General features: G+C 38.7%; 1 protein-coding gene across 1 annotated transcript; it reads right to left on the bottom strand.

The window, feature by feature from the left end:
- Positions 1 to 16860: 16860 nt before the first annotated feature.
- On the bottom strand, positions 16861 to 34596 carry AQP1 (aquaporin 1 (Colton blood group); the record flags this gene model as incomplete). Its single annotated transcript, XM_080611435.1, has 4 exons — positions 16861 to 17040; positions 18512 to 18592; positions 18971 to 19135; positions 34207 to 34596. 4 exons carry the CDS (start codon positions 34594 to 34596, stop codon positions 16861 to 16863), a joined length of 816 nt encoding a protein of 271 aa, XP_080467561.1.
- Between the last annotated feature and the right edge of the window lie 37493 nt (positions 34597 to 72089).

The raw sequence follows: 72089 nt of genomic DNA, 5'->3' as shown, positions 1-72089 counted from the left end.
TACAGGATTTCCAGATCAATATGTAGTCTGGAGAGATTTTATATATTTTTTGTAAAGAAAAGGATTCTACCATTACTTTCTTCTATCTGATCAAAAGCCTGAAGGAAGTTAAACTGCGGGCATTATCTTGATTTTGTGGTCTTCCGAGTTTTGTTCCTCATAAAGACAAAAGGAGAGGTAGAGAATGACTGAACCATAGTACTGGGAATGAGCAGTGTGACCAATTGACCTCTGAAACAGCAAAAGTCATCAAACTTCCAGTTTGTTCTCTGATCAAAAAGGGGAAAGTGTAGTAATTTCCCTCTCTCGTTCCTCTCTCAATATGTCAGGATACCCACATGCTAGCAAAACACCACTTCATACAAGGGTTCGGGCAGAGACTTGTACAGGAAGAAATAAACTGCAAACAAAGCAGAGCTGTAAACTTATCGAAGTCTTGTCAGAATCAGGAAACCATTTATAAATCCAGTTCACTTCTGGGAAATTTTTGGCGTAGGATATATGGATGGCAGAACTTGTGGCAACTGTGATTCTCCTCTAGCATGTTCTTGGAGGATGAGCAAGAAGGCTCAAAATTTTCTTTGTTTATCTGTCTTGCATGACACATAGCAATGAGGTGTGCTAATCAACATGATGATTACGTAATTTAATATTCAGCATTTATTGTGTAATAACAATGAACAGCATTTTGAACAACTAGTAGTTACAGTGAGGTGTATTACTCATGAGTGCAAAGAAACACACATTTCCCCCTTATGTGAACAGTAAGGAAAAAGAAGAAATCTGCCTTCTAGACTGATTCACCATTTCGCTTAATGGCACTGTGTATCTCATTTCCTGGGAAGTTTCAAGCAACGAAATCATTCTTGACACCCTGTCCTTACACAAGATCTACATGCAATTATCACATCAAAGTGACTACATGATCTGAAGTTTGGATGAGAGTAAGAGGGTAAAGTGTCAACATCAGCTTTATTAATATGACAGGACACTTGAATATCTCAACTGGAATGAGTGTCTCCAGAACTGTAGACCTTGGTGTTGACATCAAGCATCTCACGATGGTTATTAGACAACTGCTCGCCTGTGACCATTTGGTGCTACTCAAATTCTGAGTGAGTATCAGCAGAGAAAGAAGTTGTCTCCAAGTAGTAAAATGTGCAATATAGAATGTGAAAAACTTCTAGATGAAGAGTTTGGGGTTTGATTTTGGTATTAGGCTTTTTTTCCCTCCTCCTTTCCCGCAATACATATATAATCAGTTTTTTATTGAGGGCAAAGGGGAGGGAAAAGGCTTGGCTGGATTTTGGCTTGTTATCTTTTTTAAGGAAATACTTCTTTTTTTCCCCTGATGTGTTATCATAGTATACGTTGGCCATACTACTTTATAAACCTTTTTCAAAAGACTGTGTGACTAATACTGACATTTTTCAAGTCGATTTTTCACTTTATATAAAATAAACAACTTTTTTTTTTTTTTTCTCTTTTTTGGAATCTCCTTTGCCATAAAAGAAAGCAAGAGATGACCTTTCATCAGCTGTCCTGATAAGGTACACCTCTTGCTTTTATATCAATTCACTGATAGAAAAGGGTGGAAATTTGCTCTTAGTCCATATCACTCTCAGCTCTACCATAAGGGTTGAGAATATCTCAGAATATCCCAGTCGCAGTGTTTTTTGAATTGTCAGAAATCAACAGGAAGCCAATGTTTTTTTAGCAGAAAAGGTTCTCAAACATCAGTTGTCACACCAAGCTGTAGTCCATGGCATAAAATGTAATTTTACTCACTGACTTTGGTGCATGATCCAATCTGGTAGCTCTGTTCTCACCAGCTATGAATGCAAGGTAACTCAGCTTTCAATGTGTTTATCTTATTCACACTAACAGTACATACATGGGCAATTACTAGTTGTTGGGTGACAAATATGCAACCCTGCCAATTTCACAAGAATGTGTCTGGTTGTGCTTAAGTCCCTTACTACTGGATCTACTAGGCATTTGAAATTGTCAGAAGCTCATTCCACTCAACTCTGGCAAAAAGGCAGACTTCTGACCAAAGTCGAGGGTTTGAGCAATAATTCTCAAAAGGATGAAGAGGAAGAGCTGTGAAAGAAGAGAGAGCTCTTTATACAATATGGTTTATTATAAACCATTGGTGAGAGGAGAGCAGTGCCATCATGGCTGTAAAAATGCACAAGTGAATTGAAAAATGTATTTAAAAAGAACAAAACAATATAACTTGTATCTTCACCTGCTCTGAAGCACTTGCTACATTATGAAAGTGAGACAGCTGTTGAAAAGATCTTCAAAAGGAAGGAAGAAGTGCCTGATCACACTTCTATCAGAGAAAGGAATCTTAAATACTCAAATATATGATGTCTATCCTTCTTTTCCAGGTTGGACAAGGAAATTAGAGTAAGTCAGCTACATACTTTTTCAAAGCAACATTTTACCGTTTTGGTTTTTTTTTCCTACCTCAATAATACCTCTCACGAGAAGAGTTAATGCAACATTCAGCATGTAAAATGTTGTGGTCTTTTGTCTACAGTCAGTACACATGACATTTTTTGAGTAATGGAAAAAAAATAATTAAAGATACCTGACATTTTTTTAAAAATAAGTTTTGCACAATGTGGATGGGAAACAAGAGACCAAGCAGGACACCAGAGTATTCTTTCAGTGAGTTACACATTATATTGTATGATGTACATCTTGATAAGGCATTGCCTTGATATTTGTCATAGGTTTTTTAGAATATTAAAACCACCCTTAGAACTACAGTGCAACAGGGACCATGTTTAAACTCTGAAAACCAGAGACTGGTATTAAAGTAGAAATACTGTCTATAACTTCATGCTGTGTAATTGTGTCAACAAAATAATGGCAATAAAAATTATCTGAAAACTGTACCCCAGAGTATTTGCAAGTCAGTAAGTAATTAAACTTCACAGAACCTTTGTAATAAAAAGTTAATTTTGCAGTTTTAATATTAAAAGATTTGGAGAGAGCTTGCTGCTAGTGTCATAATTACTGGATAAATACAGGCAATTGATTTACACATGCATCCTTCTGCTTCAGCATAGTTCTGTCCAAGTCAGAGGGAGAGAAACTGAGGCAATGACATATCATAGGTGAGATTTTCAGAAATATGAGTGAATTAAGAACAGAATTCCCCAGAAAATAATGTTGAGATTTGAGTTCCTAATTCAGTCCAATTTGAAAATCTCATCTCAGGGGAAGAAAAATCAAACTTTGGTGTTGCTCTTCCACACCTATATTTAGGTGTGTATTACAGTTTGACAGTAACATACTCTGAATGTCTGCAAATATCCTCTTTTTTCCCACTTTTTTTTTTTTTTTTTTTTGCCAGCTCTTACATGGACATTGCTTTTTTTTCCTTTGGGATAAAAAATATTGCCTAATATAATTTGTCTGATACCAGAAATGGAATTGATGGCTGGGCCAGATCAAAATCCAGGGCCCTTCCTTCGATCCTATTTTCTAGACATTAGCTCATGTTCTTTGAAAACTACATGCTGCAACTTCACTGCTATCGCAGTCTGCATTAAGCTGTAATTTGGGATGACTTGGCTTCTGTTGTGATTAAATTGAACTCTTATCATAACCCAAATACAAGTTCTCGTGTGTTTTCCCAGAACACAACAATATTGGCTTAACACCAAGCTGGCAGTCTGCACTCTAGGTCTTGGCTAGGAAATTATATTTGTAGATTGGTACACATACAAACACTCCTATATACACATGAGCATACACCCTCACACGCACATCCGCACACTATTTCAAGCACTAAGATATGACAGTGACAGAGGAGACTAGAAAACCCCTGGAAGAAAGACATATGGAAGCTGCAAATTTATTTGAGATGTAAAAACCTCTTTGATCCACTTAGAAACTCCAGTTCCCACCCTCAGTGGCTATGAGGCAACCAAAGTCTTTGAGACCAGCATTAAGGGACTCCACACAACAGAATTGCTCCAAATCTTTAAATTTTAAAATCATTTTTTCCCTTTTATTTGACTACAAGTCTTCCTTCCCCAGCTCCTTTCTTCACTGACAATATTTATTAAGGGCAGGCAGCCCCACTTTAAAACTTTTTGTGAGTAGGGGTTGTAGAAAACACATTGGACATTCGACCCATCTAAATACCCTGGCAAGTCACTTGAGTCTCACTGTCTCCTTATTCTGTTTGTTTGCAGAACCTATTTTATTTTAAAGAACAGAGCCCTTCAAACTAGTAAAAAGCTGTATCTCCGGATGCCAAAGGGACAACACAGAGCCACTTTGTGAAGCAGATTGGCTGTCCTCCCTGTTCAGAGAGAGAAGAGCCTAACTGAGAAATGCTCTTGGATGTCACTGAAAGCGGTTTGTCAAGTTGTCAAAGGGTCTCTGCACCTCATCGGAGCCAGCCATGGGAGAGGAAGAAGGGAAATCTCTATCCCAAAACTGCCTCTGTCACACTGGCAGATTAAGAATTGGACTTTGTCAGGGAAGACAGAGACAACTCCTGGGAGGAATGTCACCTGTGTTCAACACACTTGAGCCAGCATCATAGTAATTAATCTTGACAAGCCTTACAGATTTTATCCCTTCCCAGTATCTTCAGTATGCTTTCTGATTGTCTTCAAAGAGCATTTCTCCTCTGCTGAACCACAGCATGTTCTTCTGTTCATCCCTCTTCCCCAGACAGCAAAAAGGATGCTTTCCAAGAAGCACCCAAAGGAACTTAATGTAATAAATCTCTATGATGCAGATCAATTGTCTCTCAGAGCTCTGACACACAGCAGCCATGAAGTCTGAATACAATACACTTTCCACTACAGTAAGTCTTTGCTTGGTGAAGTTTTTCCATCAAATGACTTATCTGTGGGGGCAGCAATACTTCCCTGTTGGTCTCATTCTTCCAGCCTCCCTCTCCCACCTCAACCATTGTCAACTTTTCAGTCACACCTGTGACCTAGTCTAGCAGTCGTCATTCCTTTTGGCCCCGTGTCAGACAAAGACTTTTTTTAAGCTATCTGACAAAGCTGTACCAGGTTCAAAAGGCCTTGAAATGACTCAATCCAAGGAGAAAATGTTTGCATATTACATTTGCTGGAGTAAATACTGGGTTTAGTTTTCCTGCTCAAATTTTAGCTCAGACGAGAAGGTGTATTCCCCAGTCACATAATGCCACCAAGCAACAGACTACTCTATTCACCCTACAATGTGCCTTTCTGCTGCTCACAGATTGCATTGGTGACAATCTGCAAAAAGATCACAGGCTCTAATTCCTGTCCTGACAGATTGGGGATGTTTTCTCTTTTTGCGCTTGTTCCACACAAATGTTTTGCAGACCTCCACTGGCAAAAGGCTTACTTGCATCTCCTTCACCACAGCAATGTCATTGAATGTTTGTCACTCAACGGACAAGATGTGAACTTTGCCTTCAGATAGTTAAACCTCTGCTATGTCCCTGTTTGTTTACCAGCCTAATTTTGATAAGCGTTCCTGTTTGTTTACCAGCCTAATTTTGATAGGCGCTTCAATTTCTAATGATAGCCGCGTAAAAGCAAGAAATGGAATAGGAAATACAGATATTTTCAGCCAGCTGTGAGGCAGCTAATAATTTCTACAGTGTTCTGTGAAAAAGTCCTAGATAAAAATTAAGAAGGAAAAGCAGCTATATATAATGCTTTAAGGCATCTTTTTCAAACCTGATATATTTAAGGACGGTTGCTTTCTTCTGTGGCAAAAGACAGTGTAAAGAAAATCAAGATAAAGAGCATAACAGAAATTAAAAAAAGACTCCATTATTTATGATTCCAGTCAAAGTTGTATATTTGGGCATGCTGCTGGGTTTTTCAGCAGGGAAAATGAGAGAGGAGGCTGATCCAGGGCACATAAATGCATAGGACCACCAAAAAATTTCTACAGCAAAGCAGAGTCAGACGGCATGTATTGCGTGTTCTTTGGAACACATGAGAAACTAAGAGATGACCTTCATAAATTTAAGCTTTTGGTTATTTGCTTCCTGCCCCCAAAGCAGGTTGTCTCTCTAGTTTCCTCCTCTTAGACTTCTCTTTCCTCTATCTCCACTGCATCTTGTACCTTTAATAATCAGATAGCTTTTATAAAACTTTTTTTTTCCCCAGAAGGAGGGAAGTAAGGGGGATTTTTCATGCTGAAATAGCCATATTATAGCACAAAATTATACCATGGTCCCAAGAAATCAACAACATAAATATAAGGTGAAAGCATTTTCCATTTATATGGCAATAACTGGTGTTTCGCAAAGGACAGCATATGTTACTTGTGTAAAAGCATAAATTAGCCTAATGGGACCAGACTGGATTCAAGACAACTATTCAAGACCCCAGTTAGTCCCACATGCTGCTCTTTCACACCTCAACAGAATCCAAATTTAAACTCTGCTTTTCCATCTGCTGCTTGTCTCCCCTGTTGAGTCCAACCTTTCATTTCCCAGGACTCCTCAGGCCCTTATATCACTTCATGTATCTCTCATAGAGGTGATTAGTGAGAACTTGGGGTCAGAAACCTGGGGGTGCATTATACCCAGCAAATTAAGAACATTAAAAGAAAGAGCTTGGAACAAAAGTAAAAAAAAAAAAAAAATAATAAAAAAATTGTATGTCTCTCCAAGTCACCAGCTACCTAGGAACTGTCATGCTAATCAGGCTGCTCCATGAAGGCTGGCTGTATTTCAGGCCAAGCTTCTTGAAGTGCTAATCATCCTTATCCTTCCTTTTGGTTTCTAACCTAATGTTTGACTTCTAATTTTCCCTCCTCCCAGATGTCTCCTTTCAGCTGTCCAGGCTTAAATCCAACTTATATTCCAGTTCTTTGCCAAGTAGGAGTATGTTGGAATTACCAGTCTCTGTGATGGTCAGAGATTTTATTCTTTATATTGATTAGAATTGGAAAAAAAGGAGAAAGAAGAAGAAGAGGCTTCAATTTCAGAAAAGCATTTCATGCAGAGTGGAGTAAGTCCAGAGCATACAGAGTGTGCAAGGGAGATACTGTATCCTGGTCTGCATCAAAAGGAGCGTGACCAGGTCGAAGGAGGTGATCCTGCCCCTCTACTCTGCTCTCGTGAGACCTCACTTGGAGTATTGTGTACAGTTCTGGTGTCCTCAACATAAAAAGGACATGGAACTGTTGGAACAAGTCCAGAGGAGGGCCACGAGGATGATCAGGGGACTGGAGCACCTCCCATATGGAGACAGGCTGGGAAAGTTGAGCTGTTTCAGCTGCGTGGAGACCTCCTAGCAGCCTTCCAGTATCTGAAGGGGTCCTTCAAGGATGCTGGAGAGGGACTCTTCACTAGTAGCGATGGGTCAAGTAGTGATAGGACAAGGGGTAACGGGTTCAAACTTAAACAGGGGAAGTCTAGATTGGATATAAGGAAGAAGTTCTTTATTGTAAGGGTGGTGAGGCACTGGAATGGGTTGTGAAATGTGAATGCTCCATCCCTGGGGGTGTTCAAGGCCAGGTTGGACAGAGCCTTGAGTGACATGGTTTAGTGTGAGGTGTCCCTGCCCATGGCAGGGGGGTTGGAACCAGATGATCTTAAGGTCCTTTCCAATCCTAACTATTCTATGATTCTATATCATGAAATTCAGTAGGTGCCAGAAGCCCTGTAAGAAGGGTGGACACTGAGTAGCCCAGTTCCCATTTTTATGGTGTGCTGATGAATAAGTCAATGAGGAAAGCAGGAAGAACAAATTCCCACTAAGGCAGTGACAAAGTCGTGAAATACATCATCATCAGGGTCAGGTACTAAGCAAAAATGGGACTGGTCCAATGACATATTTCAGTAAGAAGCAAAGGAAAGTCAAATCATACTGGGGTAAAAGTTAATGAAGAAGATCTGAAATAAAAAAGAATAGAAGTATTATGAGGTGTGGGAAGAAGAAAAGATGTGAAAGCAGTAACACTTTGACAAGGGATGTTCTTCATAGTGTGGCAAACATAGTCTCATCTCCAGTCTGTTTGACTGAAGGGAACAAGGGAGCAAAGCAGAACAACCTTTCTAAAACTCTCTGAAAAGAATCAGAGAACAGTTCCCGCTGTGGGTCATTTTTCAGTCTCCAGTTCAAATGTACCACAGCCTCCTTGTTCCCACAGTACAGGCCTGACCTTAAAATCTTTCATGAGCTTTTGCTAACTGCAGCCCAGCTGGTTGCAGTGTTCCAGCCATCTGCTACTATTTTTAAGGCTCCAGGTTGCAGACAGTTTTCTTTAGCTACCACTCCTCTGAGGATTGCCTTAAACAGAACTGCACAAAGTAGCAAGCCCCCCTGTTAGCATCCCTGGGATCCTGAGGGATTGAAGTGCAGCGGAAAAGAAGCCAGGACTGATCTTACACAAATAAGGATGTTTAATTTAAAAGCCATTCCTATGAAATCTCAACTCCAGAGGGGCTGGGAGGCTTCGCACTTAAATACATAGCCACCAGGCAGCAGTTAGGCCAACTGAGTGTACTACCAGCTGAATTTGGGTAGAGGAAGATGTGGAAAAAAAGGAACTTTTGTGTCACCTTCAGAGAAAGATTTCTTGGCTTTAGATGCTTGTTGAAGACTACAGACAGAGAAAGTTTTCTATTCAGAAAGTCCAAGGTTTCTGCTATAGCAGAGCAGCCTACTGTCTGCCCTTCCTATTTGCATCTCCACTAGAGCAGGTTTTGGCTCCAAGCATTCCCAGGAAATGTCCAAGTTTGCTTTGTCTGTTCTGTTCCATGTCACGTGAAAGATAGATCTTGAAAACCTTTACAGCGCAATCAACTGCTTCCACCGGCCTAAGATGCAGGTTAATCAGACAGCCTGTTACCTAAAATGTTAGTGTTTCTCTGGACTTCTATTACAGTATAAGCAAATAGTATCTATCTAAATCTAGATGCAATTGGGAGGCAGTTGGCACATTTGAATATAAAAACCTTTTTTCTCATCAGACAGGCTTTCTTGACAAGACTACATCGAAAGTCTTCTCTGGTGATTGACATTCATGCTGGCAAGGAATTATATTTAATTTTTGATAATTTTTGTATTTGCCCTTTGGATGTTAAACTAAGCTGTAAGTTCAAAACTGGACAGCAAAGATTAATGTCAAGCATTGCAAATGCTTTTATTTTTGTCCAAAAAGGATTTTTTTTTATTTTATTTAAAACTATAGATCCTGCCTTGGTGTTCTCTTTGTATATGTATGTATAGGCATATACAAAGGAGTCTAGTCTTTATTAAACTCAAAAAAGGCCTCATCAGTATTGTCAGGGAAGTTTCCAGTTGTTCAATTAATCTTAATTATTTTGTCATCTGAATAGCTCTTTATATTTTGCTAACTGAATTCAGTACACCTGCAGTGACTTCAATGGGTGCTTCAAAAATTATCTCACACATGGACTTAAATTTAGATGGCTTGGCTTACAAAGCAAAACAAATTTTGTCTGGAATAACAGAATTAAACTGCATCTCAATACTGTTAAAAATAATGATGTGATTTAAAACATTGTAGGATAAAATATGAAAAGATGTCCCCCCCCATAAAAGCACAAGAATTAAAACCCAAAAAAACCCCAAAGATAATAAAAAAATCCCAAACCAAAGCAGTAAAACAGATCTGTCCAAATCATTCCTAACTGAAATCTGAATCTCCATCCAAAGTCCCCCAAGAACTGTGTTACTTATTCGCTGGAATAATAGGAGTTGAGAAAATGTATTCTACACAGACTCATTAATAATTTTAAGTAACTCTGCCCCACATACATGCTTTTCCATATGTAAGACTACATGCACAAAAGTTTGTCCACCTACACCTACTCGCTTTTTACTGAGCCATTTGCAAGTTATACACACTAGACAGAGAATTTATCTTGGCACAGTTCACCTACCACAACAGAGTGTGTGATCAGACTGTTTTCCTCAGCTATCACTGAATCCCATATATTGCCAACTAATTAAATCGCTACACCTTGCATTTCTTCCATTTCTATTTCATTTTCTTTATGCGTGCAAAACATTCCAGTGAATTTATTAAGCTAAGCTCATAGGACTGAGTACCATTGAAACCATTTACACTGATTTATATTTGGAATAAATGTGTACTGGTGAAACCCTACAGTTTCTCTGAGACCATTATTGAAATTTAACAATGATTTCAGTGTTTGAATGGGCTCAGGAAACAGCTATTATTTTTCAAGAAGCCAAAGTCAAGGCTTCTTAACAATATTGGGCAAAACTGAATAATTGGACAAACAATCCCTTAAGGAAAGAAAGAGGTTATTGTTCATACAGTGAAAACCTTAGCATAATAATTAACCACTCTTAATGTTTTGAAAAAAGGTCAGATGCAATAGAAGCACAAAGTGCTTGAAAAGTCACATGAGAAGTCCTCATGTGACAAGACAAAGTACTTAACAGAGAACTTGAACAGAATTCGAACACGTAAAACTTAAGTCCCTAAATCAGTTAGATGTCTACACAGAGCCTAAGTTGTCTTTAAAGTCCCTCAAAGACCAAAGATCAAGTTCTGAACAGTTCCATAGTTTCACCCCTGCCAGCAGTCAGAAATCAGCAATTTCTCCAACTTCTCTGAAAACAGTCATTTCTATATTGCACTCGATCCAGATCAAAAGCACATGAGTCTTACCAAAGGTGTCCATCACTTTGTTTGCTTTCAGTTTTCTGAAAACTCATTTCTGTGCATTCACTGGACAGAAATAGGTGAAAACTGAGAGCAAGTACTTTCATCCTAAAAATGTCACCAAGGCATACTTAGTTATTTCAGGATGTTTATATTAGTAAATAAAATTATCCAGTGACTGTTTGCTAGGCCTAAAAGCAAGTAGTATGGTATGATTTGTCACAATACAAGTCTAGTCTTCCCAGTTTAAGGTAGCTTTGTCCAAACTGCATGTTTGGAACAACCTAGGCAAATAAATCGCAGTCTGTCAGATCATGTCTCTTTCACCAATAACCTATACAAAGAAAGGCTTATTGAAGTACACTTTGAAGATTGACAGAAAAGGACAATCATGGATTAGCAAGGAATAAGACGCACAGAAATCAGGGTCTCACTGTGTAATGCACACGGCTGTCAGGACTCTCCAGGGTTCCTCCCTAACAGCAGATGGATTAGTGCTGCTGGGACACAAAGGTAGTGTGTCAAATTAGCACCTCATAGACTTTTCTGGCTATTACAGATTGAAATAAGTGTTTGAGATTCACTCCCATGCCTGGCTAATGATCAGACAGAGCTGATATCAGATCTCTTACAGCAGACATGAAAGTCTTAGTGTCCATTCCCTAGTATCACAACATTTTACACTACCATGACAACACAAAACATTGTGAAGCCAGATAGGAATATGATTTGGCTCTTCTTTCCCTCCTTGAACAATGCTAAAACATTTCTGAGTAAATCAGATCTGGCTCCAAGACAGAAAATACAGTCACAGTACAGGTGACCTCTCTTCCCACGCAGCACTGATAGGATATAAAATCAGGCAGGCCCATCACTTTCCCCTCTTCCCTTTAATTCATGCCAGGTTCTTCGTGATGAAGTAATTATGTGAAATTGTGAAACAAGAAAAAGTTGGAGACCCCTAAGGGAAACCAAGTGTGTGCTGTATCTTGTAGTTTTCATAGTCACATCTGTCTTTTGGATAGATTTCTACCTGCAAGTGTTCCATTTACTTTTCAGGAAAAAAAAAAAGAGGCATGACTGTTTCCAGCAATTGCACTTAACAGCCACTCTTTGGCAAAGAGTTTCTGTTTGGTTTCCCATGCTTCCAGGGAACATTGTTTTGCTTGTTTTCAATGAGAAAAAAAAAAAAAAATTCATAAACGGTCCCTCAAGGTTTTTGACTAGGAGTAAGTATACACCCCTTAGAAAAGGGAACTAGCCACAAGCTAAAAGGAGAAGAGATTAAATAGAGGGATCACCTTTAACTGTTAGTAGTCCTTCTCATGACCTTGAAAATTAAGCGTAAAGGGGAAGAAGAGAAAAGGGAAAGAAATTACTAGAAATGATACAAAAATAGGTAAATAGTATCACTATGTTGATAATTTTCCATCAGCTTCTTGATTCCTGCTCTAACACAGGAATAGAAACAAAAAAGAGGAAATGGCACAATGAGGGCAATTCATGGCAAATATTAGAGCATGGCAGGTCAGGAAGTTGAGGAGATCATGAAAAAGGGAGTGTATTGAGTTTCTGGGTTCTTTTTTATAAAAATCTATAAATCTCATAACACAATGACTGAAAAATCAAAGACCTTTCTCTCAAACAGGCATGTCTCAAAGGCAGTAGGTTGTACAGTTCCCTGCAATATGAAAGGAGAATGGATCCTTTTGAATACTAATAAAATCCACAAATTAGTTGACTTTTAGGTGGTGGATCATTTCCCTCCATCCATTCTTCATTCCTGTGTTTATTTAGTTGTCAGTCTCTTTACTAAATTCTGAAGAATACAGCAATTTATCACAGTATTACAGGCAATAGGGCTGATGTCCACATCTAAACACCATTACAACTGAGGTAGGTAACTGGTTGTGATAATAGCTATTACCTGCTTATTTCTTCCTGCAGGACTAGACATGGTGTAGAAGAAAAGGAATAGCAGTGGGCAGACATCCTATGCCATATCAGAATTTAGTGTAACTCCCTTTGTAAATCTGAATGTATTAGATTTTCACAACAGCACAAGGGAATCTTGAAGTCAACAGGAATTGTGCCTTCTCAAGAACATTATTCAGAGCCCTATGTGGCATATGATTTCAAGAACCTAAAGCAGTGTGATTTCATAGATGGCTTATGTCTAATTATCAATCAACCTCTTTAAACAGAGGTTTGATTTTATTATTTAGCTTTCGAAAGTCTATAAGATAATGGATTTATTCCCAGAAGGAATTCTGTGCTAAGTAATTTCTGTAATATCAGACAATTTCTATACAAAAAATATGGTCCTTTTAAGCACATCAGGCTTGAGTAAAATGAAACCCAGAACCAGTCTTGCACAGATGTTTGTTAGAGCTAAGGCTTCACCTGAATCATAACAGCCATATTCTTAACAAAATTTCATTGTGTAACTCTTCTCACATCCAAACTTCAGCTGGGTAAAAGGAGGGAAAACATTGAAGTACTATGAGAAACTCTTTATTACCATCATTGTGTTATTTTAATTTTTTATAAACATTAAGCTGTGAATTGTGACTGGAGCAGGTGGTGGATGTGGAAAGACAATGGAAGTTTCCTGGCTTATTGGCTGTCATTATGTTGTGTTTCAATCGCCTTTCTTTCCTTGCACATGTTAGAAGACTATGTAGAGTAGAGCAGCATGAAATCTAAAATTAAATTGCCAGAATTACAATGGGGAAGCAGAACATGTATTTACTTCTAAAGACAAATGTCTTAAGTTAGGACTCGTATCTCCTTAGATTGATTATAGAAGCAATGCAGAGGCAGGGGTTTCTCCAGGAAAGAATTCAAAGCACCTTCCTCAGGCTTCTGCTAAGTTGTCTTGTGCTGGTGCATGCAAAAATGAGGTAGCATTTTGTCAGCTGTCTAAACCACAGAGTAAGTCCATCTGCACTGCTGGTGTCTATCCATGGGATGACAACTGGCCTCCAGACAAAACAAAGTGGTTCATCTTTGCATTGCTCGGTTTTCCTCACACAAAGTTTGGGAGTACTTTAGTTGGGATGGGCCATACAGGCACTGACAACTTTGTGTTGCTGAATCTGGGAATATTTGCCTGTGCTTTACATTTATTAGCATATAACCACTATCTGTGGGTTTTTGGTAAGATGTGAGCTACCCAACAAGGTGGCTACAGAGACCATGTTAGGTGGTCCCTAGCTAATCTGTGAAAGCATCTACCCCTTATCATATTTTCCTGTTAGAATGGGTGATAAATGTAGAGGTTTGTCTCTGGAAATCACCAGAGCACAAACATGATCTATTTGTCCATAGGTTGGGATCTATTAGTACATACATCATGGGAGCTGTTTTAAACAACTGTGTTCTAGGCTTCCTCTTGATGTTTGGGAGACTTTGTTGAGTTTCTGGGTAATCAGATGCAAGTAAATACATTTGTCCACCTGACATTTGCTAGTGGGTTTCAGTAGTTGCTGTTTCATGCTTTAATTCCTTTTCTGGGTATCTTCCAAACATACTAATGAGATGATGATAACTTTTAAGTGTGCTTGTCAAGCACAAAGGAAAACCATTTGTGCCAGGAGTGAGGAGACCAATCTGGCCTTTGCTTAGAACTGCTGTTCTGAGCTCAGGATCTAAGTACTACAAAAATTCCTTAAATATACCATTAAGGTTTTCCTCTAAGGTTTTCCTTCTTTAAGAAGAAGTGAGGTAGTTATGCCTGGAATTCTGTTGAAATACATTTTCATTTACTTTGCTGTAAATTGTTTAAACATTTTCACTGTGAATAAATACACCAACAAATTATATATCATTTACTTTTACCTGTTCTTTGCTTCTTCACTAACAAACAGTTTTTGTACACCTTTCATCTATTTTATTTATAATTGTAGTAAATGTATGCAGCAGCTAAAGCAGCTAACACGATGTAGTCCGCTTCCACACCAAAAGGAAAAGCTGTATTGCTTTCTTTAAAGTTTTGGACTTTGAAGCATAGAAAACAGGGCAATATACTGCTCTTTGCAAGGTGTAGACTAAGGAACAAATTGTGAATCTCACATTTTCTCTATCATTATAGAGGTATCAGCTTGAGGTAGCTTTAGCTTGTCAAGCTTGTCAAACTCTGGGCAACGGGCAACTGTTCTGGCTCATTGATTCTGTAAGGCAAAAAAGGGTTAATATCGGGTCAATGGATGCATTGGGGTACCAGCAAATAAAGTTAAAAAAAAAAAAAAAAGAAGATTCTGGAAAGTAAGAACAAGTTTGTGATATCCAGTTTCATTTCTAAGTGTAGTTTAGATAGAGCTTGCTTCTAGGTGAGCGCCTGCTTTGTCTGCCATACAAAGAAAGAAGCTTCCTTTCTCCAAGTCTAGCATCAAATCAAAGGAGCAGCCAGAACTAGAAACATAGAAATTCTCTCAGTCTGACAGGTGAGCACCTGAAGAATGGTGTAGACAAAGAAATTGCATTGTGCTACAAGGCAAACTAAAAATCAAGAATCAATCATGAATATTCCATGCATTAGCACAACTTATTTTGTTTATTTTGATACCACCCCAAAAATCATGCTGTATGTACATATACAATACACGGGATAGCACACCGAATGTAGACAGGAAAGATATGCATTGCTTTATTTTGCTGGTGATTTTCCTTTTTATATCTTTTCCACTGTACGTCTGCTCAACTTCATGAAATGATTCAACCTATACGGATTCCCATGTCAACCCTCTCTCAACTCCACACTGTCTCTCTAAGAGGAGACATCCTATTACCTCTGGGGTGATTGTCTGAATGATAAAGTGCGCAGCTTTTTATGTAGATTCCTCTGGGCCTCATTTCTTATTTAAAACTGTTTAGTGCAGAACAAGTATAACAGCATGTATCTAGTTTAACTATACTCTATAGTTAGTAGGTAAGACCAACTAATGCTTTGGGTTACTCAGGAAATCATAAGTAGTACACACACAAAAATGAAAACAGAAAATAGTTTTCCATATTGTTGAGAGTGTTAATTTTCTTTACGTTTCCAGTGTCATTAATTTTGCTAAGCACTGCTGCAATTCCTTCCACTTGTCTTATGCTCTTATTTTCTTACAAAACAGTATACTAGGCTTTCTGTATAAAACATATATATAAACATTTATATATATATATATAAAAAACAAAGCAACAACCCCCAGAATGGACTTACACACAAGTACATATTTGTCCCTCTTTAAAAAATATACTGTGTGTATATTTATTCGTTGTCTCTGAATGTCATAGCAGTGCCAATTAGAATAGGGTTCAGGAAGAAAGGGGCTTTTTTTTTTTCCTGCTTTGCTTTAAAACATACACTTAAATTACATAAGATTAACAAAAGCAGAGTAGTCGCAGGAACAATCAGATCCTGTTTATATATTGGCATCATGTTGTTCTTGTTGCCATTGTTATTACTACTCTCCAACTTGACTTCTAGTTATTACTTCCCAGGAATTAACATATCTACACATTTTTTGTCATATATTCTCACAATAAGCTGGATGTAGGTTCAGGGAGAATGAAACACTAGAATACCTAAATGCATCCTGGGACTCTGGAGATTCTTGTCCAGCTTAACTTTTTTGACCCTCTTCCTCAGAGATTATCAATCATTTAAAAAATTATGGTTAATTCTACATAACAAGTAATTTTTAGCAGCCTTTTCTTCCAAAAGATGCTTCTGGGCAATGATTTGAGATAGCTTTTCACATGCACTGCGGGCATTAGATAACAGCGTTGCATATTTGTATAAATAATTTTTTCTGGCATAAAGCCCTTATTACTGGTGCAGATGGTTCTCTGTCCTTGGAGTCTATTCTTTCAGCAAACAGACCGGTCACTTGAACTACTTCTCATTACTGAGTGAGTCACTGGGAGAACCCCATGTGCTTAATGCACCAGAAAATTTTGTGGTGATCAGGAAGAGGTTAAATTTCAGCCCAATTTATTTAGCCCATGCAAAGGTGTCTAATGACTTCTTGGCCTGAAGATTTTGTAATTGAAAAACCCCAGATATAAAAATGCTATAAAGATTGGGGCAAAAAATGAAAAACCATATTGAATTAAAAAACAAAGTTCTGCTTGCAGGTTTACAAAGAGTCTATAACACTGATAAAATCTTCTGAAACCAATGTGCTTTTTTTTTTCTTTTTTCCTTGTGTTTCTTTATTTTGGCTTCATTTCAACCCTGGAGTTCATATCATCTCCTTCCAGATCATACTCTTCTACTTGACCACTGGTCCACACCTTCATGCGGTCAGTCAGGTCGCTGCTTCTGGGCGCCAGGATGAAGTCATAAATCAAGGCAGCACTTGCTCCTCCAATGATTGGGCCAACCCAGAAGATCTGAAACAGTTCCCAACACATTAATACATCAGGTATTATTCCACCGTGAAATTTACAGTGAAAACATTAAAATTACAGTCTATCACCTGATTATTTACTTAACCACAGTAGAAGAAACCAAAAATTTCTCACCATGAATTAACAATAGACCCAGAGATTAGTAACTGTATGTTGTCATGTTCTGATATTTAAAATTAGGTATCTACTGGTAAAACATCACTGTGTCTCCAGACAGCTTTAGCAGGGGAAGACTATTCGTAAAAGCAACAAGCGTATTAGATTCCACTCTCCCACTAACTTTCAGTGATAGGTGAATTAGAAAGTAATACTTAGTAAGGACCTAATTAGGGGCTTAGTTTGCTGCTGGCTACTATTTAGCTAGTGATATTGCTATAATTGTACTGGTCTAATTGCTTAAAGCAAGTAAAGTCCGGAAAGAGAAGTAATAAAAGTGTTTTAAGAGACAAGCTAATTTCATTAGAAGTAGTAAATGATGCTGAAGGATTGGGATGGCAAAAAATTTCCTGAGTCTGAAAACATATTTTCTTTTATTCATCAGTATCAGTGGTTGAATGTGAATTATTACATTTATCTCCTCTCTGTACAAAGAAAAATAATTTTCTATTAAATTCTGAAAATGCTAGCTACTAGCTTAGTTACATTACTTTAGTATCCTATAGAATGTTTAAGTAGGAGATAATGGCAAAATTTTCTCAGTGTCTTTCTTTTGGGCTTTTAGAGTAAAACTGCATCCATGTCCGACATGTTCACAACCTATTGTACTACCATCAAATTTTGATGAATGCCTCCGCAACTGGCTGTCAAAATCGTAAGTAGGAGAGTTGGAACAAGCTACGTTTTAAGTATTTAAGAACACATACTCATTTAGGGCTTTTATATCAGCCTTCCTTATTGAGATTTTGTGAAATAAGTAAACTTTCATGAAGTTCCTAATTTTAACCACATTTAACCACAGAGAATAGTCTAAAATTTATAGTGTTTCCAGAACACTTATCCATGAAAGCATATAAGCAGACATGGAACTTTTACATGGACACTTTATTAGCTTCCAAATGTTGGATCATCCATTTCAGTTTATAAACCTGCTTAAGAATCTTCCTAAATTGTCTTCCCAGATTAAGCAGTAGCACTTTACAAACTCAGTTTAAACAATAAATACTCAATACAGGATTCTGTGTAATGAGGCTGTAACATTTAAAACACTTGAAATAAATAAACATAAAGGGAAATAACCACAGAAAATTTGTTGTAATTCTTTCAACATACATACTCAGCTTGAGGACATCGTGATCTCCTGAGGCTGTTCAGGAGCAAAAGGGGATGATTGTTAAATGAAATTGAAATGACAATTCACTGACTTGGTGCTGATGGTATGTGTTTTAAGTGTTTTTGATCTTGTAGACTATGCATATGCAGAATAATGTAAGCTAAACAAAGTTATTCAACTTACCCAGTGATTTTCAAAGTTGTTGGCAATCAGTGCTGAGCCAAAAGATCTGGCTGGGTTAATTCCACAACCAGTGTAATCAATCTAGGAGGTGGAAAGAGAGACAGTGCTGAGGCATTGATGCACATGTGAAGGGCAAGCAGCTGCCTACAGCATGGTTCAGATGTTCACAACAGCTTTATTCATCCCACCCACTCTCCCTCAGAAAAAGGGGGAAAGACTGTTTTTCATGCGTCTGTCCTGTCCTAGCAAGGAAACAAGTCCTACTGCAGTGATTCCTCCCAGGTGTGCAACATCATCACTTATTGGCATAGCCACATGGCCCAAGGAAGAATGTTGCAGAAACAAAGTCTCTGAAGTGGAAAAAGGGACAAATTACCATCTGCCAATCATGTTTCTGCCCTCACTGGCCCATCCTGAGGTGGGACATTGCAGATTTCAACTGTGAGAATTCAAACTTACAGCAAGAAGATGTCCCAAGGCAACAGAGAGACCAATGGCCAAAGGTGCTGATCCTGAGACATCATTCCTCCTCCTGTCTGTGGTGGCAAGGACACACAACACCAACTGGAAGGTAGCAATGATTTCAATACCCAGTCCTTGGCCCGCATTGATTCCCTCTGAAAGCTGCATGGAGACAAGAAAGAAAATGTCACTTGATATTCGACCAGTACAGCAAAGTTTTGCAGGATCTACTTTCTCAATGGGAAAACACAGACATGCACAGCTATTTCTCTCCTCAAGTTGTTTTTACTTAACAAGGAAGGTAAAATAAAAGAAGAAAAATTGGAAAGAAATTACTTTTGAAACACTCACTGCTGTACTAAAAGCTAGGCATAACCAGCTTCTGTTGGTGACTCAGCATGGTTACATGGTTGCTGCATCCAGTCAAAAATAGATGCTCAACTACTAGAAACAATGATAGTGCAACTGATCTACATGTGAGAAAAAAATGAGCCAGAGATCCACCTTCAGCAGAGTTTATCCATAGAAGTGAACTGCGATGTCTTGAGACATTTATTCATTGCTTCTGAGAAAGAGGATCCTGTGGTCATGTTAAACACTGCTCAGCTTGCATTCAGCAACAATTGTTAAGCAAATACGGGCAGGAGAAGAAAGGGACAAATAGTAGAAAAATGCATAGCTCTGTGTAGCTTGAAAATACTTATCTCTGCTATAGACAAGTCACATTAATCTCCTCACATCACTACTTATTTTCTGTAATTCAGTATGAACCCTTCAAAACAAGGGCAATGTCTTGCAAAATGTTGGTCCTATGGTCAGATTTCCACATTAATATTGACACTTATACTGTGATGCAATTGCCTGAAAATGCGCCACTTTAATGTCACTTGAAATACCCTGAGATGTCCATAGTGTTCATGTGTGACTGGTAGATGTGACACACATCCTACTGAAGGCCAAAGGTGTCTAAAATGTCTCTAGATGTCAATTCTTAGGCAATGTTTCTCTGACTTGGATAGGTAATGAACTTAGTCAATGGAGATGAGATCCACTGAGCTGATGAAATGTAGGTGACCATTTGAGAGTCAGCTGAATAGCTGTCTTTCATTTTGTATTAACTAGATTGACTACATTTGACTACAAGAGCTTAGAGGCTTAACTCACATGTAGACTAATATATATTTTTTTTTTTTTTTGTCAGAGTCAAACTGAGTCTTGCTCAGCTTCTTTGGGAGCCATAAAAAACCATCCACAATTCAAGCATCCTAAGGGGCTGATGGGGGAAGCATTTCAATTTCCTACTGAAGTAAAACATACTCTAGAAAAACTCACACTGGCAGATGTAGGTAATCCAACTGCATTACTAATCATGAAATCAGTAAAGTTTCTTATTGATGTAGAATCATACAATCATAAAATAGTTAGGGTTGGAAGGGACCTTAAAGATCATCTAGTTCCAACCCCCCTGTCATGGACAGGGCCACCTTCCACTACACCAGGAAGGTAAATGCTGTAGAACATATTGAAAACAAGGTAATTCACATAAATAAACATTATACAGTAGAAATACTGTCATGTTTAAGGATTACCTGTAGAAACTTGTGCTTGACAAGAAACCATGGAGTTATGTTACAACAAGGTTTTAATTCTTCTTCTAATTAGTATATTCTGTAGTACCTTAGTTAAGAGAAGCCTGTATCTTAGCTGAATAACTTTGTGTTAAGCAGAAATAACTACGTTGTATGGATAGTATGAAACACGAGCTTGGATAGAGGCCAGAGAAACTGAGAATGTGAGTGACTCAGAGTAGGAAGCAGGGTCTGCAAAACTTATGTTCAATAATACTGCTATCCCGCATTTGGAAGGCCAAACAGTCAAAAAGCAGATATATTATCAAATAAGTGAGTGATATGAAGATAAGTGGATAAGTGGATAAGGAACTAGATTTTCTTCTACTGTAATGCAACTGTTAAACATCAGAGAATCTGCATCTGATGTCTGACGCACTGATGTTAGTGTTTGACAAAGCCTTGGCATTACAAACAACTAAACACTGACCTACGAAGTCTTTCCCTTCATTTAAAGGGCTTCTATAAAAAAAAAAAAAAAAAAAAAAAAAAGACCATAAGAACAAAATTATGCTTTTAAAACCTGTGATAATCATTATCTTTGAGAGGCGGAAATTATATTCTTCCTTTCCCTCCAGGAAAACACATCCTACAGCTGATTTGACTTGAGTTCATTCTCCCTGCTAATCAACACTTATTGATGGCCTGTGTGGAGTCAAAGAAAACCTGGAAATGTCATAGGAAATCTCTTGTTTTCCTCTAGCATGTAATTTTACGCAGCCTGCCAGAGACCTAAGATTCCACTGTGAGAGAAAGGACTCTGGGCCATTTTCCAAAATGAGGGAAAATGAGATAAACCTTGGATGTTCTGTTTTGTTGCAGTCTGTGGATCTCCAGTATATAAGTGTAGCATCACTGACATTCATTATTTGCCTACTTGTCAGAGATACAGTATCACGCAGCAATAGCTGGGAGGGCAACACATGGAACAGCATGAGTCTCCACCACCCTAACCACACCCCAGCGAAAGCGTAAGATGGGTAGTAGAAGGGTGCATTTCTTAGTATCAAGTTAAAATGTACATGTGTATGTGTGTTTATATTCAGATTTATGATCCTTGGTCACAGTGGGTTTGTAAGTGTTACCCATCTAACAATGCAATACAAAATATTTTGCACTTTTTGAATCTGCTGGTTTAAGTTCTTCATAGAACCAGGTAGGCATAACCAACATGAGTTAGTTACTCTTTCATGGTATTTTCCATATGTTATTCAGGGGATTTTTTAAGGAAGGCTTGAATTTTAGTAGAATACCTGACTCCAGAAGTGTCAGGGCTATCTATAGCTTAATCTGAATCTAGTAGGAAGTATTACTGAACATTACAGGGGAGGACTACCTATGGCTGTCAATGAAACAAAGGCAAAAAAACACTGCTGGTCTTAAAATCTAGCATTCTGCAACTGAGACTATCCAGAATATAAGGTTACCATATATCTAGGTTTTAAATAGACAAAATAATGCCTTGAAACATAAGACAGTCACCACTACTGTACTGTTAGGGTGAAGGGACTACTTTCCAGTGACGTATTCCCACACTGCAATGACTTTCTTCCCTGTGTTACTAGGCTGCTTACCAGCAGTCACAACAAACTTATGTGGGCAGCGTATGTGGGCTGATGCTGTTTTGCCATTGATGTATCTGTCAGGAAATCTCTGACCTCTTCTCATATCAGTACAATAACTCTTAGATGCTCTGCATTTCACGTGATGCTCATTAAGGCAATAGAAAAAATGGCAGAAGGCAGGAAACATTACAATAACTATCTCAGCTTTTCATGCTTCAGACTTGTGAGGCTTGAAGAGGGGATTCAGTGCATTAAGGAACCAAATATGTTCTAAAGGATTAAAATGAAACACATAAGCCCACACTCCAACACAGTTTCCCACACCATAGGAGTCAACCCAGACTTCTTCTTTTTTGTTCACATGAATTTTTCCACTAAACTTAATTTCCAATTCACTGTTTCGACAGGAGAAGAGGCAGAAACACACCCAAGAAATGGGTTATGTTATTGTCAACATCAGAGCATGTGTATGTGTATGTAGATCCATATATCTGATCAGCTGAATCAATCCTGACTGCATTAGCTTGCACTGAGTAATTCTCCCTTGACTGAAATAGCACCCAGACAGCAAGTAGAAGCCTATAGGTAGACACCCCAAGTGAGATGTAGCCTTTTGTAAGCTGAATTCCACCATCAATATTTTTACCTGAGTTCACTGTGAATCTGAACAAGTTTGTGGGAGAAAAAAATGTGAAATTCAGTAGATTTATGGAAATCACATTCAGAAAGCTTCTGAGCTGCAACTGATTGGAACCTAAGGAAGCACTTATAGCATGCTGAAGCCCTCTGTTTTGCATTGTTGGACATGGGATGAGGTATAATACTGGTTCCCCATTACAGATTAGCTTTGTCTGGAAATGCTACTGCTGCTCTTGAGCAACCTCGTTTGAATTCAGCACTGACTCTGCTTTGAGCAAGAGGTCAGGCTAGAGACTTCCTGAGGTCCCTTCCAAGCTGAATTATCATGTAAAAGACCTTGGTTCTCTGGAAAGGTTCTTCCTGTGGGAAGGTCTTGGACACAATTTCCTCAATGCTGCTCTGGTTCAGCTGAGTTAATGTCTTGAAAAAGCTGGTGATATATGCAGATAGTGGAACTACAGCTGGTGGATCAGTCACTGTGAAGGATATGCATATAGATTGCAGGCTATGCATATGGATTATATGTATAGACATAATCCATACTGGTGAGTCAAGTGAGACATAATCATAGAATCATAGAATCATAGAATAGTTTGGGTTGGAAAGGACCTTAAGATCATCTGGTTCCAACCCCCCCTGCTATGGGCAGGGACATCTTACCCTAGATCATGTTGCCCAGGGGTCTGTCGAATCTGGCCTTGAACACTGCCAAGTATGGAGCATTTACCACTACTGTTCTAGTACCTCACCACCCTCACAGTAAAGAACTTCTTTGTTATATCTAATCTGAAGTTCCCCTGTTTTAGTTTTAACCCATTACCCCTTGTTCTATCACTACAGTCCCTAATCCAATGAAGACCATTAAACCCAAAGGCAAAATGAATGGAAAATCATTATCTAGTCATGACCGCGAGAGTAACTAGTTGAGACGAACACCTGCTTTAAGATCTTAGGAAATGGGTAGTGGTCATGTTGCTGCCATATCTCTACAACATGAGACAGGAGAGAGGAACAATGGAAGCTTGTTTCTCAGAAGTGCCCTTAACTACCATGTTTAGCTGACTGAATAACAAAGCTTCAAGCAATGATTTGGGCAAATTAATGATATGTTTTCTTTCTTTTTGGGTTTTTGGTTTGGGTTTGGGTTTAGTTTTTGGGTTGGGTTTTTTTTTGTGTTGATTTGGGTTTTTTTTGGAGCGGGATATTTATGAGTTATCTGTCTTCAGAAGAGAAATGGGGACAGGAAATTAAACTGGCCCAAGGTAAACCCAACTGTGTACTTCTCTAGAGGTTTCATATTTTTCTCATTAGGAGTAAAAGTATCTCAAGTTCAAACCTGTTTCCTGTTATATGGATAAGACTGTTATGCAAGGTGGTTTCATTACATAGTGCTATGCTCCAAATCTTCCAACAAACCTTTAGCTGTGTATTGTATCTTCCAGGGTCCAGTTTACTTTCATATAACAGGGATTAGTTTCTCATTGTTCCTGAAAAATAATAGACCTCTGGAAATGTAGAAATCTATTTTTCAGTAGGGGAATGTCGACTTTCTCCATTCTTATGAAACACTTCACTGCAAGCCATGCTGGCTGATGTTTTTTAGAGACAGAAAAGTAAAGCCACAGCAATTTAGTGACACATATAATATTACTGATGGCTGGTACTTCTTTTCATATCCCAGTCATCCCTAGGTAAGGCAGCTTTTGTAGAACCCCAGCAGTAGCATGGCTGGCATATAATAAGAAGCATGTTGTTGACTAATTAAAAATGTATTACTGTTTATTAAAGTGGTTTTAATATTCATGTTGTGAGAAGAGCTATGTTCTCCTATCCACACAAAATTTAGCATTTTCAGGATCTATGCTGCAATAAATAAATTCTTTATAATAGACAGACATCTTTCCTTGCATGTTGAATTCAAATAAACAGCTAGCTACTTGCACTGGGCCTGCTCTTTTCAGCATCCCATGTTATCTCTGCCACAGCAGACTTTTTTTCTTAAAGGAAGATTTTCAGCATTTTATTCAAGCAAATTCTCGCTGTGTTAATGTGTTTTCTTCCTTTAGCTTAAACTTTCCCTTCTTTGTTTTTCCTTATTTTTCTTAATATGAAAAACTCTTTACATTAAATAGTTCATGCTCTTTTCTTCATCTCCATGCTAGAAATATTGATTATGCTGCTTTTTACTATCATTTACATGTTTCACTGAGCAAAGTTCTTTAAAGCAATGTTCTTCAAACACAATCTCAGAAAGAAATCTTCTTAGTTCTCTCAAAATCACCTTTGTCTGTCTGGCCTGTCATTTTTTCTGACTCTTCTTATTCTTTCACCTCCAATTTTGTCACGAAAATAACTTGATAACTTCCATCTTGATAACATATCTTTCTTCTTCTGGAAGCCTGTCCCAGATCTACCGAGCTATAAACCTTCCTTTACCTCGTAGGCAAAAATGTATTCAGAGAGTTTATCCCCAGCTATTCATCTACAATTATTCTCTTCTCTCCTTGCTATTTAAAGGTATCACATTGAAATGGCTGTTCAAATACCCATTAGTCGAGTGCTAGGGATTCAGAGAGTGAAAAGTCTCATTTCTTTAGTAAGTAAGTAGTGACAGACAAAAATCTAAAGAATTTCACTTAAAATTATACAACATGAGCACTCAGAAGAAGCTGCTTATGAGGCAAGAATTAACTGGATCATATCCTAGATCAACAATAGAAGCATTCAGCAGAACATAGGGACAAAACATATTGTCCTATGCTTGATTATCCTTCCTATAAATACAGCCTTAAGAGCTCTAAAAGGGACTCATTCAATTCCCAAAGCAGAAAACATGTTTTCTATTCTTTGGAGAGCAGATACCCTCTAGGAACAAGACTAACCTCCCTCCTCCCACCCTATCGTCAGGCTGATGAGAAACTAGCCAGGGCTTTGTGTTGCAGCAGCCTGGTATGCCATAAAGAGGAGAATGATGGTTTCATTTATACTAAAGCAGGGCATATAATGTTTACATGTGAGGCCAGTTACAGACAGCAAAAGTCAGTTCCTCTATAGGACTTCCATTTAGCACAGCTAGTTAGAGATAGACCATCTGTCTCATTTATGCTTTACCTTTTAATGTGCCTCTGGGAAAGTCACTTTGGGGAAACACTTTTTTTTTTTTCATCTTGCTCCTGAGAAATAAACAACTTCTATTCAGAGGAAGAGAAATGGTGAGCTGTTCGTTGCTGATCTTTTTTTCATTGCCCAGCAAAACCCAAGCAAATAGTTCATTCACTTCTGAGGGACTCATTTATACCACAGAGCTATTTATGATGTCCTGTATTGTCAGCACAGAAGGAGATGGTCATTCAGTGGGGAATTTTTGGCATATCTGAATTTTGAGCCTAATAGAATCAACCCTTCTATGTTGTTACAGGAATAACTAGCTGGATTTGCATAAACCTCACAGGATGATTGTTGGCTGTTGCACCAAAGCAAAATTCATCTTATACTTCCAGACAAACACTCCAGTAAACCTGTAGAGTTTTCAAACCTTCCAAGTCTGAGTTATTTATACAGTAAATATTGTGCAAAGCATTGAAGATTTGGCATTTCATGAAGTTAAAAAAAAAGTCTGAATATGTGCAATGGATTTCTGGAATTCAGGAAACAATTCCAGTTCCTTCATTTCTCCACCTTGTTAATCACGCAAGGAGTGGTATTAAAGGAAGGAAAACGTGCCAAACATGTCTTTATTCATTCCTCAGTCCAAATACAGTCATCAACTTCAGGAGAAGTTGTGTGTATATGTGTAAGGAAACATTTGCCACAGTTCTGCTTTCAAAGCATTAATTGACTTCACTTGGCACACAATTAGTGTCAGGAGCCTTGAAAAGTTTGGTTTTCTTTGGTACCTCCCAGCAGTTCCTGGAGAGGGGATGCACAAGGCTCTACCAGGGAAGTACTCAGAGTACTTCTTTGCTCTTTTGCAGTCCACAAGTGCTAAAAGAGAACCTGCTTGCATTTTTGCCCTCCTGCTGTTTATAGTTTCCCCTTTGATGCATGTCAGGCCCCATATATTTGAGGTTAATGTTAGGTTAATATCATGCCTTATCCTCGAATCTTGTTGACTTCAGTGGAGCTGCAGAAGTTAAACACCAGCACTAGCTTTGCCTCTGGATGTTAGAAGGATCAGTACTTTCCCATCAGGTTGCACACGAATTAATACACAGGACTGTATACAGCTCCCAGCCAGGCCAGAAAAACCTTCAGGAGACGTTCACTTGGTATTAATATTATTCTGGAGGTACTAAGGAGCACAGCCACAGACCATGATGTCCTATTGTGCCAAGTGAGGTATCAGCCCACAATGAAAAGGATGCTTCTGCCTTTGCATGTTTGGAATACAGACAACAGTTTAAAGAGAGGAAAATACAGAAACTGAGGAATGTAGACCATAACACACCGTTTGCTATCTATGAAGTTAAGCACAAACAGAACAGTTTGGACTGCTTTCCCTAACTCCAGAATGCAGGTTTTTCTAAAAATAAAGATTTCTTTGACATTTTCAATTGTGATGCCAGGTAAGGATATCTATGTTATTGAATTATCTCAATTAAGCTAGAGAATGGACAAATAAACAAAAATGTACTACTGCTGTAAAAAAACCCAGGCAATTTCCTCTTGAGACAAACAGGAAATTTTTCAAGGGCTATTTTTTCTTCCTTTAGCACTTGTAATGTGGTTTAGTATCCTTGCTTTAAAAACGTTTCTCTTAAAGGTAGCTACGTACAGCTAAGGTAGTGACACATTCTAGGATTCTCTGATTAAAGAGGTGCCATTCTCAACTCACCAGAAGGTTCACATCTGCTGAAGTACTTGAGCCCTGCTACAATGACTTATGTTGTTTTTACCATTGCATCAATTTAACCAAAAGAGATCCATAATATTCATTATAATGTTTGCTGTGGAAATTATCTTTTATTCTCAGGCTGGGGTTCTTGTCATGTCAGATCTTGATTTAGAATTGACCCCCATCAATAGATTTTTTCCTTTTTTCTGAATGTCTACATAATTTAAATTGGGAAATGAGATTTGGGGTTATTTCATTTGAAGAATCTTGCTATCAAGCTATCTGTTTCATGTGTGTGTGTGTGTGTGGAGGTGTGTATACACCTACACACAAAATATCCAAATACATATGGCATGATACATTGAATGCTAAGGAAAGGGAAAAAAATTTAACTGTTTATTCACCAGTTAGGAAAGGTGGTGGCAAAATAAATTTCCTTATATTTCATACTTGATCCTACCTTGTCTGACAGCTGATCAAACACAGAAAAAAATCATTCTCCAAAAATCCCAGCTTGACTTCATTTAAATTACAGTGTAAACCATCTACTAAATTGATATTTTTAGTTCTATTGCAATTCATTATTTTGCAATCCTCTGTGCAGTTCTCTCATGAATTTCTATAATTTCTAAGAAGATATAAATAAAGAGGACCTCTAATCTGAGGTATGCAGACCATTTTTCAAAAAATGCACCAGTCATCTTCTGGACATGAACCCCATTCATGGTACAAAACCCACTTTGAACCACTCTGTTCTAGCACCAAAATGCTGTCCTGCAGGTGGATGATCCCTCAGGGTGATAACCATGAGGTTTACATGTCAGCCCAGATGTTTCTGCTGTCACAATGTGTGAACATTAGAAAACAGCCAAGGCTATGGCCAGTTTTGAGCAGGTGTCTTTCCTGTGTTCCACCTGCCTGGCCAGTTCAATACAATGCTGGCATGCCATAAAAGGCTGCTGCTGCAGAACAGAAATTGAATAATGAGCTATTGTTTTGGAACTCTTTGTTAAGAAATAAAAAATTCCAGACGAATCTTATGAACAGGAACCATTTTGCTCATTCTAAAAATACAGCAGTTTCTGGCCCCTTGTAGAAGCTTGAGTGTTTAAACATGCAGATGTCCCAGCACAAGCAAGGTTGGCAGGAAAAGCCTACATTGGATAGAAAATAAGGAGGGTAAAGGGCAGTGGCAAACAGAACAAAGCTCATTGTATTGAAACTTGAGAAAGGTGCAGTATATAATCTGCATTGAAAAAAAAAGGCATCCAAGGATTTTTAATAAGAGCTAGAGGGCAGGAACCCAGCTGCATGTCTCATCCATCCAGTGGCACCTCTGGAACTGCAATTTTCCATACTGACTCAGAGGAAAAGCAGCATTGCTTACTCAACTGTCCACACTCACTGTCAAGTTTATTTTGGAAATTCTTCCAACTTAACCCAACTTTGTTTATTTTGAGGTTGGAGAACAGACTCATAGGGTGCGGGCATAAAGAGAGAGGGAAATCACAAGGTAAACACTGAGTCATCGAGGCCAACCATGCAAGTCCTGCTCCCCATCGTCAGAGGCCACCACTGGTGCACAGGTATGGATCAAGCGTAGAGACTTTGGTGATTCCTGCTCATGATCGCCTCTGAGGAAACTTTCTAAAGGATGGGAAAGATTCAGTAAGGAATACCAGGATAAAAACACCAGTACTGACCCACGCACACTATTATAAGGAATGGCAGGTCTCAACTTTATGAGGGAGCTCCCAATGCATTGGCAATTTTATGTTTGCACTAGGACTCTGTGCCTTGGGAATCTGTTGGGAGAAAAATCACAGCACTGATGTCCTAGAGATAAGATGACACATATACAGAAGCTAAGGATCCACACATCGTATGCCCCATCCTACGCTTCAGTTTCCTGGAGGCAAGATATTGTCCAGCCTTCAGCTTTCCCAAGTAGCAGAATAAGGCTGTAGCTGTGGGAAACATAAACTGTAGAGAAAAAAAAAAAAAAAAAAAAAAAACAAACAAAAAAAACAATCTCAAGGATAGGGGTTCAAAGCTGCTCTGTTGCTACTGGAAAAAAATCCAGCTAAATGGAAAGGAGACTCATTCTGTGTGACTTTGGTGAGGGTAGAGAGTGTCTCAAAGCATCACATACTGCCCTGGTAGGAAGAACCAAGGACAGCAAAGGGCTCTTTTCTTGCTGTCTTTGAGAAAGTATTTAGATTTGGCCGCTGTGCGTTTAACATCAAAAGGCATTTCACACTTTTGTGCACCAATTCCTCAGCCACAGCCGATTCAACTTTGGGGACACTCTGCTGAGTAACAGTGGCAGAGGTACAGCCGGCTGCACTGGAAATCCAAAGGGTGTTCCAGCAACAAGTGACTTTCCACTCTCCAGGAGTGGTATCTATATGACTGTTCACCTGTCTTAAGAAAATATTCCAGGCCTTTGAATCCACTGACCACAGATCTCTTCTAGCTTTTCCAGAAAGTTGCTTAGTTATACAACCATCATTCATCAGTCCACTGCATGTTTTTTAAAACCAAGTCCTTCTATTTGTTTTTCTTGGTTGTTTTTATTTTCTCTTTATCTGCTCTGAGCAACGCTACCTTCAGGTTTGTTTTTCTTGCCTATGATTTTTGATCCATTTACAACTTTTAAAATAATATTTTTCATAATAAACTTCAAGGCAGAGTTTTCAAATTGTAGCCCAGAGACTTAGGGGACACATTTCCTCGCACTCTAATCAGTACGTCAAAATACAGGAATTCTGAAATTTTAAAGCGGTGTCTGCATTTTTTACACACTCGATTATTTTCACACAAAAAAATAAAGCAAACCAAACAAACAAAAGAAAAAAAAAAAAAAAAAACAAAAAAAAACAAAAAAAAATTGATCTAAAGAAATTTTCTCAGCGTGTTTTTGAAACCTTGATAAAAGCTCTCAAGATAGTCATTGCTGAACTGTGAATACTGTGTTAGTTACGTTAAAGTACAGAAATCTTCTCTCACCCACCTTTCCTCTTGAGCTCTTAGTTGGTCATTAACTGCCCATGATGAATAGTTTTTTCCATTATCCAAACTACAGATCTGTCCTCACTAGACAATAGCCAGCTATGCTGGCAGTTGAATGCATTTAGGATTAGGTTTTTTCTATTTTTATAGTTTTACTTAGTGAAAATTTATAACATGTAGTAATACAATTGCCAAAAAAACAGATACAAGATTATGTAAGAAAAAAAGATTTAATTTTTTAGAACAACAAGCACACAGCATAATCCTCTTTCAGCTTTTCCAGTTCTCAAAGTTTTACTTTGGCACCCACAACACTACCAATATATATGGGAATTTAAATGTCTTAAGAGGCTTCAGTAACCAAAGTGCCTCTCTGAATATTGGCCAGAATATTGTTGGAATCAGCCAAAGTAACTAAAAATATTTCCATTTACTTCAGTAAAGTTTGGATCAAACTCTTCAGATGTGACTGTTTTACTTGTCTTAGTATAAAACAAACTTTAATATTGAACATGTTAAAGGAGCATCCTGCCTGTTCATTGTCCCTTCCTTTTCTTCAGTCCTGCACCTTCCATGGTTTTTTTCTGTGCTTCATTTGCTTTTTTCCCTTTTTCTCTTTGGGCAATGAAAAAAGCACAAATTCATCCTACTTCATTTTGGATATTAACAGAGAGTTCCTATCCTGGAGCCTCATCATGCCAAAGAAGGGCTGGCTGTTTCTGGAGGACAGTGCAACATATCTGAAGTGTGACATACCTCTCTTTGTCTCTTTTTCTCTGTGAAATAGAGAGCAGCCTATGGAAATGGTTCCTCACTTGGCAGTCCAGTGCACGACATGCAGCTGGGCAGTATAAATCTATGTTCAGGCATGCAATCCCACCCAATATCCACCGGGGACACTGGATAGCCACTGACACCATTAAATCGCTCCCACATTTTTCCTGTAAAAACCACCCCTTTAAAAGCACGACAGAAAAAAGGGACAGAACAGAGGACAGAGCCACACATATCCAAACCCTCTTCCAACCTTGTCAAACAAACACCATTTCCTTTCTCCCTATTCTTTTTCTCAATAGTGAATCTACTCCTCACTTTCCACGGGAAGGGCAGGAAGATAAAGCAGCTGGCAGGGATGCCAGCTCTGTCCCTCCCTCCCTTGTCCTCAGATTAAAAAGCATGACATAAAAGCAAATATCTGTGGTTTTCCCTTATCATCTATTTGTTAAAGGAAGCAATGTTCTCTTAGTGCTGGGTTGTGGTTTCAGAGTATGCTCTGTTTGTGATCGCCTCTTCACAAGGACAGCCGTTTTGCCATTCTCTCCTGTGTTGCATGCAGACCCAACTCCCTCCTCAACTCTCACCTCCCTCCCCAAACAGTTCTGGCCCGTCAGTGTTTTTTTGCTTTCTTCTCTAGGTCTTTCCTGCAGGGGAGAAGAACAGCTGCTGCTCTCCCCATCCCTAGGGAGGTCTCCCAACTCTTCCTCTAGCCAGAACATTTATAACTGAATGTGAAAGAGAAAATAAAAAGTCAAAATTCTGAGACTTTGACAATGACAAGCACTGAGACCAGGGCTTTTAAGAACTATTTTATCCATTAATTCTTGCACAGAAACTGTTACCAGGTTTATAAAATTAGTATGATGGAGACTTACACTATCTGGTTTTGCCTGCAGTGTATTTTATGGCCATTTAAAACAATGCTGGTATTCCAGAGGCATTCCTCAAGGGGAAACAAATCTTCCGCCCTAAAATTTTTCAGGGTCATGAAGTAGTCTCCTAAGCTTACAGGATCAGTGACTTCACTGATCATTCCTATTCTTTCCATCTGTCCTCATTGGTTTTGTTCTGAGATGTCCTTGTGCAGGGTTCTGAATAATGTCTTTGTAATCTGAAGAGTTACTGGCTGAGGAGCAAGAAGAGTTTTGGATTATTATCAACATCCCCTTTACAGTTTCAGGGCTTTTGGATAGGTGAAAAAGCCAGCTGTCAGCACTTCGTGGCAACCAAAAGCGTAGGACCAAACATGAGTACTGTTGAAACCAGACCTCCTGTGTTTAATGGCAGTTGAACCTCTCGAGGAAACCACTTGGGTGGATACCATGTCGCATGCGGTTGAGCAATTCCCTCTGCCAGTGGTTTCAGAGGGAAAGATCACGTATGACACCCACAGCCAGAGCTTTCTGGAGTTAATAAAATTATTTGCTTTTTTCCCAAAAAATATTTTGGATAAACCCATCAAAATTTCCAAAACAGTGGCACGATGGAATACCTGCAGCCACAAGGCTTAAGGAAGGAAAGCAACCAGCCTGCAGAGTAACAGGAGGGTGGATGATGCTAAGATGCTCAGGAATCACCTTCTTAATATCAGATTTTAGTATGTTTTCTAAAACTGCCTCACTTTCCAAATTAACTGTAATGCAAAAGCAAATTAATTTATTTGTTAATTTTTTTTGTTCCTTTCTTCCCTTTTTGCCTAAATGATTCCTGAAGAGATATTGTATTTGCAGCTTTATGTCCCAGATATCTCTGTGACTCCAAATAGGCATAAGATTTCAAATTAGCTCAAGTTTCAAACTGCAGTCAGGAATATTCTGCAAGAAAGGGGACAAAAAAACAAAGATGTGAAATACTTGTTCTTAACAGAATGAGGTGAAATAAGTGGCTATAAGGCAAATTCCATTTATATTACTCAGCGTACTGCAGTGGCTGCAGCAGCACCTCTGACAGTGAGATGATTTCAAGTTTAGAAGTGTATCAATCCTTTTTTCTCACATTATGGAACAACTGTAAAATGTCAATGTTTTGAGGAGAAGTTGTGACCAGGCAATTTTTAATGCAGTGTGATGTTAGCACATGGCTGGGAGAGGGCTGAAACCTGCACCCCTGCTAAATGTAGCTGCCTCACATCTTCCCCCAGGCTACACTGAGAATTCAGGGTTTTCCCATTTTTGCACTGCAAAAGGAGAAACTCACAGAAAGTGCAGATAGGATTCTGTGTCAGGCTGGATCTGAGCACTCTGCCTAACACAACAGGTAATGTTCACACCTTGGTGATAGGCTTTCTCTTGGTATACTTCTCTCCTGCTGTTCCTACAGGTTTCCATTACAGTCATCAACAGGTTACGCAACCCATTAATTAGGAATTGAAAAGTAACAACATTCACAGCAGCGAAAACAACATTGGTATATGCACATTAATCAGCATGTTATCTGAGACCTTCAGAACCACGAAAGGGATTCAGTCATGCAACTGTCAGTGATTTCAGTGTTAAACAGGTGTTAAAAGGCACCTTTCAGCAACTTAGATGTACAAAATTGAACATGACCATAATATCCTAAAGTTCCAAAATACAAGTGGGGAGGAAGGACCATCCCCATGATATAGGTCCATCCCAGTATCAGTTAGGACTGTAATAAACAATTGACTGCCTGAGGTCACCATCACTGCCAACATCACCACCCTCCCACCCCCCCACCCCCCCTCATCTTTAGTAGATTATGGGTATTACATTTCTACTACAAAAAAGTAAAGAGGAATTAAAAGTTTCTACTTACTGAGTTGAGCCCCAGGAGGTTGTTTGGGAGAGAGGAGGTGACTCCCGACAGAATAGCTGTGGCCACCACTGCCCCCAGACACTGAGCAATGATGTACATGAGTGCTTTGAAGATGCTGATTTGGCAGCTCAGCAGGAGGCCCAGGGTCACTGCTGGGTTCAGGTGTGCACCACTAATGTGGCCCACGCTTTGCGCCATAGTAGCGATGGATAACCCAAAAGCCAGAGAAACCTTCACGTTGTCCTGAGACCGTGTTGAAGTTTTGTTGCCCACCACTGGGAAGCTAAAGCCCAGAGCCGAGCCAATGCTGATAAAAATAAAAAGGCTCATGGCAAGGAACTCAGCCACCACTGCCCTCCAGAACATTTTCTTTTTGAATTCACTAGCCATCTTTCCTCTCTCTCTCTTTCCCCTCCTCACTTTCCCTTCTCCTTCTCTCCCTTCCTTTGCCTGTTATTTTTCCTTTGAGGACTGAAGAGAAAGCTGGAGAAAAAATACAGTCCCTGGATTATTTATAGGGCTTTGGGTGGTCTGTGGGAGGGAAGGGGTGTTGCACAAAAGGAGGAAAGAACATCTACATAGATGCTGACTGCTAGATTGATGTAAGACACTGTACGCCTGCCAAAGTTTTTCTTCCCCCCCCCCCCCCCCCAACAGTGTTCGATCTCTGCTGCCGTTTTTAAGAGGCTTTTTTAAATTCTTGGAAAAGTCTTAAGGAGTGCCTCAGGAATTTTACTTCTTCAACTCCTGTATGATCATTCAGCACATGGATTGGAATGAAAGCTTTTATGGGATTTCTGTCTTGAGCTGGACTGAAACAAAAAGCAAAGTTATCTGTGCAGGCTGGTAAGTTATTCATGCTCAGCTTCACCAGCAGCAGATAACATCTGAAAGTAGCAGATAAAACTCACAACTAAATCCACATTCTAGAGATTCAAGTACCTCTGTTTCATTTGAAAACAGGTAGAAATGTCGCTTCTGCTGGTCTGTGGACTGGGACTTTTTTCTGATGCCAAGCCTGACAGCTGTATGGACAAACACACACTCATACAAGCTGGTTTTAACTGATGAATGGTAGGGATCAGTTTGAATCTCTGTGACCACTGTATAAATCTGACATAACGCTGCAAATAAATTGGAAGCTTTCTATAAGTTCAGTTTGGATGCTGAGGGACAGATTATTTGAGGGTTTATGGTTTGGGGGTTTTTTGTTTTGGTTTGGTTTTTTGGTGTTTTGTTTGTGTTTTTTTTTTTCCTTTGCTTTGCTTTGTTTTGTTTTGTTTTTATTTACATGATTTCTTCACATCTTTTTCTTTCAAACACGGTGTCTCAGGGTTTCCTCAGGCTTGCTCTAAAGCACTCCTGACCGGCAGGAAAAAAGCCGATTTGGGGGCTTCCCAGCCCACATCCTGCCGTGAAAGCACAGCCCAAACCACCCTGCTAAAGGTTGGCTGTCCTGACTGCCACCAGGGAGACTGACTGCTGCCGCTGAGACACTGGACTGGCCAGAGACAGAGACAGAAGGCGAAAAGCAAGGGAGAAAGGAAATTACATGCTTGATTTTGCAGACAAAATGAATATCCCTGCAGTGCCAGAGCGTCTTTAGGAGCGAAAGGTCTATGGTTTTATCACAGCACGACTTGAATGCATGCCTCAGATTTAGCCTTGTGTTCTCAGACCTCTGCCTGCTTTAACGGCTCTAAATCACGGGGGGTGCTCCGACTTTACCTCAAATCTGACCCAAACTCAGAAACTAAGTGACTCCCCAGGCACAAGTCCTGAAAGTTGGGTATTTAAAATCAGCCTACTTCCCTGCCGCCTCTTTTTTCTCCCGTTTCTCGCTTTAATGCCTGGGTGTCAACTTCTGAATTGTACTTAATTCAAGACCTTTTCACTTGGACAATAAGTTAGTATGAATATAAAATCAAATACACACCTGGATAGCATTAGATAGTCAATAAGGGGTTTTAAAATATATTTGGCTTTCAAAAGATGATTCAGATACAAAGCTGAAGACTGTTTAAATAAAAATTCAGATGTCTAGAGCCTGTCATCCCTGAGTTCTTACTCTTTCTAGACATCAGATGGTTTTGATTTTCCCTATAACCAAATTTATTTCCTTCTGTTTTATAATACACTTATACAACAGAACTGTGCCAGTGAAAAAAAGGGAAAACAAAGAAACAGAAACAAATTAATTATTGGTTTTACCCTTCTAATTACAGTGAGACTTCAATGAGGAACCATGTAACATACAAACCAAAAATCAAATTTAGCCAAACATGGTGCATGTTGGAATTTTAATATGATCCAAATTATGCTAGATATATTCTGTTCAGTAAAAAATTTTATTTACTTCAAATGGTCTGTAAGACTTGAAGATCTTAACTGACCAGTTTTTCTGGTCTTGCTAAGCAGATGCCCAAGACACAGGACATATACCATACACCTCAGGGAACTGGGGAAAGCAGAGCTTATAAATAGTTCACAACTGTTTCTGTGTGTCCAAGATTGATACCTGTGGGATGGCACTGCCTAGATACTTAGCTGTGTCCACAGGAAATTACCTTTTACTCACTTCTTTCTACAGTTTGCAGCGGGATGACCAAATAACCTCTGTATCAGTAACGATAAGAGAAGATAGAATCCCTTACAGAAAAATTTCTAGAAGCCAGGAAATTAGGCTGGGAAACTATTGCAAAATGCTTCCCTGATTTCTACAGTCTCCTCTAGGTATCCCTGACTTGCCCATGCCAGAGACAGGGTATCAAGCAAACAAGACGTGTAGTCTGACCAGTGGCATATGTGAAAACCACACAATTTAATGTGCCCTAAGAGCAGCAGGTTGGTCATCCCCCTTGAGAGTTGGTTAATACGCTTATATTTTCATCTTGGGACTCTCTACTGGTGTCTTCATAACTACTACCTACCTCTCATTTCACATTTTGAAACTTGATGCCACTATAACTAAATAAAATTGTCATTCAAAAGGAAAAGAAAAAGAATAACATGAAATAAAGACAGAAACTGTTACACATAAGCAGGGAAAACACACATCTAAAGGAAAAGTGCTATTAGCCAATCATACCTATCTGTGCTCTGATGTGAATAAAATCATGATCATCACTGCTGTGTGGTTACTAATCGCTTGCATGGTGATGATACCCAGGGCCCTTACGCCTTCAGTACTGCACAAAGACAGACAGCAGGACAGCCTTGCCCTGTGTGTAGAAGAACCACCAAGTTGCGAAACAAGAAGATGGCAACAAAAGAACAAATATTCTGCAAAATAAGTAGAGAGAATAGGCACAGCGGACAAGTTAAATCAACAGAATAAGCGTAATGATGAAAGAGAAGAGAGAAGACATGAATACAACAACAAGTCAGTTCACAGAATCACAGAATGGTTTATGTTGGAAGGGAACTTAAAGATCATCTGTTTACAACCTTCCTGCCATGGGCAGAGATACCTTCCCTATCCAGCCTGGCCTTGGAGCAGTCGGACCTCTTCAGAAATGTCCAGAACAAGGCAGATTTAATTGGTACCCAACTAATTCTGTCACTTTTTCACAAAATGAGCTCCATCCCATCTTAGTCAGACTGATAGCAAAGACGGCAGCACTTGGCCAAGTGATCAGAGGCCTGTACACCCAATCCCCATAAACCACCAGGAACGAAAAAAGGGCAAAATCCAGTGTCCTGCATATCAGATGACCTGGGGTTTGTGCACACAACTTTTCTAAGCATGGGGTTAGCATATGTGCCAAATCACATTTGAAGGCTTTTTTTTTTTTTTTTCTGGAATTATGTATCTAGAAATGGAGAGAGATGATTGCCAAACTTATGTAAGTGTTTAGGACGGGCAATTAAGAACAAGAAGGAGAAAGTAGCTTTTTCACAGATTATTTAAACCAGTGTATTCTCAACAACTCTCTAATTTAGTTATACTAGAGGCAGTTGACTGAAAAATCAAACTCACAGTACTAGATCTTTAGTTGCCAAGATCTCAGGACCACCTTATTGGTTTTGTCTGAAAAACATCAGGTTTCGAAGGGCTGTAGCACAATCCTCACTTAATATTTTGGTCAGAAAACCAATGTGCTTGTTGTTTAAGTAATAGGGTTTGTTCTGTCAAATTGCTCAGGGTCTTTCTATTTGAACAAGAAATAAAGAGCAGTGATTGCAAATTTAGTCTTGGCAAGTTTGACTTCCCTGGGAATTTTCCACTTAGGTGAAAGAACAGTCAAAGTTGAAGGGCAGAGGGAATGTATATCAGTCCAGCAACCAAATTATTGGAAGAACCAGGAGAACTTCAGCAAACTACAATTATTCTCCTCCTGAAAAAAATTAGTTATCCTGTAACCCTCCTGGCAAGTCTTTTAGCAGTCAGGCAGCAATTGCTAGCAAAACTATGTTACTCATGGTTTCAGAGACAACAGCAATTCCTGCTTTCTGCCCATGGTTTTTCACCCTTCTGAGGCATCACCAACTCTCACCACTATGGAGAAGAGCACAGCCATGAAGCAGGGAAGAGCTACAGAATCACACGGAAAGGAGTCCGACACTGCCAGTTGGAATGAGAATGTTTTCCCATGTATTCTCTTCAGTGTTGTCCACACAGACAGCTGGAGTTCAAAGGCAGGGTTTTCTTACAGAATAATGCCACAGACATAAATAGATTTACACCAATATTCAGGAACTGCTTCCTGGCCTCAGTTCACTTTCTGGATAGAAGGAGAACCTTTTCCATTTTGCTAATGTAAAAAGCATGAGGTGGCAGCTGAGTCAATGTAAAGACACTTGGGAATTTCTCAGCAAGAGACATGCCTGAGCATGACTGACACCTGACAGTATGAGTAAGGCGTTCAAGAACTGGGAAAGGGTTTAGACTGAATCCCTGGTTTAATGCTCCTAAATCCAGGAAAGATGGAAGATTTCAGGCACATCCGCCTCTTTAGCATTTGCTAGTAGCTGGTCTAAGCACCCACTTGGTCCATATGCTGACTGCTGAAAATTCCCTCCTTAGTTACTCATCTGACTTTGTTCCCTGTATGGTAAACTCAGAGCCTGTAACATACTCTTACAGAGTTGGGCATTTAAATCTCTTTGTGAAGCTGGACCTGAATACTCAAAAAATCATCTGGGAGGATCAGCAGTTGTTTACCAACCACATGAATCACCTGCTGTGCTGGTAGCCAAGATGGTATGTCACTCTCTAATGAGCAAGATTCAAAGGCATAAAGTTCACATGATTAATTTTCATTTGTGTATTTCATGATTCAATGAAATCAAAGCAGATTCTAAAGACTGATCAAGTTTTTCGTTTTCTTAGGAACAGAAAATATCTGTACATTCCTCCATGTTCACCCAGCTGTAATTCTCTGTTGGCAGGTTTTCTTTTTTTTCCTCTTCATTTTCACTACATATGGATATATGAGCCTCTGTACTACAGCACTTCCCAGTTTCTGCTCTTCATTTTCCTTTTTCTTTTATTCTTTTCCTTCAAGCCATAATAAGACAATAGAAGATAAAAGTTTATCTGTGAATATATGGTGGGACAAAATTTGTTACTGTACAACTAAATGAATGTCAGCAGAGGCGAATCTATTTACATCAATGACCAATTTAGCCCAGATAGATAGAGAAGATAATGTAAAAGTTGTTTTCTCTTGAAGGAGGCATTGGCATCTGGAGAGAAAATCATCCATGAGTGTCCTTCGAGGGTTTGCTTCAAATTTGATTTCAAGTTTTTCTCTCCTCTGAGATCAAAAGATGCTGCTGCACTTCTTGAAAACATAGATAATGCAGTGATAAAGATGTTAGTACAGCACAATTTTTCATCACAAGTACAACAGAAGGTGACATTTGCCTCCCCTAATTGTAGTCATCTACCATGAAAATGGCTCCAACTGAACTGATGTCCTTTGTCACTTAGTGAATGCTTAGTGTATGCACTTTCAGAATGTGATCACAACCCTCAATTTTAGATCTCTACACTCCACTGGCTCCATTTACACAATTCTTTAGGCTACGTAGGCTGCCTAACTCCAGAGTCAGCACTTTCTCTGGAAATCACAATGGCCATCAGAGTTGTACAGATGCCAACCATGTCAGTGAAAGTTCTGTTTTTACTCTTTTTTTGATACTTCTGGGTTATGCAATAATAAAGATGGGAATTTTCCAGACAACTGCCAAATCAGCTTGCATCAGGAAATATATTTTTTCTTTAACCCTGATTCTCTTGTACTACCAAGTTAACAGAAGCATCTTTCCAAAAGAGGTGGCATTAGGTAGCATTATGAAGTCTTTACCACTGCCTGCTCTCCTGACACACAGCATGGAGTACTAGAAAAATGGTACAAAAAAGTGGGCTTTTATTAGAATTGCCTTTTGTCTGAAGACATCTTCCAAAATAGGCATTTTTTCTGCCCAAGCCTGTGCTGGAGGGAGAAACCACACACTCTGCTGCTTAGCAGCAGGCAACTCACAGCAGCATTAAAACACCAAGAAATGTCCTTCTTATAGCAGCAATGGATGTTAACCAAATGAATTTCAATGCACTTTAGGAGTAAATCATTTTTGTGAGAAAGGGACTATGAATCCCTTACCATGAACCAGGAGAAAATCTTACATCTTTCTCCAGACTTTTCGTATATGTTAATTACACTTGTCTCATAAAATCCTTGGGTTTCTCTGGCAACCCTAGAAAATGCCACCGCATTGAGGGTTAAATTCCAATTATTTTTTTTTTCCTAAGTGAACATATTTAGCAACAATTGTCCTTTTGAGTTTCCTGTGCCCAGTGCATCACTGGGAGGTTGACCAACTTTTTTTTTTTTCCTCTTTTTTTTTTTTTTTTCGCCCTGCATATTGTGTTACATAAAATAGCAAGTCTGCCAGGAATACTGGGCATGACACATCAGTGACTGTGCTAATGAAAGCTTTGGTAGTTCATTACAAACACAGGAGGTGAATAAACCATTGTTATTGCTGTAGGATATATTTTCGGTATGGATCACTGTTTGCTAGTTTTTTTAATGTGCAGGAGAAATCAGGTCCAATTTTCTACTGCCATATGCTGCAGAGTTCCACTGGAGCAATTCTGATTATTTAATTGTTTTGAAGGAGGCTTTTTTATGCAATTTTCTTGAGTTTTGTTACTCAGATTTCATCACTGCCGTATGCTCTATGTTCTGCTTCACCATGGCTCAACTGCTCAGGCTCACAGCTTGTCTCTAGCACAGTTTGAGACGCTGATTCAACATCAGAGATTTCTTTATAAAAATTAATTTCTTTTAACTGCCAAGTGTTATAGGGCACTGGATGTTGAGCTGATTTGAAAATAAAAGGCAGACCTAGAGGTGAAACTTGTGACCTATTTCCCAAGCAGAAAAAATCCTTGAGATGAACTTTATCAGATTTATCACACAGTCACAGCCTGTGAAGTGTCAGCTGGACTTGTCAAACCTATGAGATCACATTGCAGCAGCAAAGTAACTCGGCATCGTAATACAGGCTGCAGAAATAAAGCAATAAAACAAAGTAACTATGGGGAGAGCACTTGTATGTCTTACAGAATGCTCTGCCAGAACTTCATAGTAAATGGATAATCTTTGGAGGTTATTTAGTCTTTTCTGCACCTCCAATGATACTCACAATCCTCCTGACAGCAGTTTATCTAGGCTGTCTTAAAGACCTTCCTCAAGGACGGTGATTCTTGTACCCCTCTAGATAATCAATTCCAATGCTTTCCATTAGAAAGGTTTCCTAACATCCAAAACTTCCCAAATCTCCCTTGCTGTAATTAAAGCCCAACAACGTGCATCTTGGAAAAACAATATATGACCTTCTTCGCAAAAATGTGTGAGATTTTTTGAATATTATTATTAGTCTTATTTTTTCTAGACTCACCAACTCATTTTCTTACAAACTTTTCTCTTTTGGTCTTCTTGACTTCTGTAAATGTAGTTCTTTATGGTATTATATGGTATTTGTATGATTATAACACTGTGAATTTTCTCTATAGGATAATCTCCTGTGTACTTCAGACCAATTTTACAATTCACAAGGTTCATCTTAAAGTCTAATCTTGCACCACCAGAGTATTGCTGACACTTCTAACTCATTAATATTTGCAATTTTAATGCCTATTCACTACTCCAGCACCCAAGACATAAAACAGTCGAAAATAACACATCATAATAAGATCCTAGCAGAGACACTATCTCAATAACAACCTCAGTGTTGACAATGTACCATTGCTAACTATCTTTCAGGTGTAGTTTTCCAAAAGTTATGCATTTACTGTAGTTTCATAATCCTGGCTAGTATTGTCCTCCCTCATTTACAGGAACGGAAAACTTAAAGTTTAACTAAGATCAAGAGATAGCATATCTATTGCAACTCACTTATGTGTAACCCTTAAAACAAAAGAAAACCTTAGTAATAGAGGCATTCATCTCATCTGACATCAGAAAGCTGCTGTTAGGTTAGTTGTACTTGTTTCCCTTAAAGTCAGTGGAAAGAAACAGGCACTCTTAGTACTTGACTCATAGAATCTGCTTATACATTCACTTCGGATGCATGAAAGCAGAGACATCTTTGACCATGTTGACTATTCTTTACTTCAAAGTAAACTTTAAAATGTAAAACTACTATGCTTGGTTGTAACACAAATTACCAGCAAGACCTACCGCATTTCTCCAGGAGCAGGCATAAAACGGGTTGGCATCTGGGGAAGCAGTAAGGTCTGTCAACATTGCCTGCTCTAGTTGTAACAAAAACATAAGTTACAACTGGGAATGGATTAGTCTTTTGAACATGAACTATTACAGGCTGAATCAGTTTCCTGGTGGATGTATTTCAGCAGGAAACACTATATTTAGCCACATGATTAACCAACACAAAGACCAGTAAGTTTACTGAACCTCAGAAACCTTGTTCTGCAGTTAGTTTACAGACTGAAGACCTAAGGGGCCCACGTATACAGGCACATGTAGGCAAAATATCTGCAAGACCTTCAGCTAAGATTCATCCTTTTTCACAGAGTCTCATACTGACTGCATTCAGTAGCAGAAGAGGTCATGGCTATTTGTCGTATCTTGCAAATCCCCTTGTGATCTGCGTATGAAAGGCCTGAAGACTCTAAATGCTATTTTTCACCAGGGAGGATGGATTTAAAGGAAATGCAATGACCCTCACCCTGATGAAGATCTACCTTTCCTCTGCCACACATCAAGATGATGTGTATCACTTTCAGAAAGTGTCTGTCTTCCTCCAATATCTATAGAGGGACTTCAGATGATCAGCTTAAATTCAGTGCTTAACTTCTAAATGGCTTAAGCTAGGTGAAACTAATCTTGCTCTCAGCTGAAGATCTCAGACAGAGAAACTTCATCAAAGCCTCGAGTTGTCCATATTCTTAAGCTCAAGTGTTTCTTTGTACTCAAGTGAGTAGAGATACGGTTGTCTGTAGCATAGCCAAAACACAGCACTGCACACTCCTTCTCCATGTTCACTGACATAGTCTCCTAAAACATCTTTGGTAATAAAACTCTCTTATCAAGTCCTATCTTCTCTTTTTACTGAAGATACTACGTGTCTTCCCATTTCTGAATAACCATGGGCATTTTTGCACCTTTGAAGGCACAGTTTCATCCCTGTGCCTCCATTCGTACTGTAACTTGCTGTAAACATAGTTCAGCCTTTTTCTGAGCACTTCACTTTGTCTTTCTTGGGATCACCACCATCTTGCAATGTGAGTACGCATCTAATCTTTTCACTGGTTGAGCACATCTCCCTTTCCCTTTCATCTTTTGTATTTTTTTTCTTTCTTCCTCATTTTTATCAAACAGCTCCTCTCTTTCTTTGCAGGTTTGAAAATCTTGCTCTAGAAGCCAGCATCACACATGAGAGTTGCCCTTCCTTGTGGTTTGTTTTATTTCTAGATGAGAACACAAGGACACCAGTGAAGAAATCAGCATTGGAACCAATTAATTAAAAGTGAAATAAATATTGTAAGTAACCTTCAACTACCTCCCTACATGGCAATGATCATTGCAAACATCTTACCATCATCACAACTTGGGATCCCATCTGAATGTAAAAATAGAATGAAATAAAAACAGGTTGGGAGGGATTAACTGTTCTTTGCAGTGTAACTACAAGTAAATTCACACTTATGATATACATATTTATAAGGACCTCCATTTTCCTTCTTTGCAGAAAAACATTAGTGGGCAGAACCATGGAGTCTATCTAGATAGCTTGCCAAAAAACAGATGAGCTAAGTTCCTGCAGTAGTCTGAGATGCACAACAGCTTTCCTCCAAGCTTTCCTCCAGAGAAGCAAAGCTGAGATCAAGTAATCACTGGAAGTCTTGGCATTTCCAAAAGTCATCTCTCAGTTTTGTCATTGTGTGATGCCATTTTCGTCTCACCAGTAACAAATGATCCCTATCATATTCCTCCTATTTTTCCATCTCTTCCTGATACTATAAGGAAATAAGACTTAAGTGTTAAGTGCATATAGACTTGTACTCTGCAATGGCACACTAGCACCTCTCTGGATCTGAGTATGTTCTCACTGATTCACTGATGCTTCATCAGGACATAAACCAGTGATCCTGGCATAAAAGAAGCCTTCCTAGAGCTTGTTGTAGTAGTTTAAGACATGCCATCCCTGCACTGGACAGTCCCCATTCCACAGGAAAATTGGAGTCAGGGTCTGTGCTCACGAAGCAGTAACTTGAAATAAATCCTTTGGCTTGGACAGAAATAGATAACGAATGTGCGCATCATGTGGTGATGTGTCTCAGCAATGTGCGCATCATGTGGTGATGTGTCTCAGCTAGCTGGGTAGAAACTTTCCATTGACAGATTGTAAAAGACAGCCAGAGAAAACCCCTCTATGGCTAATGTGGCATAAAGAGAGCTGGGCCACACCCTTAATTTCTGCATTCATGCCCTTCATTCAGTGAAGACTGGGATAATTATACCCCCTACCAAAGTTTGCAGAGCTCTCAGTAATTCTAGACTAAGTATTTATATTCTGCTGTGAAAGTGTGTGTGTGTTTTTATATCACACAGTTTTCCAAGCTTTTTCTTCCAGTGGTACTATCAGAATACCTGTGCGTGGTTCAAATAGTATCTTTGCATGTGCTCATTACTGTTTAGCCAATTACAGCATATAGCCACATATACATAGAATCATAGAATCATAGAATAGTTAGGGTTGGAAAGGACCTTGAGATCATCTAGTTCCAACCCCCCTGCCAAATTCCCAGAAAGTGAATTAGAAAGAAAAACAAAAACATTGCCATATGCCACAAGATTACTTTAAAGGAAAGAAGAGATTCCAAACAACAAGGCTTGTAAGGCAAAACCTAAGTAAAATCAAGTCAGCCATAGGCATATAAATTTAAAATGTGAATACCTGTTAATAAGGAGAGTGCCTTACGTGAGCTGCTTTTGAGTGAATGGCAGGAGTTGGTAGGCTTTCATCCCTGCTCTGCATTCTCACTTAGTCATGTGGATTACATGGCAGGAAGACTTGTGTGTCTTCAGGGAGGGAGGAGGAAGGCTGACGCTCAGTGCCTAAGACTTTCTGAACAAGGAAGAAACAGGAAAAAACAGACAGCTGTCTGGTTCTTTCCAAACATCAGTCCTTCCTCTTAGACAAATTTCACTCTAACAAGATTTCTGTCATAATCTTGATTCTTCTGTTGACCTGAAAGGAGAGAATCCCCTTAGTCTGGTGGCATCAAGCAGAACTACTCAGGGTTTGACTCTTTCAAGGGATTTTGGAAGCAAACATCAGCCCCCTGCTACCTAATCTCCTTTAACCTGTGTCATAAGGAGCCATATGTGATGGAATTATGTGTAATAACCAGGTATTTCAGAATTTGTGCTGAGAAAGATTTGTGTCCTGAAATGATGTGCCTCTCTGCTCAGCTGGTCATTTGCAACACAGGCAAGCACCAGACACATAAATTAAGTCTGCCCTGGTAATTAATCCACTTTCTTATAATGACCGGGTCAATAGTGGGAGGAAAAGAACAGTGAGATGATTTTCTGTGGTCTGAAAGTTGACACAAATAATAGAATTTAGCAGGCTTGAGTAAGCATGTAGCTTGGACAACAGCATGAATGTCAGTGGGATTTCTTTCATTAACTGTTCTAGAATCTGAAGCTTCCCAAGCTTGTTAAGGCCAGCTGGACTCCTTAAAAGTCAGAGACAGTTGCAGAACAGGGGTCATTTTATTAGCAAAGGAACTGCAGAAATGGATTAGGGTGTGATCCTGTTTTCTTTGGTTATCCACCATTGTAGATCTAAACAAATGAAGAGCTAGGAAAGGAATGGTAATGATCAAGCAAATGACCATTGCAAAGTTTGACTCAACTGTGTATGTTTCATATTAGAATTATGCTAGGTTCGAATATTTTGGAGGGAAAAATATCAGTTTATCTGAAGGAGGGAATCTCAAGGGAGGTACAGCTGGATTTGTTGCTTGCATATGCAGGCAGTTTTGGCTAGTAATCTTGTTGCACAAATTGTCTGAGAGGCAAACATTAGAGAAAGCTCAGCAGGTCTTGCTAAATAGCTGCTCTTTAAATCAAGAGAACACTGGCCCCCTGGGAATACAAAGCACACCTTCCAGACTGCAGTCCCTTCAGCGCCACATAGATATAAGACCAACCATGGCTTAGGACTCTATCATTCTGTAATCACGCAAAGGTCATCAAATTCTTATCATCAGTTTGGCTTTTATGGACAGTGAATTGCAAGAGCTGAAAAGAGCAGATCCTCCCTGCCCAGCTGACACACCATGACAGGGATTGGGACTGATGCAGGCTGACATTCAAACTATTTACAATAATAGTTATAATAAATATAGCCCTCACTCTTTCTTCTCTCTCTGTGCAGTGTGAGGAGCCTGAAATGGGACTGAGATGGGCAGTAAATACGCAAAGTGAACAATTTCACCACTTAAATGCATGTTCTTCAATACTATTTCAGATGCTAAATTTAACAAAGGGTTGGCAGCTTGCATTATTTTTTTTGCATTTGATGTCTTCTAAAAAACAAGGGATATTAGGGATATACTGTGAACACAGAAATAACTAAAGCTGATGGTTATCTCTAGAATATCTCCTGTCATCTAGATATCCTGAACATACAATAAGATATAAGATTTGGAAAGATTTTTCGGGTACCTCATCCTATCCCAAAACATAACTGAACTCAAAGACTTCAAGGTGTTAGCATGTTAGTGTTTATTTTCATTTTGTGTTTTCACCTGCTAGAGAGCCATATATGAAGCCTGCTACCAGACTTCTCCAGCCTTCTCAAATAGATGGGGATGATAGCTCCAGGTAGAGCCATTCGGACATCTTAACATTGTAAACAAGGAGTTGCTTTCATCAAATGGCATTGTGCTTTGGCCTTTCTTGCAATAAGATGAAAAAAAATAAGCTCCTTAGGCTTCATAGTCAAAGATTTGTTTCTCTGCTCTGGATTGCATTTGCAGTTCTGCTTTGAACTGTCTCTATTGTTTTGAGGTCTTTTCTGAAACATGTACTCCAGAGCTGGATCATTTAACAAATGTTTTAAATGGTGTAGTTTATAGAAGCAAGGTCATTTCCCATCTTCTACTGAATGTTCTCCATGTACAACCGAAAGTTGCACTGGTCTTTTATTTTTTTCTTTTTTTAATAGTTATCAATGTTACATTTGTGATTTACCAGATAAGTTTTTTCCGTCCCGGATATAGAACCTGTATTTTTGTCTCCCAGGTACTTTAACCTTAGATAGACTTTATTTAAAAAAATAAAATTGATTGGACTGTGAATATTTAACCATTCCTGTCCTATTGATTATTTACTGATCTACCTTTGTTGTGATACCAGAAGACTAAACTCACAAAGATATTATATTCTCATGGTGTGGTTCCTAAGCATTAGATAGCATCAGACTAAGATTATCTTTAGCTTTTTCTCTCTTAGGTGCTTTCCTGAAGCCCTGAGAACTTGAAAGATCTTTGGAAAACTAGGTGGTATAAAGTCATTGTCTGACATGACAAATCACTTCCAAAAAGGGTCTCTTCTGCTGACAACATGATCTTGTTTATTCTTGATGCAGGGTCCTTCATTTTCTTATCAGAGGAAAGATAACTACTGCTGCTGGTTCATTGAAGAACATTCTGACTTGTCTTTCCATTTTTAATGTCTAACTTTTATTATTTTAGTACAAGGATAATCTGTCTTTCCTACCCAGCTCTGGATGCCTTTTCAGTTCTGTCTGATGTCAACTGAGTTTAAGCTAAACAATTTCTCAGTTCTCTCCTTTTTATCCTTTTTATTTTATGTCTGTAGCTCTTCCTGTGGCAGGTTCTTGCAAACTGTTCTCTTCAAATGTTTTATTTGTTGGTTCAGTTTTTGAAGATAAGCTTTGGTTTTCCCAACTCTCAGGTTCCTAATGTTTGTTTGTTCTTTGGTCTTCCTTTATCTCCTGACCCTTTTGCACTCATGTGCAATCTGTAGCAGTATTGGGAAAATCCAAAAAACTCCACATCACCCCTTCATACACTTTACAAGATGGCCAGGAGTTCCTGGACACCTGAACTCTTTGTTTCTCTCAGGATTATCTACATGAAGAGAAACACTGACTCACAGAAGCTTCCAAAATTTTCTTAACAAGTCTTTATGCCAAATCTATAGCTACGCATCAGACTTGCAGAACATGCAACTGGATAAATTACTTCTTTGGCTCACTGCATTGTGCCCACATGGTCTGGAGAGTGGGTGAGGAATGGCTGGGATTCAAGGCTCACACTCCTATTCTTCCATATGTTCAGCAATACTTCAAAACTCTCCAGCAACTCCAGTGTTATGGGTTTCATTCATGGTAAGGACAGGAATCAGGGCACTTGAGAGGTATCACAATGTAGCTGAAGTCCAGATGAAACTTTTAATCTTCTAAATGTTCATTTGAATTGACTTTTCCAGAATAAATGCTCAGAGTGGCTCATTGTCACAATAAAATCTGTGAAAGAAGGGGAAAATAATGCATAATGCAGATGCCTTAAATGATAAAGATCTTTTATAATTATAGGAACTTTTGCTTGCACAGTGATAGGTACTGAGTTGCCCAGACAGGACATACACTGCCAATTACCTAAAGTCTTGATATCTTTGGCAGGATCACATAAATAATGTTTCTCCTAAAATAACATGTTCTTGAACTGTTTCTCAAGTGTATTTTTCTGCACATATGTTTCCTATTAGTAGCAGACAGGAAAGTCTTACCCAAGAGTGCTTATGTATCCAGTTTACAAAGGCAAGAAGTAGAAAACCGAAAGCTTTCTAACACTGTCTCTAATTCTGGTTTTAAACCTTTCTGATCTGCCTCATGCATCTTTACAGTTGTGTATGTGTTAAAGGACATGAAACCTGTGCAAGACTTTTGATGTTTTTGGACCACTGCCACACTGATGATCTCTGAGAATTAGATAATTCTGTAGGTTAAGAGTAAAGCAAAATATTAAACACGAATTATCATTGTAATATTATTATAAAATAAAACAAAGAAGCCCTCTACATCCGTCATTGTGACGTAATCCCATTTTAAGTGGACATGGGGAAAGAAAAATACTGGTGGATCAGCAGGTTTATATCAGGAACTCACTGCACTGAAACTTTATATTGTCCAAAGAATTTATACAGCATAATCAGTGGACTCTGGGGAGTCAGTCGGCTGACCAGTATACAGTGTAATTACTTCTGCCTAAACGTAAATATTTGGCACCACTTTATGCATTGCAGCCTCTTGTCTGGCCTCTGGCAGCTATGCTGTCAGCTATCCTTGTGCTGTTTCTCTGTCGTATCTGCCAGCTTTATGTGAATATCTCAGGTAGACAATGGTACAGAGTTTCCTATCTGTAATTAATGATATGTGGGAATTTAAAATCAGTGCTCAGGTGTACAAAAGTTGTGTGTGCTCCCTTTATTGACAATAGCTAAAGTTCAACACGGTCAGATGGTAATGCACCCTGTCCTTGTACAGTGTCCAAAAGAGGTGACGTAAACCATTCCCTGGAAGTACCAGCTTCTCCCTAGAGAGAAACCTGCTCCTCCATTTTCAGATGGCTAAAGGTGACGTGGATCCCAAGCTTTACATCACACTCAGTGAACATTTGTCCAATAATGTTTCTCTTACCAGGAGAGGATGAAATGTAACTCACTCATAAAGAATCACGTCAGTCTCTCCTAATTCCCTTTGGAAGCCTCTCTGACACACACACAGACTTGTGCTAGCACTTTTCCACCTTGACAAATATACACGACTGACACAGTCTCATTCCAAGGTTGGAAACATAATTAATGGTGTGTCAAAATGACTCACATCACCACTTACCTCATCTTTCCCCTTCTACATCTTAACTCTGCATAATCTCATTTTCCAACTGCCACCCCTGTGCAGGTGGCATACAGACCTGTCCAGTCTGAATTGTCATCCTGATCAGAATGGCTTCTTCTCTTCACCTCTCTTTGAAGAACTAGAGATAAGATGCAAAGTTTCAGAGTTTTCAAAGTTTTCATGTTATTGAGAAAGACTGTCATGTCATTAGCCATCCTATCTTACTCCAGTTAGTGTATTATTGGAAATTACTTTTTCTGTCAATCTACAGAAGGGTAGATCTCATTTGGTCTCATCACCCTGTATCCTTACCTCAGATTTTAACCTCACATTGCTAAATTTTTCTCCACCTTTCCTTAACTGTAAATTATTGATAAGTCATCTTTCCCTTCTGATCCCTTTCCTCACTCTTTTTCTATCATACAAAACAAACTGCTTGATTTAAATCTCAAAGCCTTTCACAGAGGATATTTATCTTTTTTTCATTCAGTTTTAACAATATGATACAAACCTCTAAGAAGGAAGTGAAAACAAACCTCTAGATATTTGTTTCATTTTCAAGTGATCTCAGACATTTTTCTAGGTTATGTTTTACACACTAAAAAATTATTTCTAAGTGTGTTCAGAACACTTTTGTTGTTCTTTACTCAGCTTTTCACATAATCTTAGAATGGTTGAGGTTCCAATGGACCACTGATCCAGCCCCCTGCTCAACTGGGGCCACCAAGAGCTGGTAGCTCAGGACTATCTCCAGATGGCTTGAATATCTCCAAGGATGGAGACTCTACAACTTCTCTCTTCTCATGGCATTCAGCTCAAAAAAAACAGAAATCTCAGTGTTCGTGTCTACATGTAAACTAGATGCCTCTTATCCTCTTATATTTAGCTGAGATATGAGATTTAATTCAGCTACCTTAATATAAGCATCAAAGTGGCATATTTTTGTGTCAAGGGCATTTAGATTCCTCCTTCCATCTGATAACCTGTAGCTAGTCCATAAAGATGGGAGATAAGACAGCTCCACGTAGATATCTAAACATAAACATCTAAATATATGTGTCTTAATCACACAGGTGAAACACAGCACATATTCCTAGACAACCTGCTTTCACAGTTTGCTCTCTGCACCCCACTATATTTCTTGAGAAGGCACAGTTTTAAGTAATAGCTAGAAAAATGTATGTAGAAGAAAAATACCAAGTATTTGTCACATAGTCACTTCTTTTTTCTGGAGGGCTTTTTTTTTCTTTTTTTTTTTTTTTTTTTTTTTTTTTTTTTTTTTTTAAGCAGAAGATTTGGAGACCTTCCAAGGAAATTGTAAGCAGTATATATTAGGTTTTATTCAACAGCCAAATGTTATGAACGATTCCAATTATATATGAAACTGAAAGAGTCATATTTAAAGGGTCAGATTGTTTCTTATTCCAAGAAAATTCTCAAAAATAATAAATGAGTGAAAATATTGAGAAGCATTCACTTCAGGCCATTATGAGTATCTTTTAATTGTAATGTTTATTTACCAATCAATTGTACGCTTGCTTACTACAGTATTTTTAAATTCCTCTATCCAACCTGAATTTAGATTTCTTAATTGTGAAGAGCTATTTACTACACTTGGGAAACCATTTCAGGACTTGATAGATCTCACATTATAAAGTGGTTGATTGAATTACATTTAAATTACTTTTTTGTTCCATTTTGGTCCATGTCCTGGTTATATTCCACTTCATTAAAAGCTCTGAGTCCATTTTTCTCCATTGTTTTATCCTTCTTATTACTTTAAGATTGCTTTTAGACCCCTCAACCATTGTTGGATTAGGTTATTAATAAAATTTTATTTTATTATTTTTGTAAATCTTAGCTCTTTTGTGTTTCTCTAAATTTATTCCACTTTGTCTCCATATAGATATTTTACATTCAGAATAATGTACTTCCCAACAGTTTTTCCAGACACAATAAGTCATATGCAAGTATTACATATAAAAATAAAATAAAAAAAATAATAATCTTTCTGTGGATTGTCTGTCTGTATTTTAGGATTATAATGTTGCTATTTCCTGCACACTTAGCATCTTTCATTATTGGACAACTATGGTAAGTCTAAGTGCTTAAGGTTTGTGTTGCATCAGTTTTAAATCAAGTGCTCTCTTCCTTAAGGAGCTGTATCTATTCTGAAGAGAAATGAGAGGCTCTCCATAACGTTTTCCATCATGGATTTACAGTGCCGTTTGGCAAAATAATATGCCAGTTATTCATAAGAACAAAAACAAAGTGAACTCAAAATATCCAGTCTATTTTTTTTTCTTACCACAGGTTAAAATTAGAATAAAATAATCGGCTAGATATAAACTCGGTGAACCTGCAGTTTCCAGCTGCATTTTTCCTTTACCATCTTAAAATGTGAAGCTAACTGCCCTGACTCCAGTTTTGAACCTGTTTACCCAAATGTAAATAAGCAATAACTCTGTTGAAACTGAGAACATACAGAATGTAAGAATGGTAATTTAGGACCCCTATGTGATGTTATTTGCCAAAACAGATTTTCCTAGTACAATAAATGGAAATGATCCAAAAAAAGAAAACAATTAAGCTATCTATGGTGGTGTACTGTGAAAAAATAACAGAGAAAAAGTATTGTTGTTGTAGAAAGCAGCTGGAGTTGTAAGGCTACCCTTCTTGCAATGTATTTGTGATGCCATAACCAATTCTCTAAAAACAAGAACATTAATGAATGGGCTATTATACAACAACTTACTCCAAGGCCTGGTTCTTTTCCAAGTGATTGTCAGCTTCACCCTGCCTGCAGTGTGAATATGTTGGCCCTAAGCCTTTGACTCAAGCCTAATAGTATTCTTCAAAGATGCTCCTTCCCAGTGCAATTCTCCTATACAGTGCAAACTGCAGATTCATGGTTAGTTATTCTGCCACTGACTGCAGCAGGTCATGCTCTACAACATAGCCTCTATTCATAGAGACTAAACAACATATAATTTTCTCCAGGGCAACACCACACCATGCAGATAAAATACTAAAAACTTCCTTGCTATGTGGCAAGCCCACCCTCTGCTTTATGTCCTAGCATAGCAGAACTCCTGTTGTCTAGGGTCACAAGAAAATGGGCTTAGGAAGACAACCTCTGATTTTCAGGCCACATAATTTTTTAAGATCATTACTATAACAACTGTGACACAGGTTGAAAAACAATCTTTGATTTTACTGTACTTTTTGCAAAGTACCCATAAAAGGTTAAGTTACAGCAAAATAATCTCAGCAGTAATATCTATAATGACTATGCATACGAAATAAGCAGTGAAAAAGCTCTAGAAAATGAGAAACAGAAATTAATCAGTGATACATGGCCCTGTTGAGTATACAGAGTGAAAGCAGATTTCTTGCATTTTTTTTTTTTTTTGAGGTTTCAAAAAAAAAAAAAATAGAATATTTCAGGCTGGGGTTTAACTGGAATTTGGAAGACTTCCAGTGGTCACTGACTGATTGAGCCTTGTGCTTTAAAATAAAATACAAATGGCTTGACAAACCATTGGGAATTTGTGTGGCCAAGGAAAAGAAGGGCATCGGGCAGAGGTACATTCCTCACACTCATCTGGAAGGGATGTTAGAGTGCACCAGTACTTGTTTTGTGTCAAGGATTCCTTGTGAAAACAAGTCTGGATATGTAAAGGACATAGAGGCCACAGAGCTCTTAGAGCATGTCCTGGGCTATCCAATAGCCATGGCCTCAGCGCTTGCTGCTCTGCATACCCATTTTCTCTGTAAAAGTCATTCAGAAATTCTGCTTACATTTTATGCATGTTAAGTAACAAATATAAGAGACAGATCTGCTTAAGTGAGTAAGAATTCAAACACTGTTTTCTAGGATTCATAAAGTCATTTATTTTGCATAGAAAATTAACTCCTGAAAATTGTTCCTAAAAAGAAAACCACTTAAAGTAACTTTTTAAAAAATCTGATGCAGATATTGATCTTGGTTATCAGTGCCAAGGGACAGATGGTATGCACTGGCACATGCTAACACTCATACAGATCAGCTTTTAATATACTATCAGCACATAAAGACAAACAGATAATCTATTGTTATTTCATATTATTTTCATTGGGTGCTGCTGGTAAACATATTAGTGGGGCTATGCTATATGATAGCAGCCATGAGTGTTCAACTGAGCATGATCTTATGTGATGACAGAAAGTATATTTTTACATTTCTGCTCCATACTTTTCTTTATTCTCTTCTATATTCGAAAGTGACTTTGAGGCTATAGGGTCACATTGAAATCAAGTGTCTATATAAGCATCCACAGCACTTGAATACTGTGTGATGTTCAAGAGAATATAATTAACCACAAAGATATAGGTTCAACTTCTCTTTACATTCAGGGGGTTAAACAAGATTTCTAAATCTAGAAATTTAGATAGATGTCTTCCACAAACAGGTGGGAAAACAGTGAATTATAACATCCCATTCTCACAACTATGGAGGGTCTGCAACAGTTTCAACATTTCAGCCATGCAGTTTGGTGGGTTGAAATCCTTCTCTGGTGTTTCTCAACAGTTGTTAGCCTACATCTCCCAGCAGAAACTGTGGAGAGCCAAAGACAGCATGTTAGAGATTATGATAGTAACTTAATGGTATAAATGGTTGTCTGCTGGAGATATACCCCAGACACTGCACCCATTCAGTTTGCTAGTACAAACACAGCACCTTAGGTCACTTGGATCCACAAGGTATTGATATAGGCCATGAGGTAGTGTGATCTGTAGCTTCAACTTCTCTGTGGACTTTCAACAGGAACACTTTCAGTTCACTTGGGCAGGCATTAGGATGGCAGGTAATATTCCCCATTGTGCCACAGCAAGAAGACCAAGATGCAGCAAAAGAAATTATGGATGAACATCTTCAGGGCAGACATTTGATTTGGAGGATTCTTGTACTTCTGCAGTTGAGGGTAGATTTTATGGTTCCTGCCCAAAAGGCTTGCTCCTAACTACTCTAGGAAAGAACCTATGCTATACTGCACTGTAATAATCTCTTATCTTTCCCAGTAGGCTGCCGTGTTTTTCCATTTCCATTAGTTGGCTTGGCCACAGGGGTTCTGCATATTTTCATTTACTTTTATGTAACAAGAATATCAGGTAGTAAGGCCAAGTGGCTTTATGTCTGGCTGATTCATCACTTAGGTTTATTAACTAAGATAGTCAGTAGGTAGCATTACAGGGAGATAGATAAAGAGGAAGTGGGATGGGCATAAGATATGATTTCCAGATTCTTTATTTTTCTATTGTGTTCAGTGTTCAAAAGCAACAAACATCAGAGCCTCTTCACACTGTAAAATGCAGACAAAATTTCTCTACTTTTGACTTTTTTAATATAGCAGTAGTAGTATACTAGCAGTATACTAGTAGTAGCCTACTAGTAAAAGATAGAAATAAAATCAGCAAGAACTAGAAAAAATCTCATGATGACTGAAAAGAGTTTGTACAGCACAGGAGATAGGGATAGATGAACTTAGGTTCTTTTCTGGCTTTGAAAGCCAATGAAGTTTAATGCAGCTCAAAATCCCTCAAACACACCAATGGAACGCCCTAAGAGGAACAGCTTATTAAATTGGATGTAAGAGCCCCATCCTTGGCACTGGCCAGTAGACTATGTGTAATGTGATTTTCCAATGGGATAAATTATAACCTGCTTCCAGTTTTGATTCCTCTATTTCACATTCATGAGCTGATTGAAAATAAGAACTCTGATATTGCTGAATGCAATAAATTGGGCCATGAAGGAACAGACTTAGGCATGCATCCCCATAAATTAAACTGATATAGCTACAGAATCTTACAGAACGTAAACCAGCCCCTTCATTTGTCGAAAACTACAGCCCTCTGCTGAAATCCTCCATATCCTGTCCCTAATCTCCTAAAGCACTTCAAACCTGGAGCATAAATATTAAAGAAAAACAGGGAGATAGATTTTCATTCCATGTGATTCCTCTGCTTGGATGAGAATAGCGTTCACAATATCTTAGCTAGCCCATGTGCAAAGAGGACAGGTGGTTTTGTCAGCATCTGTTTCTTGGGAGTGAAGTGAGCTGCATGACTCTCTCCATCATCAAATTCAACTCACCATTGTTAAAAAGAATCCGTAGCATATTCTTGCCTCATTAGATGCATAAAGCTCCATCCTACAAGCAGTTAGCTCTTTCTGTCCTTCCACTGATTCTCCTGTTACAACGTTGTTCCCAAACTTCAGTGGAAGCATAGCTAGGAAAGTTTACTTTTGAAATATGCACATATTACATTTCAGATAATCTCCACAGTTCCTGTTTCATGCTTTACCCTAAACAATTCTTCTCTTTCTGTCCTTCATCTTCCCTCAAAATAATTACAGAGAACAGCCAAACCCTTTCTCAGTCATTGCTTTTAGCCAGCTTCTTATACTGTCTGCTCTGAAGCCAAAATGACCAATTTAAAACAGACATAGAAACATTCCAGAGAGGAGTCTTCTAAATTTGCAAGATTTTGAAAGTTTGTGATGGTGAGTTTTGACTCAGATTAAACTGTATTTCTATTAAAGTTCATCCTGTCTGCTCACATATCCATTCAAACTGTCTATAAATTCTAGGGTCCTATGGCTACCAAGTATTTCAGTACAGGACTTCAGCAGCCAGCCTGGTTTTTTAAGCAGCCAGCTTCCACATGGAGCATCCTTTGGTATTGTGAGAGAAGCCTGACAATATGTTCATGCAGTTTGGATTACACTTTATATGAAATAAAATTATACTCCAGGGAAAATCAAAATATCTTTCCTTGGCTAATATGCTTATCAGGAAATACTTTTTTCCATTTTTCCATGCTTCTGGTTACATTAGGAGGCAACTGTTTCATTCAATCCCCTTTTTGCTGGCTGATTAATGATGTATTTCTCTCTCTTTTTTTTTAGGCAATTGAAATAAATTATCACCAATGCCTTTTCTGGCCCCAGACTGAGAAAACTAGATAGTCTGTATCAGGTCTAACCGTGTGCTGCTTATTAAGGTAAAGAATTCCATTTGTCTAATATGCATGAGACAGGGGGATGCAGGACCAGATTTCCCCTGGCTGGTTTGATCCAGCTGTAAGATTTGGTACCTGCACCGTCTAGGCATACAGGCCAGGATAAAGTGGAAAGTGATGACCCATTAGTGCTCCCCTGGCTAAAATATCCCATTTCAATGTGGTTTAGATAGCTGTAAATGCAAAACTTCTGCAGCTACAACTTTCAGACCTTTTCTTTTCTTGGCTTTCAGATGTAGAATGCAATTTTTACATAGATTCTGGGCATCATCCTTGAATGCTAACCAAGACTGTCAAGCACTTTGCTGCTCTCAGAGACTTTTAACTGGAGCAAGTATTTTCCACTGAGCAGAGAAGCAGAACATTGCAGTCAAGATTAAGCCCCCCCCATCTCCAATCACTGAATCAAATAAAACCGTCTTCCACCTACACATTGCTATCTCAGCTTAACAACAAAAACAACCTGCCAATCTCTCCCCACACAGAAACCTTTAGAGTTTTCATCAAAGGTAATGGAAAGGTACTGCAAAATTTCTCAAGCACAGCAGGCAGAAATTGCCATAATTCCTTCCAAATTATTTGCTGTTATTTTCTTTGAAACCACTGTATGAATCAGATCAGGAGCAAACAAGTGGGGTATTTTCTGTACAAAGCCATGCTACAAATAAAGGAAGTTTTGCTCCCCTCTAGAGGAACACTTGTTGGCCAGAACTGTCAATGTTTGCTGAGCAAAACTTCCATCCAGAAAGCCAGAAAGGCAAAAGCAAATGGGAATATAAATGCAATTGTAGGTATGGGAGAGATTAATTGTAAAAAAGTAAAATTCAAGAAGGACCTACTCCAAACAGGGATAAGAAAAGAGACAAGGAAATAACACAGATTCAGTTTTGAAAATTTGAGACAGCTCACAAAAATAAAAACATCTACATTTGCACTGACAAAGAATGAGAAGAACTAAAGATGTATAGTCAGAATCTGATTGAATTACTGTGGCAGAGCAAGGCACTGAATTTAGGTCTTTCCAGACCTGGTTATTACTGCAGCCATGGGGCTGTGGTGACTTACTTGAAGCAAGATGGAAAAGTTAATGAATATTAATGAGAGACTCATAAGAGCCTATTGTTTACCCAAGCTGCAGGCTATGCACGGTTTGGGGTATCATATTGCTTAATGATGTGTTAAAAAAACACAATCACGAACTTATTCGACTCAGATAGATACATAAACAGACAGAGAGAGAGAGAGAGAGGTAAACCTTGGGAAGAGAAAAACGAGGAAAAATAATCAAAGTGGAGGGGAAACCTTCCCAGCAACTGATGAGCACATAATTTCTTGAAATACTGAACATGAACTTTCCTTTTTTTCCAAGCTTTCTTTGCAGTGAACCGCTGTTGACCCACCTATTTCCAGGCACTGGTCTGCAATCAGATAGCCAAGGGCAGTGGCTTTGCCCAACACATAAGCTTGTGCACCTACTGCGTGTGGGTTTTGCCTACGAATAACTTTCTGATGTTGTTCCAGTTCTTTTCTGTATTTATTAAAAAACGTTCCAAGAGTGGGACAGACATCAGACAAAAATGGCTCAGTAGAAGGAACTGCAATTTTATATGGAATTGCTTCAGGATTTATCAGTATGAGGAAACTGCACAGATGTTACATTTCTAAGCATTAACTTATCACTGAATAGGCAGTGTTTCAACATAAATTATATTTCAGTCTTGGGATTTCCCTGACAACCTCCTCCAAATCATTTCTAGCTGTTAATGTCCTGTCAAATTTAATAATTCTTTCTTCTCTGACAGTCTTATCTTTAACGTGAAATAAATGCTTTCCTGATGCTTAACTCCATGTTGCTAATGGTGTGGTAGCTTAGCATTCTTATTCATGTTTGTCTTCTGGTCTTCAGAGGCTAATCAAAGCTAGCTGCTGAAGGCCAAGAAATGGATCCTGCTGGCTTCATTTAAAGTTAGACAAGTCTCCTGGCCAGGTGGGACTGCAACGGTCACTGAGGCAGATGTGGAAAGGGATAAATCTCAAAGGACGCCACTCCTACTAGATAACTGAAGACAAGCAAGTTACTTGAGAGACAAAATATTTTTGCCAGAAGAAAGAAAAAGAAAGGAAAATATTGAGGCTCTTAGGACATCATCACAGGCACAGGATCAGCTGCATTAAGCATAGGCCAGAGGAAGGAAAGCTTTTGCTCACTAAAATCTCTTTGACTCTGTACAACCAAATATCCAGGTTTCACAGTGCACACAGTATAGTCACAGCAGCACAATCTGAATAACCAGTCCTCATTTATCAACCACAAGGATTTACTCCTTGTGCAGGGAGGCCTGGCATTTCTTTACTCAGCCCTTGTAAGAGGTAACATCCTTGACAGAGGTCAGAAATCCTCCATAAGACTGTACTGATTCCTCTGCTCCTGTAAAGTAGGAGAACACAAGGAGATGTTCAAAAGCATCTTTGAACTACAGTTCCTTGATTTAATAAATGCTTGGTCCAGTGAGACTAGGTCCAGCCTAATGCCAGCAGGATAAATGGTCCTTTCTGGGAAGTTATCTTCTTTGCAAAGAGTAAATCTGTTCCTTATGATTTGCCTTTCCTGGATTGCAAAACTCTATACCATAAACCCTAGGGACTCATTATTACTGGAAGAAGATCAGAGTTACGTGATTTGTCTCCTAGAAGGTTGTAAAGAGAGGCTCCTTCCGAGGCGGTCAACAAACACTCATCCCTCTTCTCTGAATAGGAAATAGTACATGGAGCCTAAACTGCTGACTTTTGTAACTAACTTTGATGCTTAAAATAAGGTGATGTATCTCCCTCCTCGTAGTGTCTGTGCTACAATCAACTTTCATAAGGATCCAGGAAATCTGATGTCCTTAGCCACAGAAGTGGAAGAGTGTGTTTCCATCAAGAAAATGTTGATCCAGGCGACACAGCTGTATGGAATACTTGAAACACTGGCAACATATTCTAATACTGATAAAAAATTGAAATTTCCAACCCAGACTTCAAGGAATACAAATTCTCTTTGCCTGTATCATACAGAATACCAAGAGGTGCACATTGTTCTACAAACATGATGACAGAAAAGCAAGACACTCAAAGAAACATTTTCCCCATGGCAAGACATGATTCTCCCTTATTTGGGTGATTTTTCCATCTGCTTAATGTGACCGAGATGCCTTCAGAGCAAGACAATGCAAGAAAACAAGCTGGCCCAGAAGCACAAAATGAGAGATGGAGAAGGGACTCTTGTCTCTAGCAGTAAATATTTCACAGAACCTAATTTTTCATACTTTGTTTCCTTCTCTACTTTTTTAATCTCTTTTTTTTTTTTTTCCACAGTACAAGCCAGATAAAAAAAAAAAAAACCAAACAAAAAAACTCTCCCAAAAAAAACAAACCTTCCCTAAAGATCAGAATGAAGAAGAATATTTCATACTGCAGGTTGTGGAACCATCATTGCATTCCTTTTCAACAACACCAGAACCACATGAGAAAGTTTGCAAATACCATTTAAGATAGCAGGGAATGAGTTGCCTTACATGGGAACTCACTGTCCTATTTAGGTACTACTCGGCCTAGCTAAAATTGTAATTACTGGTACCAGCTATCACTATTAGTAAAACTTACTCTACAGGTAAGTTATCCCTTAATCTGACAACAGTTATTCAATCTGTCTAAAAGCCTGATGTTGTCTCAGCAGGGTAAAAGAATGTTTTGCCATTTATGTGGATCTATAACTGAGCCCAATTGCCATTTTTAGGCATTTGAACACTGACTTTCCAAACGGTTGAAGCATCATTTGTTTCAACAGCACAGCTGCTAGATGGTTTCTAAACAGATTCAGAAGCCTAATTTCTGAGCTATGTTTTTTCTAATATCTGTAATGTTTAAATACCTAGTACTCTGATGATCTTTGGACATCATTATTTTCCTTCATCCTGTAAAGGAATATTCATTAAATTCAGCACAACAAAGGGATAAACTACTGGTGTTTCACATGCAGTTTATGTATGTGAGAAACTCCAGTTTTACAAGATTTCCTTCCACATCTTTTCTAATTCAAACAACCTACTGGAACTGACATTTGTTCCAGAAATCAATCTGGTATGAAACCTATTCAACCCATAAGCTGTAAATGGAAAATGCTGTTATCTATACGAAGCGCTCATATGGTGTGTCCTTATGTGTTGGCCCATTTAATCTTCAAATGGGAAAGACACCACTGCATGTGTAGTGACTGTTTTGTAATAGAAATATTCTTTTTTGTTTGTTTGTGGTATCAGCAGCACTTTCAGCAATCACTTTTACAGAGTAAATTATGTCCACATACACACGCTTCCTCCAGTTAATTTCTGAATATTAGTAATTTCTTTCAACAACAACAAAAGTTATTATATTCTTGGGATTCTCCAACAATCAGTAATGCAAAGACACAGGAAATAATAACAAAATTGCTTTTAAAAAAGCACATAAACTTGGGAACTCCCCATGTTGACCAGTGATCACACCCAGCACAACCTGGAGTTCATCCTGTATTCATTTGTTTAAACAACTCAAAAACAATGAAACATTTCTGGACATTCCTTCAATCGCCTTCTATCCATCAGCACTGTCAGCCGCTTGGCAACTTTTACTTGGCCTCCAAAGTAAACCCACCCTCTGAAGAAAACACTCTGAACCTCTACAGCCAGCCTGTTTGCCTGCAAAGTGATTAATTTGGAGCATCTTGAAACCAAAGCTAGCGTGATAACATGAAGCAAATAGAGGGAGCAGTGTGCTGAACAGCTCGGAACAAACTGTTCCTGCTTTGCAAGCCAGGCTGATATTCTCACCACGCGTTAGGTTTTTCAAGGGATGGAGTGCCTTGGGCAAGTTTGAAAGGCTTGAGTGGAGATCTTCCTCATTATCCATCACCTCATCCCTGTGATTGTGGAGAAACTGTTTGATAAACATACCTTAAAGATCTTCATGTTGCTCAAATCTGAGATCAATCTCTTGGCTGAAATTCAGCGCTTCCTTCTTTGAGATATCCCTGAAAATTCCTTCCACTATTCTATTGATAAAAAAGAAATATTTCATGTAATAACATATACTGATAAGACAAGAAGGCTGAGATGAAAACCAGTGAAGAAACACTTTGGTTATCTCAACCAGATGTTACTGAACTCAGGAATTACTGGCTTAAGAAATGCTGGCCTGTGTTGAGAATCAATCAAGCTGCATGATTAAAACAGTCTCTTCTAGCTTAAAAATCCACATATCCTTGAAGCTATTGAACTTGCTAACTCCTCTGGCATTCATGGGACAACATCAGTTTATACCGTCTTTTCAGGAAATTGTTTGCAAAGAAAAGCTTAAAAGCACCAAGAGAACAAAAGATTCCCTTTTCCTTTCAAGTCAGTAGTATAAACTGGAGGGATCTACCTCAGGATTTATGAGTTACAAGAAAATGTAGCCTACTTGCCTACCGTCTACACTTTTATTTCATACTCATCCTATAGTTTCTGGACATGCCCAATTGTAGCCAAGGAAAACTTAGTTAAACTTGACCTAAGTCAAGATAAACAATTTAACACATTTTAAAATGCGGTCCGGGTTAAAAAAAAAAAAAAAAAAAAAAAAAAAGGAAAAAAAGGCAAAGAAGTCTCCCTAATGGAATACATTATTTCATTCCACAAGCTATTGCTGAGGTTTTTTCAGCAATAGCTCTTCTCTTGGTTGAGCATCTATAATGATTTTCCAAAAAGAACACAATAAGTATTGTTTGTAGCTACAGGCCTTGATTTCATCTGATCTTTCATGACAGTCCTCAAGACGCTCCTAGGAATGCCTTGGCCTTTTTTCTTTTTTTTCTTCCCCACCCTTTCATTCATGTATAGCAAAGCATCCTGCGGAATCGTGACAGAGTGGGAATGGAGATATTGCCTGATTGTTCACTTTAACAAAGAGTGTGCTCACAGCATGTTATACGTTACATCAGAAGCACGCATGGGGATGGCATATTTAGGGTCCCTCTAAAGCACTGCGTTCCTCTCACGTAGGATTTTTTGACAGAAAACCAAGATGATGTATTATTGCAACCACCTTCCTGCATGCACCTGTGTTTTCTTAACTTTAAGTCTGTGCTGGACATTGCTGGATAAGGTGTTACCCTCTAAAAGCTGGTTAAACTCTTTATTGTCCTTAGAAAAACACTGAAACTAAGTTGTTAAAGCCAAATCCTGAATACATTTCAGAGTATACTGAAGGTAATCTAAGTGGGTGGCTTGCAGTTCATTGAACATCAAGCGTTCACTGCTCCCATAGCCTGGAATTATTTCCAAGAGATACAAACCAGGGAGGCAAACCAGGTAAGAAGATCTCAGAAAGCTCTCAGAAGATCTCAGAAAGCTCAAGAGGGCTGCTCACATTGCTGCCAAGAGGCAGCATGATAGGCATGACCAAAGACAAGACAGTGACCTAAGAAAGGTGTTCATATTAAGATTAATTAGCTGGGGCCAGAGATCAGCTATGAAAAGCGACTTTAAAAGCATTGAAGGCCTTTTGGCAACGTTTAGTGATGCCATTGAGAACCCAGTCATAGCTCACAACTTTATTTTTCCTGTGTAGATAACAACAACAATGTGTCTTTGTTTTGTCTTGAACCTCAAAAACACATGATTTACCACATTAAATTACCAATATACGGCCATGACTCTTAAATAAGAGACCAGAATACAGCTTCTAAGGGATTTCTAGGAAAAAATATTGCCTACTGGTCTGTCTTGGGCCTTGGCATCCTGAAAGGAAAAGGTAATGAAAACTGTACTGTCAGTAAAATTTGAAATAAAAGTTGGTTTTCATTTGTTTATTTGCTGTTTGTTTGTTTCCAAATATGAAATTAAAGGGATTCACTGTTATACAGAGCTGTACAGTTCTGGGCAGCAAAAGTTACTGACACTAAATTTCAGTGCTCAGCAAACTGTATCTTTAGAAAGCTGAGCAAAATTGCCTTTGAAATTCCTAAATGGTCTTAACATTTACCATGCACAACATCATCAGAGTAATAGCTGCAAACTGCTCTGCTGTGTGAAATCTTTGAGGGGAAAAAACCCACTGAAATATAACTTGTTCTTTTCCCACCAGGTATGGGAAATAGAAGGAGAATTATTTCAGGGTAGAGTTAAAATTTTCTTTCGGATAGAAGTCTATGTTCTGTTAGTCATGACAATGGAAATATGGTGTAAATCAGCCGTAGTCAGTCAAGTTGTATATTTCTTTACTCCGCCTTAATCTGCCTTATTATTCACACAAATATCAAAGTCTATAAAGGTAGCTCAAAACCAAGCACAAGTGATATATTAGTATATCCACATCACTGGAGGGTCTCTGCTTATGAATCTTTTTGGTTTTCTTCTGTATGTTCATTCACCTGTTCGAGTACTTTATAGTGATGATCCTTTATTTCTTCATTATTCTTTCATTTCAGGCATGGTTTCCTATTAATTTCTCTTCTTCATATTTGATTGATGTTCTGAAATGTTAAAGTTGTAATTTTTTTTTTTTTTCAGAAGTGGAGCAATTAAAAATGTATCAGAAAATACTGTCCTGGTGGTGAACACATGCTCCATATCTGAACACTGTTATTTATTCATTTTGATATTTTTTTTATTTTAAGATATTGCTTATCATTGCAATTCTGACAGGTGACATCTACCCTTTTTTTCATCTGGGGATTTTTTTTTTTAATTAACTTATTGATGCTTTAAAAATATAAGTATAGAATTTGTCTACGAAGACATAAGATGAAAATGTAATATGAAATGTCCTGGTTCTGTGCCATTGCCTTATTCTGGGCAAAATATCAGACCTACCATTGATTTGGGATTTCTTTTACTTCATGGTAACTGTGTTGAGGCCATAAAAACACACAGTTTGAAAACATCAAGAAAATATCCAACCTTAGCTTAAGAAAATTTTCTGTTTGGTGGGGTGGGAAGCAGAGCAGAATAAGACACCAGATGTGCCTCTTTACAGTGTCCAGCAAGACTGAAGAGTTAAATATCCATTTACTCATTGCAAACAGATGTTTGCTAATGTAAGGTTTGCTGTAATGTAAGCTGTTTGGAAGAAGAATTAAGCAAACAACATTTCACAGCAAGTACCGAAGATCTTCTTGACTGCAGCATTAGAAAGCTGAGGTTTGGGGTTCCTAAAATCTGAAGTCCGATCTACATCTCAGTGGAAAGTAGGAAAAGAAAGAGAATGGAAAAAAAGTTTATCTTCCAAGCTGCCCTCATCTCACCGCTGATATAAATATATTTGTCCATCCTATTCATGGATGCAGTTTTTCCCCTCTGCCCTCAAAGCGATGTCAGAAGCTCCTTTAAACCTTCCACCTAGCAAAGCCCTTTAAACAGGCTGCTATCATTTGTCATCCTCCTCCTCCTGCAAAACAAACCCTCCATCCATGTGTTCCACTGTACATCAACAAAACAGATAATAAAGATGCCAAGAAATTTTGTTTTCTTTTTTTTTTTTTTTCTCTTCTTGTTTCACACAGCTTCTGTGAAAAAGCATGGCAGGTGCTTTGAATAAAACATCCTACATGCTTTCTTATTTTCATCAAAAAGCTGGCGAAGAATGGCATGTCTGCTACATCCCTTTTGCGCTGTCTTTACTGGGACAGGCTGAGACAGAGACATTTTTGGAAGCAACATTGCTCCCAGGCATTTCTGGATGGCTGGGGTGGACAGTATTTGCGTTTGCAGATAGTTATATCAGACTGTTCTGATGCAAGCCGATATCTTCTCTACAAGCCAACCAGGGCTACCAAGGATGTATTATTGTTGAGCCTTGGCCAGCTGGTGTCACTAAAAATTAGCTGTGAGGGAAATTTAAAAAAAAAAAAAAAAAAAAAGGCATTACGGCAAGAGAACCTGAATATTTAAAAAGTATTTCAACTCTTATTTTTGGCCCCAAGCCTTGTTTTGAATCCTTCCTTTGGTCAAACAATGGCAATGAGATCAGAGCCAGGCATCTAGCGCCCACTAATTATTATCTCTATCTGGACTGACGCTTGCAGTGAATGGCTGGTAGGTGGCCCAAATCGGATAGGAAATGCTAAAGTATTCCGTATGGATTCCCTGGTGGTGGTGGCATGTTTCTGTATGAGCTTCCTATGCTGCTGTCCCTCATGCAGTAGAGAAACACCAGCCAGGTGACTCACTGAGATTCTGCCCAGTGTTTACTGCAACAGACCTCTCCACAGAGACTTACTCACCATGTGGAGCCCGATTTTCCCAAGAACAACTCAAAGGGCTAATTTTAAATTAACAAAAGGTTTGGAAGGCAGGCAGAAGGGAAGGGGGAGGGGGATTTCTTGCAGGAGGAAAGAGTTGGCAGAAATAGACTTCTTCCTTTTTCCTTTCTCTTGTCCAAGATAAGGAAACATCACACACTAATGGCAATTTAAAAACAACATAAAAGGCAGATAAATTTAGTCACAAGTGTTCCACTGGGTGGACAATTGAGATATAGAACAAGTCGTAAGCCAGAATGTTTTTATTAAAAACTACAAATGGTCAAGGCAAAGTGGCAAAAATGAAGGAAATACTGATGTATCAAAACTACCATAGGACCAGGTCAGAAAACCCTTTATAGGAAAGGTGGTCCTGTAGTTCCACAATGAGCTTTAACCTGTACATTCCACCCAGCTATCCTGGTCCAGTCTAGGCTTCCTCTGTAATTTCGACAAAGTCACTACAGCTTTTCTGTGTCTCATTTCTCCACTCATAATACAATAACATGACGATGGCTAAACCAACATGTGAACAGCTATGAGCTCTGCTGAAATTATCATTATATTAAGGAAAAGTTGCATCCAGCTCTAAAAATGCCTATTGTACCCTGCGAAAAACAAGGTTGGGGGTTTCACTGCAGAGCTCAGATAATCCTGTTAAGTTCCAATTCACACTCCAAGTTTCTAACTGATTGATAAAGACTAAAACATGTGAGCCCTGCAAACTGGTTCTGTAGATTATGTGATTTGCTGCCTAAGCATATGAAGCCAATGGCATACTTTCATTGTATATGTCCTGGAAAGCTGGAAGTTAATTTATCCATGCACAGAAAGGGAAGCTGAATTGGGATGCCTCAATATACTTTGGTTGGATGTGTCCCTCTATAGAAGGGATGGACTGGCACATGACAAATATAAATGTGTAATCTTCAGAAATCCTAAGAGGAGGTGTCTTTTATAGTATTAAAATTCATGTTTCAGTTCTATGAAGGCTCAAACTCTTTCAAATCTTTGTAAGGGTGAAGAAACTCACAGTTTGGTGAACTAAAAACTGAAGGCAATATATGGATCTTGCTGGCACTGCAACAGCCTGATGATCCTTTTGTCAAAAATTGAAGGGACTTTTAGCAGGGAGATGCCATCAGAAAATGATACTGGCAACTACTCAGTAGAAGTCAAGGTTTTGCATGGAACCAGACTTAATATTTACCCATTTAAACAGACCAAGATTTAATAAAAGGATTATAGTAAGGACCCCTCCTTTTGTGTCTCCTGTCAACTGCTTTTTTGCAACTCTTACTGACTTTTCTCAGTGATTTTTGGATTATATGGAATTTGAGCTAACTTCTAAAGTTTGACTGACCAACAAAGATATACTATCCATTATTGTGAACATGTATCAACCAGAGGTCAGCACTAGCTTGAGGATGTCTGTATAATGCTCTGTTGCACGAAGTAAACATAGAATCATAGAATCATAGAATAGTTAGGGTTGGAAAGGACCTTAAGATCATCTAGTTCCCACCCCCCTGCCATGGGCAGGGACACCCCACACTAAACCATGTCACCCAAGGCCTCATCCAATCTGGCCTTGAACACTGCCAAGGATGGAGCACTCACAACCTCCCTGAGCAACCCATTCCAGTGCCTCACCACCCTCTCAGTAAAGAATTTCTTCCTTATATCCAATCTAAACTTCCCCTGTTTGAGTTTTAACCCATTACCCCTTGTCCTGTCACTACAGTCCCTGATGAACAGTCCCTCCTCAGCATCCTTGTAGGCCCCCTTCAGCTACTGGAAGGCTGCTATGAGGTCTCCACGCAGCCTTCTCTTCTCCAAGCTGAACAGCCCCAACTTTCTCAGCCTGTCTCCATACGGGAGGTGCTCCAGTCCCCTGATCATCCTCGTGGCCCTCCTCTGGACTTGTTCCAACAGTTCCATGTCCTTTTTATGTTGAGGACACCAGAACTGCACACAATACTCCCAAGTGAGGTCTCACGAGAGCAGAGTAGAGGGGCAGGATCACCTCCTTTGACCTGCTGGTCATGATCCTTTTGATGCGGCCCAGGATACAGTTGGCTTTCTGGGCTGCGAGTGCACACTGCTGGCGCATGTTCAGTTTTTCATTGACCAAACATGCCTTTAATCTCTCTGTACCATCTGGAAAATAATATTTCTTTGACTTTTCCCTTTTGATTTTATTTTCTGTTGAGATTACAAGTATTAAAAGGCAAACCCTTTCTCTTATTACAAAAAGATACATCAACACAAGTATGACAAACAGGCCAGGACCTTTTCCTTGGCCCTGAAGGCAAGTGGTATGATTCATCTTATGGCCATATGTCTAAACTTTCTTCCATGTGAAAAAAAGTGCGGCCTCACCCATACCGCCTACTGAGAACAGTCTCAGACCTGTGATATTACTTGAACCATCTCTGAACATTGTCTGGGAAAGTGAAAAATTACATGGAGCAAAACTGTTTCAGAGAGGGTGCTAACGGTTAATCGCTATGGAAGACTGCAAGTCCAGCCATGGTCATCTTTAATTTAATAGACACAGTTTACGTGTACAGTGCCCAAGACAAAGGGTTGCAAGGTTGACTGGGACCTGTAGGTATTGCCATAACACAAACAAACTCCCCCCCCCCCCCATTTTTTCCAATTCACTTTTTGATTTGGCTTTTATTAATTCAAACTGCTAGTCATGAGCACATCCCTGAAGAAGAACACTGACTCAAAGGCAGCATGCAGACCCTACAAAACCACTTCTCCAGTAGATGCTCTTGTGCACTCCCAGCCATTCTCTCCTAGTTTTCCAGCTCTGGAAAATCAGCACAATATGTTACACCAGTGCAGAGAGGAAAATGCTGTTAAAGAACATGACTCTCTTGACAGAGCAGTGGAAGTGTATATTGCTTGCTTTGGCTATGGTGCACTTCACTGACATCTTCTTTGAAACACGCAACAGTGAAAGCAACATTACTCAGATAATCCTTCCCAAGTGTAGTGAGAAGGAACTGCTGATGCCACAGAGCAAAAAAGATTTCCAAAGTTTGATTCTAATTTCCTGATTTTTAAAAATAAATTGTTCATCTGCAGCTAATCATGTCTGTGCCTTTCATTGTCTCCAAGACAAACATTTTCCAAGGTGCTTTTGATGAACTGAACAGCTTCTTAAAAGTTCATGAGAGACAGAGTGTCAGAAACAAATTACTTTATTTAATTATGCTTCACAAGATCTTGGTGCATTCTGAACGGAAAAGCACACAACAAAGATTGAGCCTCCTCCCGCTTAAATCAGTTGGACTTTTTCTCTAAGGTAGGACCATATCCAGAACATATTAATTAGAAATGTGTTTTGATGAAATGTTGTTATGCACCATGAGGCGTGTCACAGGAAAAGCGGTTTAAGTTACAGGAGACATATCTGGAGGTGACTTCCAAAGGCAAGAATCTAGGGTAGGTCAAGGTGGTAGGTTTGAAAATGGAGGCCTCACCAAGGTGCAAGAAAGGGCATCCACACAACCACAGTCTTACATCTTGTGGGGGCTTGTACCCTTCTTGTAGGACATAGTGCTGTAACCCCACCTACATTCTCAATAGCTTTGCCAATAGATAAAGACATTTATTTATAATGAACTATTCCATGTGCCTTGGCAGAAAAGCACATAGTTGCTGAACAGTTGGGAAAGTGTTAGAGGCAGTCTGGCTGAAGGTTTGCTTATAACACTGTTTGCTAGAGTTCTGTTGGGCCACATTTCTCATTTACAATCTGCTCTGGTTTTGCTGTTTTATTTCTTTAATTATTATCTCTGATCTATCTAAAAGAGCTCTCGTCCCCAGTGTCATATGAAATTTTCAAAAATTCTTAATTTAGTCATTCAGCAGCAAATTCTTGCAATTACCCACAAGTAAATAGCAGTAAATTTCATTAACTCCTTTGACAGAAACCACAAGATGAAACCTTCTGCACCATAGGTGCAGTCTATGGTTTGTCTGTCAACATATCTCCCACTTTCTCTTTCTAGAAGCCAAATATTACATAGAATTTGAGTATAGAATATGAAACACTTTAACACAAACTGAAACACTGTCAAAGGCTTTTTCACAAAGTATAGATTCAGTCCCAGAGAAAAAAAGGCTTTCCTTTCTGCTCTGTTCTTTTGATGATAAAATGCTTTTGAACAAAAGAAAACCCATTTAAGTCTTCATCTGTACCTTTCCTGACAAGTTAAAAATTGGTGTACTCCATAAAATAATGTTTTTTCTTACATGTTTTCTTTCTTTGGTACAACTGAGATTTGGCTAGGACAGAACATCAATCTGCCAGAATTATGCGGAAGGCGTAGGATTCATGGTATTTCAGACCCAGTCAACACAATTAAACAAGCTTTGTTCTATTTTAAATTCACAGAACATGTCAATCACCTTAGAAGTAACTTCCAGAAAGTTCTGTTTTGTTTGTTTTTGTTCTTAAACCATGCAAGTTCTAGGCTGATTTCCAGAACACTGAAGTTTCAAACCTTAGTAAGAACTTGTGAGAAATCATCTGAGGTGAACCTCCAGGTCCTTGAGAACACTTACCAGTTGAGAATAGACAGATGTTCTCCACACATAGAGTTCTGTTAAGCTTCAGGGGTCCCTGTAAGTTCTTCTGTCACTGCAAAACAAGTATTTTAAGCAGTATCTAACCTTTCCATGAATAAAAAACAGAGCTAAAAGCCTCAAATGTGACCAAGCTTGTTAGGCAAATGAAAAAATAAAATAATCTGAAAAGCCCTTCGATGTTCCAGCAGTGCTGATCTAAGCTGATGTAAAAATATCTCAGATGCCTACATTAAAAAATGTGGGCCATTACTCTGTTTTTGTGTTTGATTTTAAACTCATTCAAACAATGTCAGGTTAAATCTAATTTAGCCTTTTCAGAGCTATAATAACCCCAAAGCAAATTGCATCCTCAGTTTGCTGACAGGAGTCTTAAGGGTCAGAACTCTAAATTCCATCCCTTTGGTGTAGTGCCAGGGATTTTGGAAAGAAAAAAAACCCAAAACAATTAAAAAAAGTAAATTTCATATGCATCTTAAGAGATTCAAATAATTTCAAT

Source organism: Psittacula echo (assembly GCF_963264785.1).
Source record: "Psittacula echo genome assembly, chromosome: 2".
Taxonomy (NCBI): Eukaryota; Metazoa; Chordata; class Aves; order Psittaciformes; family Psittacidae; genus Psittacula; species Psittacula echo.
This window is presented reverse-complemented; position numbering and strand designations above follow the sequence as displayed.